A 72,089-nucleotide genomic window follows, 5' to 3' on the forward strand; every position below is an offset into this window, starting at 1 on the left:
GTAGATGTTTTCCATCCATTTCATTCCTATGCCTCTGTTCACCGGTGAATTTTCATATATCTTTTGATTCTTGAGAGAGCTATCATTTCTTTGAATTCTTTTCTTGCCTCTCATATTCACTTCAAGATAGTGAGAGATGTCTTTGCCTGTGACATGGATGTTCTCAGACCATGCATCTGTTATATTACCTCCAATTGCAAGTATTTACTTTCAACTTTCCCGTTGCACTGTGTTGCATGGTATATGTATTCATGACATGTCTTTGGAAATTTAACAGTACATACAGGGAACTACTGGCCATTTATTGGTTCAAATATTACTTACTGAAGTTCTCATATCCAGACACACAAGTGCTGAGAAAAATAGAGTTTAAAAAGCAGAAAAATGAGGTTCTTATGAAGGAGTCAGCATTGTAATGACTCCTCAAAATTACACATGTCAGTACTAGTATATTGAATTATTAGTAAACTCAGAACACACAGTTATTGATTAATGAGTATTTATAATCAAATAATTAAATTTTCTTAAGACCTAAGTTAAATGGTACCCCATGTTTATGATGGCTGTTCTTGGTCATCAACTTAGCTACATCTAGAATTAACTAAAATTCAAAAAAGGAGGACACATGCCTTTAATCTGGATCTAGAGATAGGAAAGCTCATCTTTACTCTGGGCTATGCCTTCTGCTGGAACTTTATACAAGGACATGGAAGAAAGAATGTTTGCTCTTTACCTACTTGCTCTCACCTTGCTAGCATATCCATTCCTTCACTGACATTAAAGTCTACTTCTTTGGAATTCCAGCATCTACTGAAAATCAGCTGAGACATCTAGCCTCTTTGACTGAGTAACTACTGGGTTCTTAAACTTTCCATCCATAGCCAGCCATTGTTGGATTATCTGGACCACATCCTGTAGGTCATTCTAACAAATCTCCTTTCTCTACATTTATAGAGATGCCTTCTGTAAGTTCTGCTACTCTAGAGGACCCTGATTAATGCAATGTTTTTCATCAATTCTAAATACAAAAAAATTGGAATAATAATATTTGGTATAAAAATCCAATATCTAAAAAAAATCCAATTTTTATTTCATTACAATGACAAATTCTCTTTTAGCAAAAGTAAATAAAATCAAAAAAGGTTACAAAGGTGACTTTTTTTCTATGAGTGCTTATTATTTTGATTTATGTATGTGTGCTTGAGCAATTCTCAATTTTTACCTGTATTGCAGAATCAAATGTTTCTAGTCAAGTTCCAGGACAATGTGTTCCAGGAAGAACAAAGACAAACTACAAAGCTTATAAACGTTAGTGAGGAGAATGTTGAAAAGATTCCTATTCAAGGCAAGTTCAAATTGAGAAACAGAGTTTGCCTACCTAAACTGACAGTAATAATAATCAAAGATAACAACTACAGAACATTTTCATGTGACTTGCATACTTAATACCCAGAACTCACACTAACTTACATATTAATTTACTTAATATTTTATCTTAGCAGAGGACACATAGCTTACAACGATTCTGGAAAAAGTTCTACCTTTTAAAATTCATTTTTATTTTATGTGTATGGATGTTTCATCTGCATGTATGTCTGTGCACCACTGGGGTGCCTAGCACCCACAGAAGGTAGAAGAGAGTGTAAAGCCCCTATAAGTAGAGTTAGAGATAGTTATGAGCATCCTTGGGAGAGCTGGAAATCAAACCCTGAGGTCCTCGGGAATACAGCATCCAGGACTCTTAACTGCTGAGCCATCTCTCTAGCCAATGAAAAAAAATCCTTATAATCCAACAATATTGCATTTTATTAAAATAGGGTTGCAATATACCAGGAATGATATGATAATTCTTGTTTATTTTTTCATTCTTCTTTAGTAGAAATCACTTAAAATGCTGATGTATGATGTGGTAGGCTATAGAGGCAGTGAGCTGAGATTATTAGGGTTAGGCTTACGGATAAGGCTAACCACTAATATACATCCAGAAGCTGCTTTCTCCATAATCCAATAGAGGCCTGTTTTCAAAACATTATGAGACTCCTTAAATGTTCTCAATTATATATAAGGAAATATACACATTAGTCATGATACTTGAGAGAAAACGATTATGCTAATGAGTCAATTCTTATCACTGTAATTACATTCTTTCCAAACAGCTGTCATGGAAAGCATAAACTTTTGTATACTTAACTGTGTCATCCTATTGAACAGTTAATAATTCAAGTGGATTTTTATGTGCAAACATTTTAATTGGTTTACTCATTTGTATTCATAGTTCATATTGGAGGTAGGATAATCCTTCATTTTAGTTCTTTTCCAAAGGGAGGGGGAATTAAAAGGCAGGGAAAAGTATTTTTAGTATTTAATATTTTGGTCGCTTGTTGCCATTGTTCCTGTAAATCAGAACGTGATAAGCTAAGCAGGTCACATTCCCAGCTATGTCTAAGATGGTCAGAAAAGTAGATTTACTCTCCATTTGTACTAATTCTTAGCTCCTGTCTTTCCAGGGAAATCGTTTTTGCTATTCCCATAACACACCAAGGAGACCAATTCCTTTAAAATAAAGATACGTGAGATTCCTGGGGCAAATGCTCATAGGCTGTAATTTTACTGACTTAAAGCTGGTACCTGAAAAGTGGGGCCCGGAGACCTATATCATTTTTCTGATCACAGTAAAGTCTACTACACTGTCCAAGGTAAGTTGAATGTATATTTTCCTCACTTAAAGAAAATTGTCCTTAAAATCTACATGGTGATTTTGAAATATCTTTCACATCTAGCGAAGATGGTCATGTTTCAGTGATTTTACAGCCAATCATTTACAGTCTTCATCCAAATCCATTCTCTGGTAGAAGGTCCTGAGGGGACTGGATCATGGATTAATATATCCCTTTAAGTGCTACAACACATATGAGACTCGATCAATGGTTTGAACCTCAAACTATTGTCTCCTATCTTAATCAAGAGAATCTGTGAGCTTTCCCTTGCTCTCCTCCATCTCCTTGGTACCTCACTTCTTGCTGCACACACAGGTTCTCCTAGTTCTTCCCAGCCACTTCCTGTCACCTTTTCTTCTAGCCCATCTCCATTTCTTTGTGACTCTGCTGACCCACAGAACTTCTCTCTGCCAGGACTTCACCAGGCTGAGCCTCCCTAGGACCCAAATTAGAGCAGCATTCAGCCTTCATCAGAGAAGCTTCCAGGAGTAGATAGTAATGAACACAGAGATCCACAACTGGACAATGTGCAATGAGTGAGAGACTTCGGACAATTCAGTCCTAAATGGAATGACGTTATCAAATGCCTCCCTTAAGGCTCAGGGAACTATAGGGAGGAGGAAGCAGAAAGAGTTTAAGAGCCAAAGGTCCAAATGACTCCAAGGAAACTGCATATTCCAGACACAAGAAGCTGAAACACGTATGAACACACAGAGATGGAGATAGCACACACATAAGACCAGCACAGGTTCGAAACAGACAACAATCCCAGCATGGAGAAGGGGAAGTGGACATGAAGCCCTACCACCTAGATGCTACTGACAGTTAATACTTGCTAGGAAAGGGAATATTGGTTTTCTAGGTGTCACTGGGTATGTCAACCACACTTCAAAGAAGGTCTCATGACCTTTTTTGGTTTTTTTCTTGTATGTGTGTGTGTATGTGTGTATGTATATGTGTGTGTGTGTTATGATTTTCATTTTTTGGAGGTTTTTGAGAGAGGAAAAAACATGAACTTGTGTGGGTACGGAGGTGGGGAAGACCCAAGAAGAAATATCCCACTAGAAATAAAGCTTAGCGGTAGAGAATTGCATAGTGTATATTAGGCCCGGGGTTTGAACCCCAGCTTGGCAGAACACGGCGGGGGGAGGGGGGGAGGTAGTGAAAAAAAGCCAGCTAACATGTAAAGAAGAGAGAGGAAGGGGGAAAAAGAGAACTGTGAAGGAGAGAGAGGGACAGGGAGAAAAAGAACTGTGTTTTTAATAATATATAATCACTGGGGGATTATACAAATTGGTTTATTTTAGTATATCAACTAATATATTTAAACATAGTCCAATTTATCAAACATATCGACCATTTTCTGTTTCTTTAGATCTTGGACCAAATATTGGGCGCAGAAAAGGATCTAATATTACACTTATTAAAAATATGTAAACAAGTAGGAACCGAATCCCTGCCTAAAACTTATCAGGCTATTTCCACCACTCAGCCAACACTTACCATCCTCTAGCTATGTGGACAGAAAACCAGTAGACAGGAAGGCAAATTGAATCACTAGAATGAGGAAAGAATCAACATACCCTTATGCCCTCAGGGAAGCAAACAAACAGCTATAATGAGAGTAGGCATCTCCATCAGAAGGTTGTGGAAGATGTGAGGCAGAGAAACAGCCAAGAATAAGGCAGCGCAGACTGTGGGGTATACAGGGACCCCCACAGGCTTCCCAGTTGCTGCTGGCTTGAGCCTCAGGCATCACTACTGATGTATAACATGTGGGACCAAGGTTCTCATGAAAGTGTTGACATAGATAAGGGTTAGAAGTAGGCTGATGCACAGCGCAGCAACCTGGTAAATGTAAAGAATCAGTAAGTGTCTAGAACTCCACAGATGACTAGAGATCACCACCAGGAATAAGGGAAACCCTTGAAGGACACTGAGTTCATTCCATGAGGGTTAGTCATGAAACCTTGCTAGATTCTCAGCAATCACGCCACGAGAGCACAATCGACCCACAGAGCAGAAAATTCCAGCTTTCACTTGAAATGAGCATGTGTTCCATTGGCATCTTTATAATGCATATGTAAGAGATTTAGCAATAGACCCAAATCCCATGATTCTAAAATGAAGCAGTAACACTGTCTCTGTGGTGATGGTTCGCAGTCAGTAGTAGACAGCTCAACCCCAACATCTGTAAGAGAAAATGCATTTAAATGAAATGGAACTTTAACAAAGCCTCGGCTACATTTTCAAGTCCTGTCAAGTACCAATCAGACAAATTACAATTGTTCAAATAGAAAGAGATCAAACCGTCCTTCTTAACCACTTACCAATTATTCCACATTGACTCTAAACTTAATTGACTGCAGTTTCTACCACTAGAAACAAAAATAAAATGAGAAGTTCCCAGCAGGCAAGAGGTGGTCACATCTTCTTAGGACAAAATACTAATTTGTTTATAAACTTCCATTTATCTTTTCACATTGATCTTCATATCTTTGGAAGTTGATAGAAAATGGAATATTGGCTCCTCAGCAGCCCTGGCCCACTCAGTCCCTGTGCACTGCCTACTAGAATATTATTTTCAGCTGTCTGGACTCTGCTGTATACCACAAACTAGAATGATGCCTGTATAGTTCAACATATGTTGAATGAAAGGGAATATTGGACTATTAAACTGAGTCTCAGGACAAAATGACAACAGAACACGTGCTGCTAAGGGTCAGTCGTCTTAAGGATGTGACTATATTTAAAGGTGGGGCTTTTCTTCCTTCTCATCTTTTTCCTCCTCATCTTCCTCCTCTTCCTCCTCCTCCTCCCCCTACTTGTACTCAACCCTCTCTGCTTCACTCCCTCCCTCTTCCTCCTCCTTTTTTTCTTTTGCAAGGTTTTGCTATGTAGGCCCGGATAGCCTCAAGCTTGGAATCCTTCAATTCTGTCACTTAAGACCTACAATGACAGATATGTACCACCACACCCAGACAAAGCTAAAACCTTTAAAGAAGTTAAAATCACACCATCAGCATCGCCCTAATATAATGTATGACTTCTATGCTTAAAGATAAAAGGCAAATTGCCTGTTTCTTAGAGGGAAGCCCATGTGAAGACTCTTAGAGAAAACAAACTAAAGATGGGGTCATCAGAAAGACCTAATCTAACTTACTGTCCTTCTGAACTTGAGCTTCTGGCCTCCAGAAGTGGAAGACTAGAAATTTCTATTGTTTATACTATCTCATATGGAAACTCTAAAACCCTAACATTTCTACTGATGAAATGAACACGTTAATAAATGCAAAGAGTTACAGAAAAAAATGTGTTGTTTGATAAATGTTAGATTTAGTCATGCAGCAAAAAGTCAAGCTACAAGCATGGAACTGGTTTTGGTCTCTAAGGGAAAATTCAAATAGAACAGTGGTGAAACTTCCAAACCTTGTCATTCTGAACAATAACCATTAATGGCCATATAACTAGAATGTAGCCTGTTAATTTCAATTGCCTAATCAAGAGACGATGACTGTATTTACAATGACTAAATTCCAAATAGAAGTGAAGGTTATAATACGTGCAACCATACTGCCAACCAGGTTATAGATTTCTGAGAAATGATCACGTGTGTAGTCATTAAGTTTCACTTTCACAGAACAACTGATCTCCCCCATTAGACAGAAGTAAATGACCTTATAGAATGTTGGAGAAATGGAAGTCTTGGGCTATATTATTACAATAAAAATGGCCTGAAAATATAAGGGGACGTAAAATATGATTTTGAAATCTTATACCCAGTGGGTGTGTAGAGATAAAATTTATTACATAAACATTCAGTATACACTTCATTGAAACTTATTAAGAGTCTAGTGTGTGGACAATTCTCCAAGATAAAAGCAATGAATAACTGAACCACACACAGGGTAATGCATTTTCGAAGTTCCACATATTTAAAGACAAATGAGAGTCGTATCCTAAAGCTACAGAATTTGTACTGCATGGTTTACTGGAGAAATACTAGGGGGCAACTGAGGCCAAAGGATACAATCAATTGCCAGGAACTTGAAACCTGTTATTAATCTTGTCAAAGGGAGGTGTGTGTGCTGTTAGAATCATCATAGACTATACCTTACTGATTACACAGACAGAAGATCCATGAGGAGAATTATGTGCTTGCTCTGGGAGATGGTGGACTTATCACATTTGAATCGAACAATTAAGTTTGAGACAGTAATCTAAGGGAAACTCAGTTATCATGTCTCTTTGTCAATCCTGGAAAATGATGTTGGTAAAGCAAAGGAGAATAGGACAAATAAGAAAAAGAAAATAGTTGTGCTTTCTCTCACATAAATTGTAAGATCGTTTTCGAAATGTCACTTGCTAACTGTTGACTAGTTTCACAATGTCTGGGCTAGAAAGATGGCTCTGTGGGTTAAGACGCTTGCTACCAATCTTGACAATCTGTGTTCAACACTCAGAATCCACATAATGAAAGGACAAAATTGACATCCACAATTTTTGCACCGTGTGCACAATGGCACACACATGTACATATATAGAAGAAACCATGAAAAAAAAGATAGAAAGAAAAGATGGAATTCCCAACAGTTGTTAAATTACACTTATGTAGGATGCTGAACACTGATTTTGTTGAAATTATTATATATGTATGTGTGTTCATATATGTATTAATACATAGCTGACTATCATTGACTTGTTCAGAAATAATTCCATTTTATCAATTAATTAATTGAGAATACCATGACCATGTAAAATGATGTTACATCTGATGAAATTTCAAGGTATCATAGTGCCACAGCATGTGAATAATGTGAAGTTAATACATTAGACTAGTTTTCTCAACTTTGATGATGCTGTAAACTTTGCATACAGTTCCTCATACTGTGGTGACTTCCAACCATAAAATTATTTGGTTGTTCCTGCATAGCTGTAATTTTGCTACTGTTTAGACTCATGATGTAAATAGCTGATAAGGGGTCGCGACCCACAGGTTGAGAACCACTGCATTAGACTCAGGGAGCGGGGAAACAAAATGTTTACGGAAAAATAATTGAGACCATCGTCGAGTTTTCAAGCTGAAGATATAGGCAAGCAAGTACATATACTGCAGCATACTGCAGGCATATTCTCATATTTTGAGCCTCAGGAACTTCGGTGCATAAATCACCATAATAGCCGTACCCTGGGAACTGGTTGCTTGGTCTACTGTTTTCAAAATCACATGTAGCTTCTTATTCACCTGTCAAGATTCCTCATTCGAGACAGTTTGATTGCAGCTCAATGTATTATGCATTCATCTGCCTTTATGCTTTTTCAAGCTAATTCTCTCAGTGTGTATACTCTGTAGGCTTAAATAAGCCATCCATTAGCTCCTAAACCTGTGTCCCAGACTTACTTCACCTTTTGATTAGCTCTCATATTTTTACCCCTGGGACATAATTCATAAGAATATAGAATTTATAATGCCCAAAAGTGAATTATCATCTTTTTTTTCAAATCAATTTAGTTGATATCAAATCCATCCATCTGGTTGACCTCTTTGGAAACCCAGAGTCATACCGATTACTTGTCATTACAGTTCATGTCAACAAATCCACCTGTTGTAATTTTTATTATATTGAGTCATATAGTGTTTTTACCTGCAGTCCTATTTGCAATGTCAAGTTCTAGTGAGTTAGTGCCCAATGGCATCTCCTTACATATTATCTTTATTGTGTCAACTATGTTCATTAAGCTGCAAAATCTTCTATGATCAGATTTCTGCCAACCTGGCTCTGCTCTTTCCTGAGTCCTGTCTTTGGGTAGATGAATACCCATGTGGTTCCTGTCATCACTCAAGAGCTTTCTTATCATGATACCATTGCCAACACTGTCCTGTGGGAAGGAGAGCGCCATGCCTCTCTTTTTCACATCATAGTGCCTAGTTACAACTTAAGATGTCGTGTTGATGACTCTCTAGAACAGCAATTCTCAGCCTTCCTAATGCTGTAACCCTTTAATACAGTTCCTCATGTTGTCGTGACCCCCCCCATAAAATTACTGTATTGTTACTTCATAAGTATAATTTTGCTACTGTTATGAATCATAATGTAAATATCCGGTATGCAAGATATCTGATATGTGATCCCTAAAGGAGGTCAAGACCCATAGTTTAAGAACCAATGCTCTACAGGAATCATGCTCCTCTCAGCTGGTTCATGACCCAAGCAGTCTCAGAAGCCATGGAGGGGTTTCTGTCTCTGACCTTAGTATTAGATCCTTTTGCTTCTCCTGTACTGATGAAAGAGCAGCTGGAAAGCCAGCACCTTATTTACTTAGGCTTCTCCTGGAGCCACCAGAACAATGGCAGTCTATCTTAGACAGTTGGTAGAAAAGAGAGAGAATGGAAGGAAGAGTGGATGGCCTTAGGAAAGATGAATAATGGCTGTCATCAAGATCTTATTTTCTTTCTCAGTCACTACTAAAGTGTTACCATTTTCTCTAAACGTTATGGATTGTTGCCCAAACTCACCCATTAGAATGTTTACAGACCTCATTAAAAACGAGCTGTATACCTGTCTAATGTGTGAAACCTAACCTGTGTTAAGTCATACAAGGTAGAGATACTAGAGAACAGGGTGGGAGGGATCCAGAGAAGCCAACTGATTAGTGTTCAATATCTAATGTTTTCAAATATCATACCAACCCCATTGATATTGTATACCTATATCATAATAATCAAAATACAGTAAAAATACATAAAGAAAAAAGACTTAAAACCAGAAACAGTATATTGAAATATATCATTATTTTTGTAAGGGTAACAATTAATAGTAGAAATAATAATCAAAACCATTCAAGCAAATGGGTCTCAATGAGCATTTAAATGAGTTCATAATTTTAGTTTATTTTTTCTGAAAACATAGATTCTTGTTCTCAGAGGAAGAGAATATCTTTCAACTTCATTTTTAAATTTTGAATGTTTAATTAATTCTTAAAAAGGTGTATTGGTATTGTGTGTGTATGTGCATATGTACATGCATACATACATGCATGTGTATGTAAGGGTTAGTGTGGAGATGCATACATACATGCATGTGTATGTAAGGGTTAGTGTGGAGATGCATACATACATGCATGTGTATGTAAGGGTTAGTGTGGAGATGCTCATAGAGTCTACAGTAGCTGTCAGACCCCTTGAAGATGAAGTTGCAGGTAGTTGTTGGGCAGTTGCTGCTCAGTCTGGTGTTGGGATCTGAATCCTGTCCTTGACCAAACAGCAAGTGCTCTTAACTTTTGACCTATTTATTGATCCACCTATTTCCCCCGTGACTACCTTGTTTTAAGATGGTAAATGCTGATGAAAACAGCTAATATTTTAATCCAAAATTTGCCAAAAATAGTAGGCATAAGAGAAAGCTAAATAACTTTTCAAATATTTGTTGATCCCTACTTTAGGGGTCTTAGTTTCAACTTGAATGACCATATTAAGAGGTCACATGGCTGCAAGTTTTCTACAAAAACACAATTACTAGTTTTTGCAGAAAGGAAAGTTTTAGGATTGTACAGACATTAAATGGAAGGATGTCTGTGAATGGAGTGAGAGTCTATTTAAAATGTTGACAAGGTGGCTATCTTGTGTGTGAGTTGAAGGCAAATCTATTTTGTGTCTGGAATATTTCAAATAGGCTTGAGCATATTCCCTCAGAATCCAATCTGCATACATCTTGGTCCCTTTTTCACCCTGCCAGATAATTATTGGCACATTTTCTGTCTTTCTAAACAAATAGCATGCCAATAAAAGATACTCTAATTGAGTCTGGAGGGAAAAATGTTATCTACAGGAAACTTTTTGAAATGCACATCTTATGCTAGAAGACATTGTCCTAACAATGTAACCAATAACAGGAAGAATTATAAATAATCGTCACACAGGTAGATTGCTTCTGGAAATGAAAGGCGAAAAAGGACACTTTAATATTAACTCTCTCATTTTAAAGATCTCTACTTTGATAAGGATTTATTAGTGACATGACAGCTATTAGAAGCCAGACTAGCTTGTTTCATCTCTGAGCTGGCAGGCAGAAGTGTGGTGACACTTTGGCTCTCCTACAGAATCCAAGAGTGCAGAGGTAGAAAAAAGATCTTGGTAGCAACCCACTCTGTTGCTTTGCAGACTTCTAAAAGCAGTAGAGAAGCAAGCTCCTTAGAAAAGACGGATCACAGCTCAGCCGAGGCCAACGGTCCTGTAAAAAATAACTTGCTGAGACTTAATTTTCCCTGAGGTCCTTGCACCTGTGTTACTGTTATCAATGAAGAAAGGACTCTCTAAATTAACCCACTTCTCAGTTAAAACTCTAATCCTGAGAGGAAATCTTCTTCTTGTTTCTTTGACCAGCTGGTAAATTACTGAAAGAGGGCCCAGGAAAGACTGTGACTAGCATGTGTGCTCTAGGTTCTGAGCATGGTTTCTGCTCTACAATAATCCTCGTGATGAAGCTCTCCAGACTACCACTTTTCCTAGTGTCTCTACCCCTGTGTCCACTACAATGACCCGGAGATGACACTTGACACAGGAAGATCTTGTTAAAGTGTTGGATGCTGCTATTGACCTATGGCCTGACACAAGATGCCATGCCAGGAAGCTCAACTACAATATGAGGCTATGTGAGCACAGGATGATGAGTATTGGATATAAAGGTATACAAGCTAGTACCGAAGCCATGTGGAGTCCTAAATAGCTAATGTTAGCTTATATGGGAGCTAGAAGATGAAGAACCTAGATTAAAAAAAAAAAAAACTAAGGATGCTGAAAAGAAAATTATGATAGCATTTGAAATACATTGGCAGGCCCAACTGTTGTCCTGGGATAGTAGCTCTGTTCTTGATATAGCCTCATAATTCAATTCCTTTCTTGGCTGCATTTTCTTCTAAATTGATTGTAAAGGTAAGGGAAACTTCACACTGACATTGTCTAACATCTCTTACTTGGACATAAAGTCCAACTTTCCCAACATTTTCTTGCCTTCCTCCAAGGCAAATGTTTGGTTGAAACATGTCTTAGTCATTGTTATATTGCTGTGAAAAAATACCAGGCAACTTTAAAAAAAAAAAAAGAAAGTATTTAATTTGGGCTGGCTTATAGTTTCAGAGGGTTAGTTCATTATTATCATGTTGGAAGCAGATAGGCACTGGAGCAGTAGCTGAGAGCTATATATCCTGATCCACAGGCAGTAGGCAGTAGGCAGTAGGCAGTAGGCAGTAGGCAGTAGGCAGTAGGCAGTAGGCAGTAGGCAGTAGGCAGTAGGCAGTAGGCAGTAGGCAGTAGGCAGTAGGCAGTAGAGATGGAGAGAGAAACTGGGCCTGGCATGGGTTTTTAAAACCTCAAAGTCCACTCCCAGTGACATACCTCCTCCAACAGGGCTACACCTTCTATTTTTCCCAAACAATCCATTTACTAGTGACCAGCATTCAAATATATGAGCCCATGAGCGTCATTTTCATTTAAAGCATTACAAGAGGGGCTTGTCAGTGACACTGCCTCCTCACTCTGAGAAAATATGCAATTAACTTAGTTCAAATAAGTGAATGTATACACATCATCCACCCTGTCAGCATTTGGAATTTAAATATTCCCCCAAAGCTCAAATGCTAAGAGCTGGAACGTTTCCAGAACTTTGGCAGGTGCCGTCATCTTCAGAAGCTGTGGCTTAGTGGGAGCTGGTTAGGCCATTGGGAGCATGCCTTTGAAGAAGATACTGCTCTACCAACCCCTTCTTCTTTTGCTTCCTGTTCAGCACGCATCAAATAGTTTGCCCTTTGCACTTGTTCCTAGCATAAAGTTCTGGCTTACCTCAGGCTCCAAACAGTTGTCTATTGAATCAACTGACAAAGAACCAAAATCTATGAAACTGTAAGCAAGATCAACCTGTGTACAAATAATTTTACAAACAACTTTAAGAGAGCTCTTTGGGGTTGCAGAACCTGATATCTCAAAGCTATTCACCTTGCTCCCTGCTTTGTTTTTTGGAGGGAATTTATTTTGCTAACAGGTTACAGTCCATCGTGGAGAGAAGCCAGTGTGGGAACTGAAGCACAAATCACAGAGGGATGCTGTTTACTGGTTTGCTTCCTCTGGCTAGCTCAATAATTTTTCTTATACAGCCCAGATGCAACCTGCCTAGGGATGATACTGCCCACAGTGGTCATTTAGCAAACAAGAAAATGCTCCACAGATATGCACACAGGTCAGTCTGACAGAGGCAATTTCTTAATTGTGGGTCTTCCTAAGGGTGTGAAGCGGATAACCAGAATTAGCCACCACCTCTGCATGGAATTTGACTTTATAAAACATTTCGTGGGCATTTATGGGTGTTCTTTAACATTATTATGCAATGACATTACTACTTTCTTTATAAGGTCAAGCAGACAGCAAAGAGATTTGTTATTATTTAATTTATTTTGGATGTGCTATAAATAGTTAAGGGCCTGCTATGTTACTGTACAAAACTACCAACTTTATTTCAATGTAAAAAAAAAAAATGAAAGGCAGTAAAAACCAGTGATACAAGAAAATCCAAATTTATGAGACAGTGAAAGGAGGAATACCAAGTTTTATTATAGATGTGTTTGTTGTGATTTTATGCAAGTAGAGGTTTTCCCATAACACCTGAGAACAGACTACTGACAATCAGAAATGCAGTAGGAAATGGCAGAAAACAAAAACCAGTTAAATTTAATAAAGATTTACTTTATAAAAAAAGCATTTGAGAAAATACCCACCATACACAGAGACCTATAACTTTCAATATATCTTATGTTTTAAAAATATTTACAGGTGAGGGCTTAATGAAACAAGACATTCTGTTAGCAACTGTCTGCCCACAAAAACAAGAGCTGCCATACAACCTACTTTTCTCCTCTTCTCCCATTCCCTCCAATTAAGAAAAATTGATGTAGAAGAAGTAAGTTTGCCCAACGTGGTCTGTGAATACAAAATCTTTGTTGCAAAAAAGGATGCATCTCCACGTATGGGTTGTATTCTTCCATTTATGTAAAAATAAGTGAGCTCACTGGCGTGATGACTTGCAACATGCATGTTTTTTTGTCATGGAGTGAATAGATGGGCTACTCTAAGCTATTGCTTTGCCCCAAATGGAAGTCTAATGGTATATGAAGTAGGTGTACACAGAAAGGATTGGTAAGAATTTAATAACCAGATGGTCTGGCTGTGGTGAGGCAGGTGGATTGCTAAGTTCAAGGCCAGCCTGTTCTATATAGTGAGTTCTAGGACATCCAGGGATAGATACACAGTGAGACCCTGGCTCAAACAAACAAACAAACAATAACAAAAGAATTTAATAACCAGAGGTATCTTTAAGAAACCATCCATGACTGAAACATGGAAAGAATGCTGGATTTTGAAAAGAACATCCAACCCTCAGTGACTTCAGGCAGGAAAAACAATTTAGCTGACACTTCCACAGCACTGACTCAGTATAAAAAAAAAGTCAGAGTGCTTCTTAGATATTAGCTCATTTAATTCTCACAATAATCCTTTGTACTGATCACAATATTCTAATATTCTAATATTATGGAGAGGAGATTGAAACATACAATTAGCTTTTAGCCACATACATCAAATTATTATGGAATATGTATCTAGCCATATATTATTTTATTTTGGGGCATGTTTAAAGTTTCTGAGAATTATAGTTATCTAATGGGAATTGTATTTCTATGCTCAGTGATGATACTATGAGCAAAGCAGGTCTTTAGAGAGAAGGCAGCCACGTTAACTTTAGAGAAAGGAACCACGTGGAAAAACCTTCACTGCCAAAGGTCTTCCCCCAAGGTCTTTTTCTGTTGTTGTTTTAAGTTTATGACACTTCTGCTCCATCAAAAAGAGCTTTATGTTTTTAGATTGTAGCTTGCGAGTGAGGAAGACTTGGCTGCTGCAGCAGAGGAGTTTCAGATATCAGTAGTCCACATTTCTGAGCTAACATGTTCATTACCATTGAAGGGAAATGGATATGATTGTGATCGTAGCAACTGGAGTCTGACTCTAGCTCTGATATGTTTGAAGTGTGAACCAGAATGGTACATCTTCTGAGCCTTCGTTGTAAAATAATGTCATAGACTAAAGCAGAATTAAACCTCCCATCTAAATTAGAATTCTGGGCATATAAATCAGTTACCATAAAAACATAATTTCCACCGGACACAGTGAAAGAGATTGTGGCAAAATCTTAAATTATAACAATTTCTTGAATGACAAAAATCATAAGGCACAAAGCGGGTTGTTCTATGCACACACATTAAACAGAGTATATTCCTATCTAACTGCTTTCCAACATGGGAACCCCAACACAGGGTACCCCATTAGTGGTTTTAGCCAAGCCTCAGAGAGGAAGCAAAACCAAATCCAAGTGTCAGAAAAAGTTTCACATGGAGACCCTCTGAAAGGAATCCACAAAGGCAGTTCTACTGTATGTAAGACTCAAGGCTAAACCTTAAAGTTACATTAAAGGAATAAAGAAATTAAAAACAATCCTAGTTAATTCATCAACCAGGAATATCTGTCTTCCTGCTTTCACCAGTTGTGTGCCTTGCGGGAAGCACCCCGAAGTGTGGCTACTGTTTCCTGCCATAAATAAACCCATACATTTGCCAACAAGACAAATGTATGTGCGGCAACTGACAAATTAGTAACCACCATTGCACAGCTGCTCCGCAGAACTGGGAGGAGAGCCCAGAAAACCGTCAGCTCTTTTTAGTTTAAGAGGCCGTTGGATGCTGGGCACTACAGACCATCATAGCTGTTATGATGATGTTATTCCAAGGATGAACTATAGGAAATTTATTTTCTTCTCCCTATTTTCCTCTTTGAAATAGGGTCTGTGTGTCCCAGGCTGGCCTTGAACTTGCTATGCAGTCAAAGATAACCTAAAATTTCTGATCTTCCTGCCTTTATCTCTGCAATGACATGATTATAGGAGTGTATTATTATTCCTCATTTGTTTTATTAACTGTTGGTATTGAACCGAGGTTTCATGCATTCTAGACAAACACTCTACACACCGAGCTAGAGCCTCAAGAACTTTCAATGAACAAATATGTCGTTCCATATCTTACTTTTCAGTAAGTTCTTGGGAAAACACGAATGTGTGCATTATTCTTGACTCTGTCAACCTTCAATTCAGGAATGCCAAGTAACAACCTCCCCTTTGCTTTCCTGTTTCTGCTCTGATTACAACGGCCAACAGCATCACCTCCTGCTGAGCTGAGGCAATTTTTTTCTCAGTTTGATCTATTAGAGAACTCTGCTATTTATATGGTGGCACCTGTTGACTGTTCTCTGCCCTTTAAATTCTTTATTGTTTAACTGTCCATGGCCTTAAATCTGTTTTGTTGTTTGTTTGGTTGGTTGGTTTCCTTCCATGATGGTCACTGGTTGGGATCCATGGCAGTGATAAAATGTACCTGGAGATCTTTGACTAGCCACCATGATGCCCAGGTCTCGGCTTCTCAACTGTATTCCCACATTGCTCCTAGCCTCACATCCCACAGGGTAGTGGGAGTCTCCACCAGCTGTGCACTGAGGATGCTGTATAGGTCCATCATGGGCACATACAGTGTTTATAAAGAATGGTTTAAGTCATGGTGCATACAGTGTTCATTAAACACTTATTTATTTATTTAATAAATGTTTTAAATTTATGTAGCACCTTCTTCAAGGGCCTTAAGGGGTTGCTTGGAGACATCATGCAGGATTTAATTTTCAAATTATTAAGGAATTAAAAAAATGCAATATCACAATATGGTGCCACTGCTCTCTTTACTCGTGCAATTTTAGAGTTTGCCGCAGAGGAGTGGCTGACTCCTAGTGATTGGAATACATAGTGAGAGCAGTTCTTAGCGGTGGTGACTATCTTATTTGGAAATCAGAGTATCATGATAATTGTAAAGAGACAGCTAGGAGAAACATTCAGGCAGGCAATGGTTGGTCCTTTGATGCTTTAGTAGGAGAAGGGCAATTTGCTTCTAGTGATAACCAGATGCAATACCACCCAGGCTTATTTGCTCAAATTCAGAACACAGCCATGAAGGCTTGGCGTAAACTCTTGGCAAAAGGGGACCCTAGTACATCCTTAACAGCAGTCAGACAAGGACCTGATGAACAATTTTCTGATTTTGTTCATCGATTAATGACAACAGCAGGGAGGATTTTTGGTAATGCAGAGGCAGGTATAGATTATGTGAAACAACTTGCATATGAAAATGCCAATCCTGCCTGCCAAGCGGCCATTAGACCATACAGGAAAAAGACAGATCTTTTTGGCAAGTAGAAACCAAAAGGCCTGTTTTAAATGGGGCAAGCCTAGACATTTTGCAAGAGATTGCGAGGCAGAAAATGAATTAACCCAGAGATAGCCCAGAAAACAGCCTGGGCTCTGCCCACTTTGCAAACGTGGAAGGCATTGGGCTAGTGAATGTAGGTCCAAAAGAGACGCACAAGGAAACATCCTTTCCCATAATTGGGGAAACAGGAACAGGGGCCAGCTCCAGGCCCCGAACCAACATAAGCCAAAACAGGCTTATGGAGCAGTCAGTTTTATACCAGCAAACAACAATCCCTTTCAGAACTTAGTCGAGCAACACCAGGAAGCGCAGGACTAGACCTCGGTTCTGCTACCCACATAGTATTAACCCCAGAAATGGGACCTCAGGCCTTACCCACTGGAGTGTTTGGACCACTCTATCTAAATGTGTTTGACCTGATAGTGGGAAGAAGCAGTACTACTATGCAGGGATTACAAATTTTTCCTGGAGTAATAGACAATGATTATCAAGGTGAGATTAAGGTAATGGCACAGGCAATTCAGAATATAGTCACCATTCCTACAGGAAGGAAGATAGCTCAACTATTGTTACTTCCATTGTTCCCTACTAATCACAAATATAAGAGTCCTAAGAGAGGGGATCAAGGCTTTGGTTCCTCTGATGCATACTGGGTACAGCCTATAGTTAAACAAAAACCTATGATGACACTATGGCTGGATGGAAAGGCATTCCATGGCTTGGTTGACACAGGAGCTCATGTGACTATCCTAAAACAAAGTGATTGGCCTGCCACCTGGTCTCTGACCCCAACCTTAGCCAATCTAAGGGGTATTGGCCAAAGTCAAAGGTGCTGATGTGGAAAGATAAAGAAGGAAATACAGGGAACATACAACCCTATGTCATCCCAGGCCTTCCTATTAATCTCTGGGGCAGAGATCTGTTATCTCAGTTAGGATTGATTATGTGCAGCCCTAATGAAGTAATCATGGCTCAAATGGTAAACTCTGGATTTTCCACAGGGAAGTCCTCACCTCTGGCTGATTTCTCCTTTGTACTAACAGAGAACTAAGGGGTGAGGAGGCCACTATGGTTGGGTGGCACAGTGCAGGCTTGCTTCAACACACAAGACTGGAAGACTTCCTGTTTGTAGCTGCCTTCATCCATCACTCACTGACCAGTAAGATCAGAAATCAGATGATTTATTGGGCACATGAGACAGACCAGTGCAGACTTCTCTCATAAGTCACTGAATAAGCCACAACGATGACCAACTACCATTAACAAAAAACTTTTATGCGAGAGGTAAATATGGTTTCTAGAATAGCTGCAACATACTTAATATGTCCAGTTTTGAACAAAAATAAAAAGAAGTAGGAAAGGAAATAAGAAAGTATGACCATACGTAGAAGAAGAAAATGACCATTTAAAGTTATTCTTGTGTGAAATTCTTTAAGCCAGTATTATGAACACCTCATATATCACACCTATAGAAGTAACATTCTGTCACAGGCAATTTCAATAAAGCAATATAAACCTTCATGATGCTGGGTTATGAAATACTTTCTTTGCTATGAAAACTGCATGCACTCTATGCCTCCCAGAGGAGGGGCACAAGGGCAAGTGTTACTCAGAAAGATTATTCAGTTAGCCACGTGATGCTTGAACACCTCTGTGGATTTCTTCTCTCCCATTTATTTACTGGTTGGATAACTCACCATTGGCGAAAGTGTGAAAAGGAAACTAAATATGTAAATCATTCTTCTCAAGGGCTCTAGTCTAGTGTCAGGAGGTAATAACTGCCAGCTGCTGTAACAGCTGTACCACTTGGGAGTTTACAATAGTGAAAGCTGTCCCTTGTTCCTAGCACATACACAGTAGGTGGTCAGCTCAGGATGGAAGGCGTGTAAGGGGGAGCTCTCTTTGGCACAGTTACTTTAGTAGGGGCTTCTACAACACAAAGCATCTAGAAACTGCAGTCGTTTGCCAGACAGGAGAAAGAGCAGAATCAAGAGGAAGGTGACCTAGTGTGTAGCAATTTCTGCACTGTCCATTAGCCAGAATTCAGTAGTAGGTCCTACTCAGTTCCAGAGTTGCATGGCAACGCTGACTTAGCACAGTGTTCTGAAGCAATGGTCAGCATTATCTCTAACACACAGACATACACACACACACACACACAAACACACACACACGATGGGAAGGATGTGTGGGGCTTGCTCAAAGCTAAGTGCACCCACTGACCCTGGCCTGAGTAAGCACATAGCCGAAGTGTTTATACTTTCAGTTTGTGATGCTTCCAACTATGGAAGAAAAAAAAATAAACAAATTAAAAAAAAAAAAAAACCAGAACACTATCTTAAAAAAAAACAACAACCAGCCAACAACAAAACAACAACAAAATCCTACCAAAGAAACAAACAAAATTAAAAAAAAAAACAAAATAAAAAAACCCCATGCAGAATATTGTCACGTTGTTGATTTGCCTAAGTTCACAGTCAATATGCTTTTATTAATGCCACTTGAACTTTTTAAATACTGGGAATGAAAACTTTTCCAGCTGTTATAGCAGAAACTGCAAATAGAGAAACTGGTACCAGCACGCAAGAAGTGAACCCGGACTTAATCCCTGGCTGTGCTGTAATTCTTCACAGCATATTCATCTATCTAATTAAGTACTGCCTGTATTTCTAATCTTTCCAACTGAACCTTCGCTCGTTCGGGGGTGGGCGGTGGGGGAATCCTGGGCAGAGAGGGGCAGTCTCCTTCAGGAACCAGGATAGCTGCCTTTTATTCTTTTTTATCCGCGCGGCACACATGCAGCTCAGTCTCAAGGAGGCATGAGCCTGGCTGATTCCCGAGGATTTCAGTAGCATCACAGAATGTGCTCGAACAATCAAGTCATTTCTCTTAAAACTTGGAAAGGAAAATTCAGTGTCTAACAGGCTGCTTCCTTCCTACTCCAGCAACCCTGGCCACTGCCCCGGTGCTGCCCTGTAATCTATCTGTGCAAGATCGATGTCTCAGAACCACTCAACATGGATTGGTCAGAAGGAAGCAGAGGAGGAGCCATTCAGAAGAGTTCTCTTCCCCGCCCCCCCCGCCCCCCCCCCTCGTATAACCATAAGAAATCAGCAGCCTACACCAGGCTGCTCTGGTTCCCGGGGATGCTCGGAAGCTGAACTTCTGAGAGGCTGCGGTGTAAGTGTGGGCGCGCTGATGCAGACGCGGCTTCCAGCTGTACAGAGGCTCTCAGGAAAAGGACTCTGGAAAGACCCCGAGTGAATACCACGACTAAAGTGAAAGCTGCACTGAGAACAAAAGCAAACTGCAGACTGGTCAACGAGAAAGAGCATTCAGAAGCGCCAGCTTCTAAAGAGATGAAGAGGGGAGCCGAACCCAGAAGAGACCAACAACTTCTTGGCAAGCTCTGCTGCTTCTGACCCCGTTCACAGTAGGTGCCAACTGCAGCCTCCCAACTTCTAAAGGCAAACAGACTGGGAGAGGACCACTCTGAGCGTCCCTGACCCAGGAGGTTGGATCAGTTCAAGGAGGATTCAAATCCAGCTGCTGCAGGAAGATGAACTCCACCTACCACCATGGCATGTATACTTCCCTCCACCTCTGGAACCGCAGCAGCTACGGGCTGCACGGTAATGCCAGCGAGTCTCTGGGGAAAGGGCACTCAGACGGAGGATGCTATGAGCAACTTTTTGTCTCCCCCGAGGTGTTTGTGACTCTGGGTGTCATAAGCCTGCTGGAGAACATTCTAGTGATCGTGGCAATAGCCAAGAACAAGAATCTGCACTCACCCATGTACTTTTTCATCTGTAGCCTGGCTGTGGCCGATATGCTGGTGAGCGTTTCGAATGGGTCAGAAACCATCGTCATCACCCTGCTAAACAGTACAGACACGGACGCCCAGAGCTTCACCGTGAATATTGATAATGTCATTGACTCTGTGATCTGTAGCTCCTTGCTCGCATCCATTTGCAGCCTGCTTTCCATTGCAGTGGACAGGTATTTCACTATCTTTTACGCGCTCCAGTACCATAACATTATGACGGTTAGGCGGGTCGGGATCATCATAAGTTGTATCTGGGCAGCTTGTACCGTGTCAGGCGTTCTATTCATCATTTACTCGGACAGCAGCGCTGTCATCATTTGCCTCATTTCCATGTTCTTCACCATGCTGGTTCTCATGGCCTCTCTCTATGTCCACATGTTCCTGATGGCGAGGCTTCACATTAAGAGGATTGCTGTCCTCCCAGGCACAGGTACCATCCGCCAGGGTGCCAACATGAAGGGGGCAATTACCTTGACCATCCTGATTGGAGTCTTTGTTGTCTGCTGGGCCCCGTTCTTCCTCCACTTACTGTTCTACATCTCTTGTCCTCAGAATCCATACTGTGTGTGCTTCATGTCTCATTTTAACTTGTATCTCATACTGATCATGTGTAACGCCGTCATTGACCCTCTCATCTATGCCCTCCGGAGTCAAGAACTGAGGAAAACCTTCAAAGAGATCATCTGTTTCTATCCCCTGGGAGGTATCTGTGAGTTGTCTGGCAGGTATTAAGTGGGGGACAGAGTGACTACTAGGTAGAGACCTGCAGACTTTGTCACTCTGATACAACCCGAGCAGTGTACTTCCCAACAGCTGCCTCTATTGTATAGTGCTTTGGTTGAAAATATCTGCTGTATAAATGTTAAGTTTATGACTTTTGACATGAAAAAGTCTCAATGTGTTATGTTTATTGACATGCTACTTTTGTGTTTGTAAATGCTCATTTATGTTTTATATAGGGTGAGCACTATGAATTTACAGGAAAGAAAAACAGACACCCTTATTAAAACGGACAATGTTTCTTTCCTGTTATTTGTCAAGATTCACCACTTGTTCTTTCTGTAGTAGCAGAAATCAGAGCCTTCTTAAATGTGTTCGCAGCTGCTTTTGTATATTACCCCCCACAGTGCCACAGAAGCTTGACTCCACTGTTTGGGGGGGGGGATTTAAAATCTAGATGCTTGATCATTTAATGAGTCAGCTCTATTAGTGAAATTTCAAGCAACTGAATAAAAGCTTACCTGTTATCCTTCCTGTTCCAATATACTGATGCTTCTTTTTAAATTAAAAAAAATATATATAAAAAAAAAGAGAGAGAGAAAGGGGGAAGCAGCTACTGAGGAGAAAGTGAGATTTCAGTCACATGCATTTCTCCAAGATGGAAAGATTCATTCATTGCTGGAGACTCAGAGCTCATTTAGGCCACTCAGCTGGGGTCGGAGAAACGCCCACTGGTAAGACTAAAGTGTCCTGGCAAAGATAAGCTGTCCACGTCATGCTGAAATTCCCTATACCAAATGATACCCCACCATGAGTGGCCAAACAGAATGAAGTCTTTCTGGCTTCTTACCAGAGATCCATTTCCTGCAGAAACATCCAGAACAGTTACCTCTGCACGGAGAGATCCAGCATTCATTTCATCTTAGACTTGATAATGGGTTGTGTCATCGTTCATGTGTTGGGGGACTTGTTGTTCACTTTCTGGCGACTTTTTGAGCTGGACTGTAAGTGCTTGAAGATCAAACATTTTAATTGCCAAACCAAATCCACAGCACAGAACATTTTGGGACAGTGTTTGTAAATATCTAAAATGTGGAACCCTGTGGATCTTGCACATAACAAGATGGAAAAAAGACACACATGGTGCCCTGGAAGGTACAACAAAGTACTCTGGTGTTTTCAGTCACATCTTGGGATTGGGAGTGTTTGTTTTCTCCAAAGTAATACCAAAGGTGTGGGCCACTGCGCAACCAGATCTATGCTTTTTAGTCTGTGTATACTTTGAAATAAAAGAGACAAATTCTGTGTTGAGCCTAAGATTAGAGGCAAAATCTCCTGTGATTCAATTAATAGTGTCTCCAAAATATTCATAGGCAAGAGATAATGCATAGCAGCACCATCTGAATTAAAATCTCAATGTTTCACCTATTAATTATAAGCCTGAGAAACACTGAAGGCATCCATGTGCAAATACACATCAAAGTGTAATGGTAAAGCCAACTGTTTCAAGGTGCTATCCCCTGAGCCACACCACCACCGTATTCATAAGATTAGCTGAGCATACGTGCACATCGGTAGCATCACAGTCAGCTTCTGTGTTGACATTTCCTCCTAGAAGGAAGAGGGTAGGGTGTTACATTGGACCTTCTGTGTAGCCACCCAGTCTTCCCAGCCATTTGTGTGCATGCAACTTTGTCCTAATAGAACTCAGGCTGAGATGAAAAAGGGAAGACGGTGCCATCTCTGCTGCTGTAGGGAAGATGTCTTCCATGATGGGAGAAGACTCGCCAATGTGACTGCTTTGTGGTCACCTACGCAATCATGTCAGTAACCCTTCACTCATTTTAAGTAAGCCTAACAAACTCACTGGGTCCCCAGGGTGAACTTTCATAGAATTGTACATGGGTCTGTGGTTGGGCCTATAGGAAGAAGTGGGGGTGGAGATTGTTCATGTCTTCCCTAAGGAAGTAATTTTCACAGCAGGCACCATTAGCCAGTGAAGAGTGGCTCTAAGGCTGAATTTTAACCACACTACAATGCTTCCATTTTAAACAAAAATGAGTGTTAGGTTTCATACAACTGACAAAGCCTGCTGAAATTTGGATCCTGAATGTTCTCCAACGGTTCATAAAGTAAAGGCTTGCTCTCCAGAGTGGTACTACTGGAAAGTAGCAGAGTCTTTAGGTGATGGGAGCTAGTTGGACAACTTCCAGTCATTTGAGTGTGTTCTTGAAGGGGATAGTGAGACTGTAACTCATGCCTCTTTCTCTCTGTTACTCTCTGAGGCCTTACGATGAGTGCTTTGGGTCCAGCAGGAGCTGCCTTCTCCATAAAGAGCAGCCTCGCCACAGGGCTGGCCAGCACAAGCAAGCCAGTCAGTCTTCTACTATAAAACTCCAAGGCTAGCCAACTTGAACCTTTTCCACTTTATAAATCATCTCAAGTGTTTTTAATGGCAATCAGAAACTGAGAAAGACACAGAGCCCAAAGCAATAGTTGTACCCAGGTGGATTTTTTTCCTGTTATCATTTTTTATTTCACACAATAACTCTGAGAGATCCTGTGACTAAGAGCATCATATGCACACCCTGTCTCTGCAACTCTGATCTTTTACAAAATAGCTTATTTCTCTTCAGGGGTCATCTCAGATGTTCAGAGAGCAGGCCTGACTCTTTCTTCATGCTCACACATTTTTTTCTGGAACAGTCTGTAGTGTTAGTACGTCCATTGGTTGTGGACCAGTTATGTGCCAGAAAGCTCCCAAGATGTTTACAGCACACTGTGGGCCTCCAGTGTCTTACCATGCTGAGAATGTCTCTTCCCAATTTATTCTGTGTTCCAAACCTTCCCTAGGAATATTAATTCTCAATATTCTGTTTTTGTTTTTTTTTAAATCTAGCCCCTAATGGGATAGGAACTCCACAGGAAGATCAACAGAATCACCTAACCTGGACCCTTGGGGCTCTCAGAGACTGAACCACCAACCAAAGAACACACACAGGCTTAACCTAGGCCTCCTCGTACATATGTGGCAGATGTGGAGCTTGGTCTTCATGTGGGTCCTGAACAACTGGAGATGGGGCTGTCCCAAAAGCTGTTGCCTGTATGTAGGATATGTTCTTCTAGCTGGGCTGCCTTGTCTGGGCTCAGTGGGAGAGGAAGTGTCCTAGTCTTACAGAGACTTGAAGTGCCAAGGTGGGGGGGATATCCAGGAGGGCCTCACCCACTCAGAGAAGAAAGAGAGATGGGGATGGGGAAAGATTATGGGAGGAGGTGACTGGGAAGAGGGCAGTGGATGGGATGTAAAGTGAATAATAAATAAATAAATAAATAAATAAATAAATAAATAAATAAATCTAGTTTTCTGCAGAGGGACGGTCCTTACTCAGGTGACCTCAGATGGCTAGCTTGTATCCAGTAGTGTTTAGAGTTCCAGGTTCTCCAAATGAGTTGGTATGGGGTCATTGTGATGATCTTATAGTTGAAATTCTAGGCACAGCAAATAACCTTCTATCTTGACAGGGGAGAATATGGGGTAAGAATTGAGATGGAGATTGGGGGAGTGGTTAAGACACTTGACCTGCATAAATGAAGACCCCACAGTAAACTGTCCAATAGATCAGATGTGGTGGAATGCTGGTTCCAATTAGAGAACTTTAAATATATTAAGGACAGATAATTGTGCTTCAGAGAATTACGTGGAAAACTTCACAATGGGGAAAGCAGATTGTGTTTGTGTTCCCCTAGGCCTGCCTCTAATGGGAACACTTTGGGAAAAGAAATAAAATGTTAGCCAGCCATGATATTTTGATTACAGATTGACACCCTCATACCCGAATAGGTCCACACTTCAGCCTCAGTTTCCTCACTGCTTCTGTATGCTCTACTTCCCATATCTTCACTGAAGCTCCTTCAGAAATAGGGATCTGATGCTCATATTTCTTCCTATGGATTCTGATGTACAAGATAGATTAGCATACGTCTAATACAAATCATCAATAAGAAAAGTGTGCTTGACTTCTGGAAATGTTTTCTCAGGAGGACTCTACTTGAAATCTTCAGTGTCCTATCTATTTAATAGTTGGGACTGAACCTTCTTATAGTGTGGCTGCTTAGTGCTGTGTTATGCCCCCTACTGGATTGTTTTCAAGGCAGACAAAAGGGGCCACTGAGATTGATTGGAGAAGAAAATGAGTTGGACTTAGCCGAGTCACACACAGGAATGTGGGAATAGCAACCTGTAGCCATCCTTCCGAAGTCCATGGCTAATAATTAGAGATATAAAAACCACAGCTCAAGTGATTAAGGTTAAGATCCACCATGCTACATCAGACGACCCTGGCCTTACTAGGGATGGTAAAAGTAATCTGTAATAGTTTTCATTGGTCCATACAATGACAGAGTTAGGAGATGTAGCTGCTTGTTTGAGAAACCTTCTTGCCCACAGCATCAGGGAGAGAGCACGTATGGTCTCTAGTAAGTGGAAATCAAGGTATCTTTTTTTATCTGCCACACCCTCTCCCCTGCCCCCATGAAGTATCCTCCAGAAAAGTAAACAGTTGTAAATATTCTACTGCATGGGCTCAAAGCAGCTGACCATCAGCTAACAGGGCGAGGGCACAAGTTTCCCAGCAGGAGAAGAAAATAAAAATGTGTGAAGAAGGGGAAATGAGTGAAAGACTGTTTACCAGCCTGTGGCTCAGTCATGTTAGCCAGAGTGTGAAAAATATAACCAGGCAGGTAGATAAATAAGTAAATAAATTCATCAAACGTGTGTGCACAGAGACTTTAAATAATGATCAACCCACCCTGACTGATGGCTCCAGAATTTCTCCATACGGAGACTGAAGATAGAATGTGATTCAAGTGACAAGGGACTGTCTTGAAACCTTTTTGCATAGCTGTCGCCTTTCACTTGCATCAGATGTCCTCTTGAAATGTTCCTGGAGGGTGGCATTGGTTTAGTTAGTAAGCGTGGCCATTAGGCTGACTCCATCATTTAACTGTCCTCTCTGTTTGCTTACAAGGCAACGAAGGTGAAGAGAAGCCCTGTCTGCTCATTACCAGTCCACTAATTGAGTGTATTATTCTAACACCTGTTTAAATCCGTAGGCTATTTTTCCTTCAAATTTTCTCCTACCCATCTAAAAGCAATATTGGACATGTTATAGAGTCTTAATGAGTGCCTCTTGGTTGGCTTTACACTCTTACTTCCTTCATGTTTTTTGTACCCAATTTGTTCTGCTGCGACATGGTAATACACGACAAAAAAAAAAATGTAGATAGTCACATCAGTTCACAGATTAGTCCAGTATTTTGCTTTGAAGGGCTTGAGATATGAACATAGCCTGCTGCACAGAACATTGATTACCTGACATCACAGAATCTTCCTGGGCAGAACACACAGCTCCTTGAAATCAAAGAAGAGTAGAAGGACCATACACTTGCTGCAGAGATGATGCAGCATAGTTATCAAGAGCTCAGAAGCAGACTTTCATCTCGGATCCCTACCCTGAGTGAAGGAATAAAGAACATTCACCAACCATCGGGCAGTTTAAAGTACAAACACATGTATGTTCCTGGACTGTTCCCAAAGAAGAAAAATGAAAGTTTCCCACAAAATAATCACTAAGATTTTAATGACAGCATTATATGGAGTACCGAGGAAATGGCCACTGAAAATGTCAGTCTATTAAGTTGGGGGAAGGGCCTAATGATAAATGAAAAGCATTCAGATTTATTGACAAAGCAGCAGGACAAACTGTTCTAGATCCTGTTACCTTCAAATGTAAATTTATCAGTTGCTTCCAAGGAGTGTATGGAACATGTATCATTAACCAAAATAGTTGTTATTTGATTTTCTTGTTACAGTTAACTATTGATGTCCTATACTGTTGGGTTAAGATGTTGCAAAGTCCACATCACCTTCTGGAAACATCAATCTAAAGGCCACCAATGCAACATCCCATGTATTTAGACCCCCCAAGACCCCAATGTTTCTGCAACATTTCATTACTATCTCATTTATTTTTGAGAGACAGGAAGTGGGGAAATACCTCATATTAATGTTCCTGTATCTAACACACACACACACACACACACACACACACACACACACACACACACACTTCTATTTACTTTTACTGTATTACAGTTAATTTGTGGGGGGGAAGTAAATCTTAATGAAATTGTTTTAAATGAGATCAGATTTTTTTCTGTGTTGGAAATTAAGCCTTGCACGTGCTAGGGAGGGGGTGTGTCATTGAGCTGCACCCCAAGCCTGAGAGTAGATCTTAAATATCAATGTTACAGTGTCTAAGCAGACTCAGAGAAACTGTCTGTCTACTCAGAAGCAGCAGGAGCAGTGTTTGGCTCCCATCCCTCTCTGCAGATAAACCCACTTCTCTCAGTCACAGAGACTGAGCACTGAGATGTGCTCTTTTCAATGTATGACTTTGCTGTTTCATTTCTTCATCATTAACTCTACACCAGAATGCTTGCCTCATTCATATCTCAAAGGAATAAAAGACAATTAAATAAAATTAAGGATGTAGAGGTTCCAAAAAAGCAGTGGATGGTATATACAGGCACTAAAAATTAGCACAATAATAACACTATTTTGAATATAAGTGAATAGTTATACTGCTAGATGCACACATTGATCATGTTGAGATTTGGATTAAGTACATATGATAATTTAATTTGGACTTGACTATTGTTATGAACAAATGCACTTAGATATAATAGATACGGCAGGGGCACACATAAACTCTCATCGGACAATTCCTTGTCATCAATAATACAAATTGTTTTTAAAATCTGCAGTATCAAATCCAATATCCCAAAAGGCTAATTAGAAAGTGCACCAAAAATAAAACAATCGATTAGCATGCTCATTAACCTTCATGCCATGAATTTTAAATGTTAACATAAAATGATTATTATCTAAGTTGATGTTGCTAAGTTACACCCCAGCTCTGTCTGAGAGGAGAGAAAGAGCATCTTTCTGGACTGACTATTGGTTCAAATCCCAGATCCCTTGCACACTGGGCTTCAGTTTCCTAACCTTGGAAACGAGGATCTTAACTGTTGTCTCATCATATGTCGTCACAGACTTTTGGGAATTTAGGTGTCTGACTAGTATAGATCGAGTGTAGGGCTTCTTACTATGGGCAGCTATATAACAGTGACTAAATCAAAGTGTTGTGGTAATTTCAGTACACTTGGTCCAGGGAGTGGAACCATTTGGAGGTGTGGCCTTGTTGGAGTAGGTGTGATCTTGTTGACACGCAATCGTGTCACTGTGGGGGTGGGCTTTGAGAAAGCTTCCTCCTAGCTGCCTGACGACACCAGACTTTTGCTGTTTGCCTTCTGAACAAGATGTAGAACTCTCAGTTCCTTCTACAACAGTGTCTGCCTGGACGCTGCCATACTTTCTGCCATGATGATAATGGACTGAACCTCTGAAATTGTAAGCCAGCCCCAATTAAATGTTGTCCCTTATAAGAGTTGCCTTGGTCATGGTGTCTCTTCACAGCAATGAAACCCTAACTAAGACAAGTGTGCTTGATGGCTTTTCTGGCTGTTGGTCCTAGGAGAGCCGAAACAGTGGTAGGGACACGGATGTCCTGATTATGCAGCACAGAAAGTCAGCGATCACTCACATCTTTTCTCAGCATCTTTCTTGCTTCTAAGAGGTGGGATAAGTGAAAGTAAACATTTTATTTGTAATAAGTTGTTTTAAATATGCAGAAAATTTGAAGATTTCAAAAAAAAAAAAATCCATTTGTTTGGGATAAGAATGGAATCTGGTAGGAAGCCAAGGTATTTCGGCACCTCGCTAACATCTGATGTTAACTGGTGGGTTTAGTGTATGGCTTTGATCTTATGCCTCACAGCTCAGCCAGTGTCCCATATACCCTTTTTACGCATTCAATGATGAATGGATACATTGCATTTGTTTTTGTTGTTGTTGTTGTTGTTAATATTTCTAGCCAGTAGGAAACCAAAAGTCTGTATTCAGTGTAACAAATAAAAACTTCCTAATGTCCTCTAATGCTGCCGCTGAAGAGACAGAGATGAGCCTTGTTCTAAGACAGAAACTGTCACATTTGGCCCTGGTTAGCTAAGTAATCACCAGTTGTAATTGTGAAGTGTCTTCACTGTCAAGAGACACCTGGAGGATCCTTGGATATAATGCCAAGAGGAAAATTTCGGCAGCTTAGCTAGCAGTTTCTGAAGTGAGGTCTGGCCAGGGGCTGTATTGCAAATGAAAGTCAGAGTTTAACACCAAACTTAACACGGTACAGTATGAGACACTCCACTGTGAGATGCACATCACCATGGATCGTAACCCCAAAGCAAAAAGATAATACATTTGGTTATAATTGCACTGGAGGGAAAAAATTAAAATTTTGTTTGCTATGAATTTAAGTGTACCTAACTTGTATATTGAATTTTCAAAATTAATAATAATTACTGGAGTGGGAACTGGCTTAGTTAGTAAGGTGCCTGCAGTACAAGCATGAGGATGTGAGTCCCTCAGAGCCCTAGAAGCCACGTAAAGCAGGAGTGGTGGTGGGTTCCTGAATCCCTAGCATGGATGAAGCACAGACAGATAGACTCCTGAATTCATTGACTAGCAGATACAATCAAACCCATGAACTTGAGGTTCAAAGACAGATCCTGTCTCAAAAAATGAAAGTAGAGATTGAGGAAGGACGTGCAATGTTGACCTTAGGTCTTTATGCTCATGTGTACCCAGGAACATAAACATGTGTCCATACACTGATAAGTACAAACCACACACACACACAAAAAACACAACACACACATATAACACAACACAACACACACATGCAACACAACACACACATGCAACACAACACACACATGCAACACAACACACACATGCAACACAACACACACATGCAACACAACACACACATATAACACAACACAGCACACACATACAACACAACACACATACAACATAATACCCACATACAACACAACACAACACATACACCACAACACACACATACAACATAACACCCACATACAACACAACACACACATAACAACACAACACAAACACATAGAACACAACATACACATATACAACACACACCAAAAAAGTATCCCTTCAAACAACACATTCCAAGTTTTGTAAGTATCTCACTATCCTGAAGATTTCATCTAAAATCACACGTCTTATATTTATTCTACTTACAACTAGCATGATAGTAGCATAATTGTGCGCTTGCCTGGAATAAGATTACATATTGAATATGTAATACTCAGTAGATACACACTATAGGTGATGATCAGATCAGGATAATTAGCCTTCCCATCCCAGACACCATCTCTTCAGTAAACATACTAAAGCTTCTTGATGTTAGCTTTCCCCAACCGGATCCCACTTTGCCACAGCATGGACACTTATTCCTCTTCTCCACTGTAATATCTGTTACCTCTCTCTTCCCTCATCCATCTTTCTTCCTGGCCTCAGGAGTTGCTCTTCTTCTCCCTTCAGTGAAGTTACCTTTGTGGCTTTCACATCTGAGTCACAATGTCCTGAATTTGTATTTTCATGGTTTATTTACTTATTATGTCATCCACTAGCTCCATTTTATTTCTGTACAAATGATTGTATTTCTTTCTTTTTGTGGCTTGAGCAATATTCTGTTGTGCATAAATTCTGCATTTTCTTCATTCATCTGCCAAGAAAAATACCTCAGTTGATCGAACATCTTGGTTATTGGGAATAAGGTCACAATGTTCATGAGAGTGCAAATATCTCCTTAATATGCTATTTTATCTCTTTTAGTAAGATGTCCAGGATGGGGAAAGCTGTATTACATGTTCGCAGTGTTTTAGGTATTTTGAGGAGCCTACATATTCACCTTTATAATGGTGGCACTAATTTTGCATTCCTTCCAACTGTGAGAACAAGTTCCTTTTTCCTGTGTCCTTGCCACCAGCACTTGTTTCATTCTTGTGTGTGTGTGTGTGTGTGTGTGTGTGTGTGTGTGTGTGTGTTATTTATTTGGGTGGGATGATATTCTAATTTTACTTTGTGTCTTCATCATGATTAAGTGACATGGAATTTTTTTTTACACACTTATTGGTCACCTGTGCTGTTTCTTTGAGAAGTATCTATTGAAATTTCTGTTTGGTTTTTCTATTAATTAATTTATTTATTCACTTTAATATTCTGGTTGCAACTCCCACTCTTCTCCCAGTCATCCCCTCACATGGCCCTAACCCCCTCCTCACCTCCCCTTCACCTCTAGAAGGGGTAGGTCCCAGCTGGGTACCAACCCACCCTGGCCCCTCAAGTCACTGAACGAGTAGGAACATCCTCTCCCACTAAGGTCAGACAAGACAGCCCAGTTAGAAGAACAGGATCTGTAGGTCAGCAACAGAGACATGGAGAACCCCTGTTCCAGTTGTGGGGGAACCCCATGAAGGCTAAGGTGCACATCTGCTACACATGTGCAGGGGGCCTAGGTCCAGCCCTTGTATGCTCTTTGTTTGTTGGTTGCATCTCTGGGTGCCTCCAAGGGCCTAGGTTAATTGACTGTTGGTCTTCTTCTGGAGTCCCTATCTCCTCCAGGTTTCTCAAGCCTTCCCCTAACTCTTCCACATAGACTTCCCGAGCTTGGTCTAATGCTTGGCTCTGTGTCTCTGCATCTGTTACAGTCAGCTGCTGGGTGGAGCCTCTCAAAGGACAGTTATGCTAGACTCCTGTCTGCAAGCATAACTGAGTTTAAGTTGAATTATTTGGGCTTTTGGTTTTGAAGATTTTTAGCTTTTTATATATTCTGGATATTTGACCATAGTCAGATGTTGGTGGCAAATTTTCCTCTCATTTTCTAAGCAGTATCCTCTGCTCTGCACCTGATTTTCCCTTTGCTGTGTAGAAGCTTCTATACTGATAGACAGACCACCCTTTGTTTCTGCTGCTATAACCTGTACTTTGGAGGTCTTCCTTATTCATATATCTTGAACTCTTCACCAGTTTTCTAATCATTTCAAAAACATAGCTTGATAATAACGTCTAACCTTGTGTGTGTCTGTGTGTGTGTGTGTGTGTGTGTGTGTGTGTGTGTGTGTGTGTGGTTAATTCTATCAGCTAGAATTTGCTGGAGAATTTTCATGCTTGTGTTTATCAGGGCAAATGTCCATGGTTTCCTTTTTCTATTGTGTCTTTAGCCAGCGTCAGATCAGGATAATGTTCTCTTGGAAAGGGTTTGAAATCAATCCCTTTTTTTCCCATTTTCCAGACTAGTTCTAGTGGAATTAGCACGACACACTTATGCATCAATAGAGTACAGTGAAATCAATTAATTTCTGTTTGCTTTTCATTTATGGCTATAAATGTTTAAAGACATAAGGATCTGTTCCTTTCTGTTTTCTTTCTGCCCTCCCTGTTTGTTCTTTCTTTCATTCTTTTTCCTGGATCAAAATACTCTAAACCTTAGTAATTTGTACTTTCACTCAAAATTTGAATTAAATCAGTGAGGTCTGTGAATAGCAGTTAAGTACATGAAGCCTGGCACACGAGTCTATGAGTTTTGAGATGCACTTTAGGAAGACATGAAGAGTTTCTATGGGCTCATAATATTCAGGAAATATAGAAATACAGGATGGGATTGGCTTCTTTGCTTTAGTAGACTTTTTGAGAAACTGTTTAACCTCACGTACCTGTGGGATACACACACACACACACACACACACACACACACACACACACACACACAAACACACACCGTAAGGCCCCCACAAAGGGAGGACCTCACTCAAGCCTCGGGAATTCTCGGCCACCCATTAACTCATAAGACACCAAACTTGATGTAATCAGCAAGAGGTATATTTTAATCAATATGTTGAGGTCAAGACCTGTAGCCCACGCAGGGGCAATGGGGTCTGACCCCGGGGCTTTGGAGACAGAGAGAATTTAAAGCCAAAAACCACAACTCAGGGGGGAAACCACAACCCAGGGGGAGTAAAGGAGGGTTATTGGAGAGCACCTATGGAAAGTCCCAGCCCATTATTCAGTTTGTGACAGGGTACAAGGGACAGTCATGGGGAACATTCTGTATGGGCTATTCTCTAAGAGCCTGTACGTAATCAGCCATCTATCTTGTGGTCAGCCAAGTTCCTGAAACACAGAGCTCATGACCAAGCTGACCTGCAGTCTTGGTTCTGCTTGCCTGTTAGGAGTTTTTGAACATTCTTAACCCTTTCAACACCATGTGTGTATATAGAGATAACAGTCAATCATCACTTGAAAGATCCCTTGGTGCTCCTTGCAACCTGGTGTCTTTTGTCTATTGTCTCCTAGTGAGATCCCACTCAAATGTCAATCCCACTCCTGTCCTGCCACTGCTCCTTCTGCCATAACCCAAATCTTCGAAGCTACTGCATTGATCAGCCTCTAAACTGCATGTGTTTCCCCTGGCTCTGACTCCTGCTTCAAACATTGTCCTTTTCCTTTGATGCTCCCCCTGAACACTCAGTGAGTCTTCCACATCTCAGCACTTCTCACTCTAGCTTCCTCACTCAGTTGATAATCTCAAAGGTCTTGAGGCATTGAAACAGCACTGTTGTCTCAGGAGCTCTCACATTTGACAGCTTTGCCTAACCTCAGACTTGTGTGCCCAATCCTGTTCTGAACTTCTACACTTGGATTTCCCAAAGAAACCCTAAAATTACAAATCTGCCTTGAACCCCATTCTTCTACCAAACTGTCAGCCTTGGGACTTTCTCCATGTAAAGCCTTGACACCCGGGACTTTTCAACTAATCACTTAGAACTCCGTGGTCACCACTGACTTTTCCATTTTATACTTCATTTCAAACCATAAGGATAGAGTGTTGGCCTTGGTGCTAAAACACGTGCCTCTTTTTTTTTTTTTCTCCTTATGACTAAACCCAATTGCGGGACCATCAACTGTAAGAAACATCCTTGTTTTGAGGTCTGATCATTGATGGCTTACTTTCAACAGAGCAGCCTCAAAGGGTTCGGTTCAGTTGAACCAGATATCGGACTGCATCATTTCTCTCCCTTTCTTACTCAGAGCAGCAGCAAGTCTGGAGGTCAGCCTGATTGCATTAGACCAACCAGACCATGCCCACTTTAAGAATTCTGCATTGTCATTATAGCTACTTTTCAGGAAAACTATGCCCTAAATATGCATACAGATGACTCCCTCAACTCCTCCAAGTTTTGCTGAGATAGACCCTCATTATAAAGGTTACTTGGGAAAGCCTTTTTAAAAATCGCAAGCTTACCCTGATAGTCTAACATTTTTGTTGCTCATTATCTTTCTCACAAGGATCAATGGATCACCCTTATCACCAAGGTATCATGTTCATTGTTTTTCTTCATTCGTGAACACAGAATATTGTGAGAGTAGAAAGGGCTTCATTTTCTTCAGTAATGAATTCCAAGAAGCCTAGAATGGGAATCAGTTATAGTAAGAGCTTCACAGAAACTTGCTAAGGACATCCAAATGAAAAATGTAAAGACAAAAGCAAGGAAAGCAGGCAGATTGGCTTGTCAGAAGCATATTTTAAAGGCCACCGAGACAGCTAAGTGTCACTTAGCAGCCGGCCTGATGACTTCACTTCTCATGACCCACCACTTCATGTGGTGGAAGAGGAAACCCAACTCCTGAAAGTTGTTATCTGACCACCACATGCAAGCTGTGCTGTATGTGCTTCCTCTTGCATGCAGTAAACAGATAAACAACTAATAAACAAACAAACGTAATAAAAAGAGATACAATTTAAGCACTTTATGAACAATGGCTGGGTCATGAAGTAAGGAACATAGAATGAATAGAGACAGTACAGCACGTGTGGTAGCAAATAATCCCAGTACTGGGAAATGGAAGTGGGAAGATGAGTTCAAAGTCAGCATTGGCTACATAGAGTTTGAAGACACCCTGGGACCCATGACACTGTCTCAAGAGAAAAACACAAAAGAAACACCAGAGAAGGTGGTGTTATGACTGAAGCCAAATGAAAAAAAAAATGTGTTTTAAAGAATGAAATGTCAATCATTTCAGCAGCAAAAGACAGGAATAACGTTCAGCTGGTTTTCCAACCAGGGATCTAGCATGTTTTATTTCAGGCTGGAGCTCTTGCAAAGATAACTGAGAACTTTGGTGAAAGAATACAAAAAAAAAAAAAAAAAAGAACCCTAAAAGGAAAAGCTAATTTCCAGTAAACTCCTGGAAGTGATATCAGATTCCTTGGCTCTCACATTGGAACATAAACTAAAATGGGAGCTGAAGAATTCGGTTCTCTATAATTCAGACTCTCACTTTAACAAGCTGCACAAAAGCACCAGACGCTTTACAGGAATGGGGATCATTTCCTCAGAACAGCTTTAGAGATGTTCATAAGCAGAGGCAAAAAAAAAAAAAAAAAAAAAAAAAAAAAAAAAAAAAAAAAAAAAAAGCCAACACAGGCAAAAAGACTGAAAATAACTGCACACATGGTAGTACAGCTAAATCATTTCCCTCTAATTTTCAGTAAGTGGTTACTTTTTTGATTGAGTTAATTTTTCCCTAGCTATATAAAAAAAAGTCTTCTTCATGTGAAGAGCTCTGCCAATGAATCAAACTCTCAAAAGCACCGAAGCCCCAGGAGGTGAACTGTAGCTGCCAGCACTTACCAGAAAGTAGCTGAGTGTCTCAGCACCAACAGGAGGACTGTGTAAGGCATTAGGAAGTTTGAGCATGTTCCTTTTCTGCTCGGAGCTAGAGACCCCTTCAGGGTAGTCTTTTCATCATTTAAGGATAAAAGAAACTCATCTTTTCTTCAAATTGGCAAGACTAACCCCCTTCATAGATGTTCTACCCTTTTCTCTGAACAGGGCAGCCAGAGAGCACCAGCTACCAAGAAAAGCAGGCTTTAAGACATGGATGAAGATTCCTGACCCACTCACAGCCATGCTTATGCAGCATAAAGGGAATCGTGGCACATAATGCACATGCCAATGAGACAGTAGGAAATGAGCAGGCTAGGCAAGGGGTACGTAGGCATGCACTCGGGCGCATGGGCGAGTGTGATGATAACAGGCTGTTCTGGAAAGAGAGCTTGGCTTAACTGAACAGTGAGACCAACATCCCTTCAAGTACCTTTAAGATTCTAGCCCTCTATCAGATGTGTACTCGGTGGTTTTTTTTTCTATTCTGTAGACGGCTTCTTGACTTGAACGACGGCATCATTTGCTGTACAGACACCATTTAGGAGGTTTCTGTGGTCTAATATGTTAACTGTTGGGTCTTAGAGCCTGTGCTGCTAGCAATATGTCCAAGCCTCTATCCCTGACTATCTCTTTTATCAGATTTGAGGTGTCATGTTTTAGGTTGAAGTCCTTGGTCTTGATCTCTAATAAGGGTCCTGGGTTGAGTTTCTTGTGCTTCTGGGGCCCAGCATTGGACTGGCTGACTCACTGAGGATGGAGCGGTTCTGGGAATTTCTCCCTGAAGTATTAGACTCCATGAGATTCTAGTTTGGGTGCTGTTTGGTTCTGGGGCCCAGCTTGGTGCCAGCTCATAGTCTTGTGGAGAGGTGACCTCTTCTTTTATTGCTAATAGAAGCTCCTAGTGCTATATAGGACTTTCTTCGTTCTGCAAATGAAGAGGATGAGATAATTTGTCATTTGGATATGGTGATTGTACTGGCTGTTTTTTTGTATCAACATGACACAAACTGGAGTTATCACAGAGAAAGAAGCTTCAGTTGAGGAAATGCCTCCACAAGATCTAGCTGTAAGGCACTTTCTCAATTAGTGATCAAAGGTGGGAGGGCCCATTGTGGGTGGTGCCATCCCTAGGCTGGTAGTCTTGGGTTCTATAAGAAAGTATACTGAACAAGCCAGGGGAAGCAAGCCAGTAAGTAACATCTCTCATGGCCTCTGCATCAGCTCCTGCTTCTTGACCTGCTTGAGTTCCAGTCCTGACTTCCTTTGGTAATGAACAGCAATGTGGAAGTGTAAGCTGAGTAAACCCTTCTCCCCACCCAACAACCCACAACTTGCTTCTTGGTCATGATGTTTTGTGCAGGAATAGAAACCCTGACTAAGACAGTGATGTTACTAAGGACTGGGTCCTGTCCGTCTCTGGGCCTTTTTGGTAGAAGTATTTATCTTGTTGAACAGTTAATATTCTCTTTAACTCTATTTCAGTCTTCCTGAATTAGATTGTTCTTTTTGTCATGTGAAATAATCACAGAAAAGGAGGACTCTACTTTTAAATGCTTTTATATTTTATATAATTTTATATAACCAGCATAGATTGAAAATGTAACAAGATATGCAGAGACAATTACCAAAGTATCAAAATGAATGGATTTAAAATGTCAGCCTTCTCTGTGATTTCAGCTGAAGCTGTGTATATACTGATAATGGAAGAGAACTTGAGCCTAGTCAGCACATTAGCGCAAACATAGACACACTAGGGGCTGCTATTAGAGTTATAAGAATATGCCACATGCCCATCAGACTATGAGCCATCCAGCCCAGCTCAGTCTCAGGACAGAACAAAGCATAACTCAGAACCTCATAGAGTCTAGTACTCCAGGTAGGAACTCCCAAAGCCACTCTACCCTCAGGCCTGACTGTCAACCACCTCACCTAATGCTGGGCCCCAGAACCACATGGCACTCAAACAAGGACCCTTGTTTAGAAATAAAGATCAAGGACCTTGTGTGAGTGAGTGTGTGTGTGTGTGTGTGTGTGTGTGTGTGTGTGTGTTGGGACAGGGAGTTGAATAAGAATGTCTCCCATGGATTCATGTGTTTGAATGTTTGGTTCCCAAGAAGTGACACTACTAAGAATTGTGCCTTTGTTGGCGTAACTGTGATGCTTTTGGAGGAGGTGTGTCACTAGAGGTGGGCTTTGAGGTTTCAAAATCTCAAGCCAGGCCCAGGGTTCATTGACTCTTCCTGCTGCCTGCCGATCCAGTTGCAGAACTCTCAGCTACCTCTCCAGCGCATGTCTTCCTTGCATGTTTCTTGAATGGCAATAATCGACTAAACTTCCGAACTGTAAGACATTTTCAGTTAAATATATTCCTTTATAAGTGTTGCCATGGTCATGATGTCTCTTCACAGCAATAGAAACCCTAACTGAGACCTACCTCAACCTAAAACATGACACTCTAAATCTGAGAGAAAGCACAGTGGAGCACGGGTTTGAATGTAGGGTCCGTATCACAGGCACTAAGCCCAAACAAATGACAACCACAGGAACCTTCTAAACAGCATCTGTATAGCAAATGCTGCCTTCATTCAAATCAAGAGACAGTCTACAGAATGGGAAAAAATATTCACCAACTATACTTCTGATAGAGAGTTAGGTTTTAGAATATTCAAGTAAAAAGCTAAACATCAAGAAAACAAATAGTTCAATTTAAAGAGTAAACAGAGAGTTCTCAAACGATGAAACACAAGTGGCTGAGAAACTCTTTTAAAATGTTCAACATCCTGAGTCATGGGGAAATACAAACTTAAAATACTTCATTTCATCTTGCCCTAGGCAGAATGGCCAAGATCAAAAAGCAAATGAGAGCAGATGCTGGCAAGGATGCAGGGAGAGAAGTGTCCTCTGCAAGAACATGTACTCATAATTGCTGAGCTATCTCTTCAACCCAGGACTCTTATTACAGAGATCGGTTAATCTTTGCTTATTGTTGTTGTAGTTACAATAGCCAGAGAATGGAAACAGCCTAAGTATCTATCAACCGGTGAAGGTATAACAAAGATGCAGTACATGTACAGAATGAAATATTATTCATCTGTCAAACCAAAACAAATAATAGCAGATGCTGCTGAGGATGTTGTGATTGGGGGATGCCTATTTGTTGCTTGTGGGAGTGCAAACTAGTGCACCCACTATGGAAACCAGTGTCAATTTTTCATCATTTTGTTTCTGTGGTCTTTTCTTAGACTTCTTTTGATCAATATCTGTAAATGTTTCTTCCCAGTGGCCATTTGCATATGTTTATCTTTGTCTTCAACCGAAGTATTCCTTCCAGTATCCTCTGTAGATCAGACTTAGTGGCCACAGATCCCTTGAATCAGTTTTTATCATAGAAAATGTATACTTCTCCTCAACGTTTTTTTATGTTCTCCTTCCATTTCAATAGATAGTTATGTTGGCTCAGGGCAAACAATTTGAGGTCTTTCCAAATTTAGAATATGACTTCCCAGCTCCTCTTGCTTTTAAAAGTTTCTCTTGACCCTTCTCTTTTGTGGCTTTAAGTATTTTTTTCCTTATTGTTTTCAATGTTCACCTGTAATGTGTGCTGGACGTTTCCTTTCTGGTCGGGTCTATTAGGAATTTTTGTAGGCTTTTTGCAAGTAGGTGAGCATTTCTTCCTGTAGGCTTGGGTGCTTTCTTTTATGATTATCTTGAAAATGATATGGTGTTTTCCTTCTTCTGTGTCCATAATCTGAAGGTTCAGTCTTATCATGGGTTTCCAGACTCCTTTGCTTTCTCTTCATATTTCTTTTAAAATGCATTATTGACCTTTGCTGAGCAAGCTAATTCCTCCTCTTTGCCCTGTGTCCCCGATTTTCCATTTCTGAAATCATCCATTCTATCAGTGAGGTTTTGCACTCAGGGTTTTACTTGGCTCATTGAGTTCAGTTCAATTCATATCACTTTAGTTCAAGCTTTAATTCATCAGTTCTAAGTCTGTCTTCACTTATTTGGTTGACTTCCTGTGTCATTCACCTGATTTTGTTCTCTTGAAGCTTCTATTCTATATGAAATGATTGAACATACTCATAATCATCTTTTAATTCATTGTCTACAATTTCTTCAAAGTAATCTTTATGAGATTATTAAGAGGTTAGTAATTTGTGGAGTAGACATATTGTCTTTTTTCCATTTTGTGCTGGAACTTCTTTTCTCTTTATTTGATATTTTATTTATTTACATTTCAGATGTTATCCCCTTTCTACATTTCCTGCCCCCCCTTAATGCCCTATCCCATTCTTCCTCCTCCTTTTTTGCTTTTATACCATTTAAATTACATGTAAGTATTAAGGTTAGTTCTAGGTTGAGGAACTAGCAATACAGTAGATGCAAATAGTCAAGGAACAAGGAAGACAATAAACCCAGATAGTCAAAGAACATGCAGGAAAATAAACAGAGTCCTGTGATCACTATTTCTAAGGGCTTATCAGGATGACCAAAATATATGAGCCTACTTCCCTATCCTAGCCCAAAGTCATTTTCATGCCTGAAGCCTACTTCCTTGTTCTAGCTTAAGTTTCAGATTCCTGCCTGTAATTACTTCTTTGTTCTAGCCAAGAATTTAGATTTCTGCCTGAAGTTACTTCTTTGGTCTAGCCTAATGTCAGAATCCTGCCTGTGGTCCATTTTCTTGTCCTTGGCCAATGTCAGATTCCTGCCAGGCAGCCTCAACAGCTTTCCACATCTCCCCCCTTTTATTGTATAAACCAGACTGAGTCTGTCTTAGATTGTTCTGACAAGAATGCCTTCCTTACCCATTGTGGAATATGCATTATCAAAAGCAATGCACTTCTGTCTTAGGTTGGTAAGGCTCTGTGCAGAATCTTAACCATCCTTGGCTTGCCAGCCTGTTAAATTAATAGCTCTGTCTGGGGGTCCATTTTCACTTTCAAGTCATGTACTTTGGCTACCAACCTGTTGAGGTAATTAGAGACAATTTTTAACACAATGGGCAGGAATAAAAGAATTCCCAGGACAAAAAGGGCTAGCCTGATCAAGCTATTTATGCCATTCCTGAGGTTTGACCAAAATGGAAATACTGACCTCAAGCCATGGATAATTTTATCAACATTATCTGCAGCATCAAAGCTCAACAGACCATGTGCTGGGACTTCTGCACCTGAATTTAGCTTATTGGCTGAGTTTCTTTTTATTCCTTTCTTCTTTCTTCTTTCTAAAATTCAAATTCAAGTACTCTCTTATCTTTCAGTTAGTGGTGCTTGTAATGTTCAGTAGGAGACTACATTTGAGCAGAGTTGAGGTCTCCTTTCTCTCTATGAGCCTGGAATTTAGGATCAGTGGGTCTATGTCAGGTCTTCCTCTGGGGGTCAGGTATTGACCTATGTTATCTGAGGTTTCTTCTTGAATGAACAGCTTTCACTTTGAGTTCTGATACTTTCCTGTGGCTTTTGGACATACTGCTAGTCAAATCAGGGCCTCACCCTGTCCCCACAGCTTTTGCTTCAAACTTGTGAAACCTAGTGCATGCTGCTGGATTTAATTTGGAAATAAACTCAGGCCCCACTCTGGGCCCAGTGCAGCTTCCAGAAGACAACATGGCTAGAAAATATACATTTTAATTGCATATTTGGGTTCAGCAGCTCTGAAGTCCCCTTTGGATATTATACATTGCATTTTTGTTATTAGAGCAAATGTCAGGGGACAGTGCCACTGGTATGTAAGACCTCATTACTTTATTTTTTGTTCTTATTTCACTGTTAATGCTATTTATAAATTTAAAAATGCATTCATATGATGCATCTGAACTAGAATGCCATAAGGTTTTTCTTCAGATTCAAATAGTATGACAGGTGATTACTTCCTTTGTTTTTTTAATCACAGGTATAATATTAGATTTTTCTTATTCCCCTCCCCCCAAAAATTAATAGAGGAATATGTGAAAAGATAAACTCTAGGAAATCGAAGGAGACATTAGTCCTGAAGCTGGGATTTCACTGCAGGTCAGCATTTGAATGGACGTGCTCTGGCAACTGATTATGTTCTGGGTTGTAGTAAAAGCTTTTCATAAGAAGAAAATCTGACAAGTATGTATGTATGAGATACTTTTGCTTCCACGACAAAATGCCTTACAAAATCAGCTTAAGACAGGAAGGGTTTGTTTTGCCTTAATTTGAAGGTATGGTCTGGCACATCAGGGAAGACCTGGTCAAAAGAACGGCTCTGGCTTTCATGAGGTTCTCTTGCCAGAGTGTGAAACAGGAAGAGCTGAATGCTGGTGATCTGTTTACTCTCTTTATTTTTTTTTTCTGCCTGGAACTTCAGCACGTGAGACGTTCTCACCCACATTCTGGGCTGTGTCTGCCCTCATTAGTTAACTTCTCTATAATCACTCCCAGGGACATGCAGAGAGGTTCACCAGTCGACTGAGAAAGAAGATTAACCATCCATTTTCAGGGCCAAGCATTGAAGATGTTTTAATACTTTCTTTATTGTGCCTGAACAGCATAGCCATGAAAAAAATAGAAAGGGGAAATACTGAAAGTTTTGGAACATAGAATATGATCTTGGAAGTAGAGCTGCAAAAGATCTAACATGTAGGGCAGCCAGATGATTAGTGTCTGTGGTGGCTGCTAACTTTTTTCTGTGACAATTCTAAATACTAACCTCCCTTTTTTTTCTCCCTGTCTAATTGTTATTTCATGGGAAGCACTGGATAATCACACAGGACGTCAAGTAGAATTTGTGCCTGGAGGTGAACTTGAAAACACAGTAATGAGATGAAAGTGAATGGCAAGGAATGCCAGGCTCAGAACAATTTTTAAGTTGATAAACCAGCTAAATAAATTAGCACTGGGGATAGAAATAAAGTAGCCAAAGCTCTGTAAATGTCCCCCAAATCCTTCTATCCTACAAAGCAGCATTAGCTTGAGTCTAACAGCAAATGGGATGTATCTAAGAATACCTTGCTCCAAACCATCCCACTGATTCGAACTGCAATTTTATGTCTCTTCTTCAATTATTTTTGGCTTGATATTGACTTTGTTGACTATATCTTACTGTGTATATACAAGTGCTGATGGGATCTATTTGGGTTTCAAGTCTGTTCTTTTGAGAAGAATCACTGATGTTGATAGTTCCCTTCAAGAAATCAGAATAATACCAGTCGCACTGGGAGCCCAGCTTCATGAAATTTGGCTTCATCCCAAGCTGATGGATCCTATCACTGACAGGTAATTGGATTATCCTGAGAGCTACAACATTACAGATGGGTTAATCCATTGATTGATCATAATCAGTTGCACTATTCAAAGGAGGTGGAAAATAAGAGATGTGGACTAAAGGGGGGAGTAGATGGATCTGGGCATGCCCAGAAGAGGCAAACCTTGACTCTGGCTCCTTTCTGTTGGACTTCTTGCTTCCCAAACACCAGAGATGAGCATCCTCTCAGCAAGGCTGTTCCGCCTTGACATCACCCCCGCCCCCAATAATGGAGCTAGCCTAGCATGGACCAAAACTCCTGAAATCGGGAGAAAAAGAAATCTGTTTAAAACAACCTTTTCAGGTGTTTGTCACAGTAACCAGAGATCTAACATAGGTCACGTTCTTAGAAGTTGTTGTTCTTACCAATTCAGAGTTCTACAGGCTTTTTAGGATTGATATCTTCATGCCTACTGCCCAGCAGATACAGGAAAGCAGATTAGAAGAGGCCTATATGCTGATACTTTGGGCCTTCTAAGAAGCACCTAGAATTCAAAGCTTCTTGGCTGTTGCTTGAGGCTATTCATGAAAGCACTCTGACTATTCTTTCTCATTCATTGAAATGAAACAATCGTTCCAACTGGTCTAGTCCCTGAAAGTTGTTGTTGAATTATTTCCCTCTTGTATTAAGTGGACATTTCAGGCTCAAAATACGTTTTTAGCTATCTTCACATTTTACATTGGCTTTGTAAAATGTACTGTATGATATCTAGTCAGTAAGAAACGCCTTTTAGAAGCAAGCCAGAAGAATCCAAGTTTCCCTGTGTTTCAGTGCTACTCATGGTGTAATGCTCATCACTGATTCATGTGATCTTCAAGTCTACTGCCAATCAATTAACAAAATTACAGACTGATTCACTGCTACTTCCCAGTAGCCAATAACACAACAAAGATTGAAGTGATCATCCTTACAGAGCAGTGGGGTCTCAGCATCATCACAGAGGCCACTGTTAGTACGATTTGACCTATGGTTTCAGGTACCAAGAGCTACAGAGAATGTGCCTGAATGAACACAGCAGTCTACTCTGGTGGACAGTTGCTGCCCCTCCACACACTTTTAAACTTTTAGCAATTTTTTTTAGTTACTCTTTAAAAGCTTGAGAGGGGGTGAGGTATGTAAGCAGGATATGATCTAAATATACTGCATTCACATGCAGAATTACCAAAGGATAAAATAAAGTTTTAGTCACACTGTTTAAGTATCACATTAGCAAGAGCAGTGAAGTTGAGGACATTTGTTGTACAACCTTGCAAAGCCAGGTATCAGCCTAGAATGGCAGGCAGGCTGGTTGGGGCAGAGAAGACTCTTCATAACCTTGAACCCTGAGCAATCTTTGTAACCCTTCCTGAAGTTTCCTCCCTTTATTCACTAATTAGGAGGGCGCAGTCTTTTGTGTTTCCTGGGTCCTATCTTTCCCTCTTCATTTTTGTTTGTCTGCTTTAAAACAAAAACAGGCACATGAACTTGCAAACAAGCTTGGCTGTCATTTTCTACTCTAACCTTCTAGTTTGGGTGAAGGGGTAGCATGGTAGGATTTGGGGGGCGGTGGATAGCTATACTAGTAGGCATTCACAGGGGTGTGGTTTGGGGGGGTTCATTTGTAGCTGGCTCAAGAATCCTTTGAAAATGAACCCTTGGGTGTTATTTCTAATATTCATCCTTTAAAAAGAGTTTAATTAAAATTTTCTTTAATTAAAAAAAAACCATTGAAGTCTATATTCCAAATAAATGTCAATGTCAAAAACTTTTAAATCCTAAAATCAGAAGAAAGGAGCAGACAAGGTAGCTTGACAGACGCCTTGGTGGGAAGGGTTGTCTAGGAACAGAAGAGGGTGGGCAGGAGTATGACTATGTGCACATCAGATTCAGAGAATAAAAAGCAGAGACTGTTTAAATGTGAGTCCCAGTGAGGAAGAGAGAGGCTCGGGATACAGAAAGCTGTCGTGTTCTGCACTTCCAATTTTATACCATAATGTCTACTTAATACTTTGCAAATATGCACATTAGTGATAAATAATTGCACTGGCTATGGAAGTGTTCAAGATCTGCAAGTCTCTCCTCTGCCCTGTGTCTAATGTTTATAATGTCCTTGAGACAAATGCAATTCTCTTGTTAAACTGTACAGAGGGATGAATGTTTTATTAGGGTGAGGCTTGGATAGTCTCAGTTAACTGGGAAAAGGAAGATAAAACCCACCAACATGGTGTTCTTCTAAAATATCTCACCCAAACAAATCTGCTTTTAGAAATCCAGAATTATTTCCTCTATCCATTTAGAGCTTGTGAGTTTTCAGCATATCTTCCAGAAAGCCCATCAACTGGCAGTGAGATTGATTTTACATTTTTTTTTCCGAAAGGCAACACAGATTGTCCTAACATATTTGTCTTCTAGGAAGGAGTATGTCTTATTAGAATGTATAAGTATGAGTCTTTTAAGAATTATAAAGCCCCCATTTTCAGGCATTATAAAGATATTTATCAATTCCATCTTTCTTGAACAGTTCAACAAGCATCATTATAAGCAACTACTATCCCAATTATGTGGTGTTTACGTTAATATTAAATAGCATTCGAAGGTTGCTTGTAATTGTGTAATGCAAAATTCTTCAGAAGCATGCGTGGGTGCACATTGGCAAACAAGCACACACGTATGAGTAATGCAGAATGCCTTCCTTCGTTCATCCGAACATGGCAATAACAGAGATGATTCATTAGTTCTCAACCATACTGTCAGCAGAAAAATTGGAAGCTATGATTCAGTTTGGACAGAGATGATGGTGCTTTGTTTTGTCATTTTATTAGAGATGTTTCCAACATCTGTGCACAGGTTTTAAATGGCTTTTGTACTGATTGGGCGGTCTAACTTCTACTGAGCTGTGACTTCTGTGTGCTGTTTTCCTCTCTGCCCCTTCCTGCTCATGCTGAATTGCTAACAGGTGCAGTGAGCCTCAGCCTGCGGTGCCTTTGTTGTTCTTTTTTTATACTGATTTAATCATCTAAGGGCTTTTTAAATCGACCCCATTCTGAATGTTTAGAAAACCCATCATCAAACCTGCATGTGATTAGATTTAGACTCCAAATACATTCACAGAGCACACTAGGCACACTGTCACCATGTCCTTGGAACAGAAGATAAAAATCTTACTTCTAATCCTTTCCTGGTCCTCCAAAACTCAGACATAAATCCCAGGACAGGTACTGAATTTTTCTCTTGGGTTCATGAAGCCCTGTTTATTTTCAATGTTAGCCATCTGGCATGTTTTCACAAGATTATTTACTGCATATCAAATTTTTAGAAAGCATTTTTATTCGGTCTTGCTCATTTATCTTTGCTCATGTTTTAGATGATCAGGCATTCTACTTCTGAAGTCCACCTGCCCTCGCTCAGAATCCTGCGTGTAGGCTCACTTTCATCCTAGGTTGAAGAACAAGCCTACCGTAGGCAAGGGAGTCTTAGAAGGCACTTCTGATGGCTCTAGGTAACCATTCTGAGCATGACCTGTTTTTCTTTGTGTTCCACCTCAAAGCACTGGTAACTGGGGCTCTGGTTTGCTCCCTTTTTTTGAATCTGCCATGTGCTCCATCTCTTTAGGATCCAGAGTCACTGTAGTTCAGCTCTCAGTATTGTATACAGTGTATCCGGTATTACTACCTGCTAGTTGCCAATGAGACGTCCTGACATTTTTTACTTGTGGATAAGCAGCACCTGGCAGCAAGCCCATCCTATTCTCAGAGTCCTGCTTGAAGGCTCCTAAGTCCACTCCGCCTGGATGTTTTCCACAGCTCACCTGCTCTACAATGCCGTCCATAGGATGGGGATTAGTGAGTTACTTTTGCTGGAGATTAGTGAGTTACTTTGTGTTGCTTTTTACAATGTTCCTTGCCGCTTTACCTACATCTCTTAGTTGGTCTACCTGTTGGTTTGTTGGCTCAGCCTTCTGGATGACAGAATGGGAATGGCCAACCTCTCTCACTGGGCACCATCTTGCAGAATTCTAACCGGCAGGGTGTGGCCTGCTCAGTTCACATCCCTTTTACTTACATGCTCTATGGTTCTACCCAAGGTATTTTACCTATCAAAGCTCCAGTTTCCCTATCTATAAAGTATGGATGATAAATTTCAACCATCGGTCAATGTGACTATTAAATCAGGTGACATTTATAATGGACTTGGTACTGTGTTGGGAAAATAACATATAGGAAAATATATTAATAACTCTGTTATTTATCTTGAGGTGTGACCTGAGATGTTATAATAGTGTAAATTACAGAATCAAAAACAAGAAATAAAACTTCTGCCTAAGATTTTGTTTTAACTTCCTCTTCAGATTCCTTAAATTCCACTGACTATAAAAAAATAAAAACAGAAAAAGGATGAGAATTATGCTTTATTTATATCTACAAAAGAAATGGGAGAATTTATTATTTAAGTTTCCACAGAAATAGTGTAATTATTGAACGTATTATGTTTACAATATAATAATTAAAATAACATAAAAGGCTGTATAGCTTATGTTAAAATTTTTCCATATAAAATTATATACCATTAATTCTGTCTCTGAGGCATGATTAGCTAAAATTTGTCTTCTAGATGGCCAAGGGGAACTGTATTATGCAAATGCTACAGTCAATATTTGAACAGCCTTTGTGAAGGATACTGCAAAAGACAAACCCCAAGGTAAGGCCAGGCAGAAAGCCATAGAAACAGTCTGTGCTGAGGTAGCGGTATAGGGCTTCAGGTCACATTTCTTCCCTGTGGAGACTTATGGAGCTAGTAACTCAGTTGGAGACCTTCAGAACCATACCGAGCCATACCAAGGTTCTATACCTTGGTTTCCAAATCAGAATATTCTGACCTCTTGGGCTCCCATTGAAAACCCCCTAAGTTCACTCTCATCTGTTACAGGATAGTTCATTGCTATAGGATAGCTCATCTCTTCCACAGATTAGACCCTCCTCCCTGTGTTTACAGTGGTTTCACAGGGGAAACGTGGAACGTGTGTGTTTGACCAGTGCTTCTGAAGCACCTCCTTGGAGTTCTGTGTGAGGAGCAGCAGTGAGCTGGAGGTGGGGCAAGGACTTTGCATGAGTAGGAAACACCAGGGGAAAATATTCAAGCAAAGATCTCAGGACGCATCTTCTTCCAGGCAGATCTCCAGAGGGTTGCTCAGAAAGTGGGGAAACATTGTTTCTTTCCTCATCAACCCATTTTTCTTATAGATTAGAACCATAGCAAGAATGAGGCCAGTAAAAAAAATGTGGATTGTTGCAGCTTGAACTGGTCCCCAACAGAACTCATACTGAACTTCTAATTCTCAGTACCTCCAAATGAGACTATTTGGAAATAGGACCTTTAGAGAAATAATAAAGACAAAATGAGTTCTTCAGGATGAACCTTAACCTCATACAACTGATGCCCCCATGAGAAAAAATTAGGGTGTAAACACCTACAGAGAGATTATAGTCGCAGGGAGAAGAGAGCCGTGTCTAAGGCAGGGGAGAGGCCTCAGAAGATAGGTGCCTGGAAACATTTACTTGGACTTCCAGCCTCCAGAACAGTTGGAAAGTAAGTGTTGGCTGTTAGGTTGTGGGACCTGTGGTGTGTGTGGTGACTCTGGAAAAGTCCTACACAGCCAGGTTACACTGTGATTGAACAGCATCACAGGGAGACAAAAATCCCTTGTTTCACATTTAGGAAAACAACAACAAGAACAACAACAAAACTAAGGAAACAAACAAACAAAAAAAAAAAAACAAAAAAAAAAGTTACTTGGCAGAATAGAAAAGACTTCAAAAAGGCAATTGAGAAGCAATTGAGCTTCTCTTTCACTTCACTCCAGTAGCCCAGCTTATATGAATTCCTGAGTTAAGAGAATGGTGAAATTCAGGCACGGTGGAGTTGCACCTGTAACCTCAGCCCTCGGAATGCTGATGCAGGGAGATTGGGGGTCCGGGACACCCTGAGCTACAGAGCAAGACAGAATTTCAAAGCATGTGAGAATGGGGAGAAGGGAAAGAAGGAGGGGGACAGAGAAATAGGTAAAAGAGGGAAAAGGTTAATAGGAGAGTCCTGGACTAGACAATATTTGCTATGTGATCTGTGATAAACCTTCTACACATTTCCAGCCAAAGTAATAATCAGACCACATGATTCTCTCTCTTAATATCCTGGCCAATGATGATCCCTCCCAGTCAGAATAAAATGTGCATCTACACCCTACCATGTTCTACAAGGCCATCTGTGACCATGGTTTCTTCAACCTTGGAACTTCATCCCGACCCAATCTGTGCTACTTCCCTACAGAGGAGGAAACTGTCCCCTGTAGCTCTGCACAACACCATTCCCTTTTAAGAAAATAATTTTACCCAAATACCCATGAGTTTCATGCCTTTATCCCGAAGTATCCAAAAGTGCCCCTCTTTCTAAAATACCCCACCCAGTCATTCACCCTCTGTGCCTCTGTGCATGCTTTATGTTCTCTGCCACTTGTCACCCCTGTGGCACTACAGCAGAGATCTAATGATGAATGTGTTGTTTATCTCCCCGACAAGAGGCACAGTCTGGATGAGCTGGCCTGGGGTACCATCTACTGCTACACATCCACTTGAATGTTTAATTTTAGCCTATTTGCTGTTGTAAATAGTATTTACATATAAATTTCTTACCAGATGATTTTATATGATGAATTTCTGAGACAAATTCACATCAAAAAAATGAGATGTGGCCGGGCAGTGGTGGCGCACGCCTTTAATCCCAGCACTTGGGAGGCAGAGGCAGGTGGATTTCTGAGTTCGAGGCCAGCCTGGTCTACAGAGTGAGTTCCAGGACAGTCAGGGCTACACAGAGAAACCCTGTCTCGAAAAACCAAATAAATAAATAAATAAATAAATAAATAAATAAATAAATAAATAATAAAAAAATAAAAAAAGAGTCGGCCATAAAACAAAACAAGAAACAAAAAAAAAAATGAGATGTGATTGTGAGCATCTACAACAGGGAAACAAATGCATGACAAGTCCAAGTATTTTATCCAAAACTTAGGCCTGTGATTTCCAAGCTTCATGGAAACAAAGCTTGATGGGAAGACAGAATTTCTCTAGCAGTGATTGGCAGAGCTACAGAGTTGGAATCCAGGAACAATGCATAAGTAGAGTTGGAAGACCAGGAGTAGTGAGAGAAAATGGAGTGGATGAGTAAACAATGCAGCTAATACACTGAAGACAAGCATGGCCTTGGAGGGTGGCCCACGACACCCACCTAAGAACTGGAAGAATTGCAGGAGAACCAGTTATGCCACGGTTGAATGACAGCTGTCATACGAGGAATGTGTTGATAGAAAAATGGTTGTTTCAGCGGTGGAGAGAGTGGAAACTTTAAAAACCACAACAGAGTTCAGTGTGTGCTCCAGAGGGTTAAGGAGCTGAGTTAAGTCCTCCAAGTGCAGAGCCTAACATCAGAGGGTTGGAACCATAGTTTACTGCAGATAGGATTAGAAAGTTTACAGGAAAATTCTCGCAACAGAAGATCATTATATAGAGTTAAAAAGAACAGAATCAGAAGCCAAATATCACAACATTGTGTTTCTCCCATTTCTGGAAACAAGATTACATACAGATACACAAAACAACACACACATACATAATATACATTATATACGAAAAAGGACATTATAGAAATAATAAGGTTAGTAGGACAGGAGAGCTCTAAAGAGGAAAAGAACAAGATGGGAGGGTGAGTTAGGGAGGGGAAGTGAAGGACATAGAAAGGGAGGGGAGGAAGAGGAGATAAATAACACTAAAGATGTTTGGAAAGGACATAGGGAGACATTGTTTATAATTTTGTATGTGTATGTGCATGCATATTTTAATGGAGTTATGTCACATAGGGTGATGACGATATCTTCCAAGAGACACAGACTATCTAGCAGAAACCCCAATGGCAAGCATGAGAACCCTCCCTTCCAGTTGTTAATCAGGGAAACCAAGAGACCCCCCAAAACAACATAGGCTGTCCTACTGTCCTCGGCTGCCTTTTAGTACATGACTGTAAGCCTTATTGTTGAAGACAAGATGTACTTTGGACACAAGACTTGGAGTAGTCAAACTGGAACTGGCACAGAAGCCTTTTGTCTAAAGACTAGCTCTCATAGTATTGGAAGGTGCTGGGCAAGTTGCCAAAAAAGGAAAAAAAAAGGGGGGGGGATCAACAGGACTACCTAGTTATAAAGCCTATAAAACAAAAACAAACAATGACCAGCCCAAGTAAAATATCTCCAGTGGTGCAATAATGCTCCTATTATCCTGTGGGTAATGATCAGCTGTCTAACTGGACTTAAGGCCTGGTGCATGGGAAGAAATCCATAGCTGGCATTGTAAACCCATTCAGTTGTTCATTTCTGGAGACGTCATAGACCCCAAGGAAGAACCTACTGTTGCCATTTTCTTAGGCCAATATACTTTAACTGTATTATAAATATTCTTATACTCACAGATTATTATAGTACTCACTCTTCATCAAAGAAGCTTCATTTCTGCAGCCAATGGAGACCATTACAGGAATTCACAACTGGCCAAAATGTAAATAATAAGCAACCATAGAGTTGCCAGCACTAATTCATATATCAACAATGCAATCTCTATACCTAAGGCTCCAAGAACATGGCAGAAAGGGGAATGAAAAGATTACAAGGGCCAGATGACTAGGAGGCCTGATGATAGACAGTGTCGTCTAGATATGCTGGGGATGTAGTGAAATCTCAGTGCTATGACTGCCTGAACAAGACCTGCATAATGACAATCCCGGTTAACATCACAACATAGATAATGGAAACTTCACAAGGTCCCATCCTTAGATGAAGTGCTATAGGCAACCAATGGCTACTGAGAGATGGAGAATCTCTAGGAAGGAGCCCCTGGTAGGGTATCCAATCCCAAGTGGTCAGCCATAAACACAGGTAGATAAGCAATACTAAACGGGCTCAATAGGGTATGTATGTGTGTGTTTGTGTGTGTGTGTGTTATTATATACTAACAATGAGTATAGAAGGTGTCTAGCTTGAGAGGGAGTAAGGGAGACATCAGAAGAGTTGGAAGATAGAAAAGGAGGTGCAGAGATGATATAAATATAGTACTTGTATGAAATTCTCAAAAACATAAAAAATGTTTAAAATATATAATATACTTGAAAGAAATTATTTTTATGAAACCCTTGACTCTGTCTGACACACCAATACAAAATAAGGTTGACATTAGAAAACACAGCAATTAGACATGGAATGTGGTCTTTCCTAAAGAGCTGTCTGTCAAGGTATGGTGAGACAATTGTATGAAAATTCTAACGCGGAAGCCACTATTTTTGTTTACTAATCAAAACGTTAGGCCATGGGATTAAAAAGAAAAAGTTGTTCTTTTATGTTCTATAAATAAAACAAAATAAAAATAAATTACTCACCTTTAACAATAGTTCAATTATGTATTCTAACAGAAAAAATATACTTAGCAATTAGAACCCAAATGTCTACTGAATAAGAGTAATAGCGATTGTAAGGGACCATCTCCAAAAACATGTAACTGATCAGATTTCTTTTGTTCCCTAAAATTAGATTTTTGAAACTTGAAAAAAACAGAGTACTTGTTACAGATTTAATCGTGCCGTCACAAGTGAGTCTTGTCCTTTTACTATATTTACAAGCAATTAATTCACCAATAGTTGCATATAGACATATCATTTAGAATTCCCCCTAAACTTTAATAATGAGTGTGCGACTAGCATCTCTCTCTTTTTTTTTTTTTTTTTTTTTTTTTTTTTTTTTTCTGAGACAGGGTTTCTCTGTGTAGCCCTGGCTGTCCTGGAACTCACTCTGTAGACCAGGCTGGCCTCGAACTCAGAAATCCGCCTGCCTCTGCCTCCCAAGTGCTGGGATTAAAGGCGTGCGCCACCACTGCCTGGCGACTAGCATCTCTTAAACTCTGACAGTATAGAGGAGGGCAAACAGTCACATGTGGACCTTAGAAGTAAACTGAATAAGAAATATTGACAGGAAAAAGCCCCTATAGAATCATGTAACATATATGAGTAATCTTAAAAAGAAATGAAAAACCATTCTTTTAAATACACTGCATGAATTCTGCAGAGTGGACAAGACAAAGCTCGTATTAGGCACAGTAAAGTGTGCAGTGGTTACCAGGAAGGACTCAGGAAGGACTCCTGACAGATACGTGTTATTTTAATAGATTTGGTTTTTACAGGCCCTGTTGAGGCTCCGTCCCGGGCACTACAAATGTTCTCCTCCTCCTGGTTCAGGCAGCATGTCTTTCTGATTGCAAATTTAATGACCTGCATATAAATCTACCCAGGAGGTTCAGAGAATCCTGCCTCATCTGCTGGGTTTCAAGGGCCTTCGGCTCCAATGATCAAACTGAACAGCAGCTTGCTGGAGGTGGCGGGTTCTGAAGCACTTCAAGTTTGCTTCAAGGTTATGATTCCACATCTGCCCGTCCTGAAAATCTAGAGTTGTAGTGAAATGCCTCCAGCTCCTAATTTATCACTTAAAACTACCAGTTTTTCGTAAGTGGTATAATTTTGAATCATGGTTAATCGCAGGCCTTGCTGTCATTATTTGCTTTCATAAGAGGGCAGGGAGGTCAGCGGGGGCGCACGGGCAAAGAGAGCAGTGTTTCCTAGACGAAAATGCGTGGTCAAATCTGGAGGACAAAGTAAGTACGTAAGAATCTTACTGGTTCTTATATGCTTACCTTGAATACCAATACTTTGATAAATTCAAAGATTTCCTCCTAAATCTCAACTCACTCCCACAAATCAAGCCCTGAAGGATGAAAGAAAAAAAAAATGTCGGATTTGTCAGTGAAACCTTAGCTTCTTTGGTGTATTTTCATCTGTGGGATCAGGTGATGAGTGAGTAGAGGACTTTGCTTCTTTCTTTCTAGTTTGTTACACTTTCTCTGTTCTACTTCCCTAATTACCACGGTAGAGTGTCACAACACAGGGTTAAAGAAAAGTGATGGCAGCCAGCAGCCTTCTGTTTCTCCAGATTATCAGTGAAGGTGTTCAGTTCTTTGCCACAATGTGGAATGTCCGATGTGGTGGTTATAAGTGTCCTTTATCCACATGCGATATTTCCACTTCTAGCTGGATGAGCGATTTTTATCATCTAAGTCACTGGATTTTGTCAAACGCTATTTCTGCATCAATTGGGAAGATCATTTTTCTCTTCAGTCTTATAATATCCTGTATAGTGTTACTTCCCATGTCCTGATAGAGAGCCCCTTGCTCCACTAGTGACCTGTCTTCCTTTACAAACAGTGAAACAAATAAACAAAACAAAACTTCTTTCCAGATCCACTCACACTCCCAGGCTTGGTATTTCTTTCTCTTTGAGATGAGTTATGAATGTTAAGAATCAATGGATGGCACCCAACCGATGGATGGAAGCCGGGACCCCTTTGGTTGAATTGAGGAAAGGCTGGAAGAAGCTGAGGAGGAGGGCGGCCTCATGGGAAGACCAGCAGTCTCAACTGACCTGAACTTACGAGATCACTCAGACACACGGAGCCACCCACCACCCACCAGGCAGCATACACCAGCTGATATGAGGCCCCTGACACATATACAGCAGAGGACTGCCGGGTCTGGCCTCAGTGAGAGAAGATGCACTTAACTCTAGAGAGACTTGAGGCCCCAGGGAGTGGGGAGGCCTGGTGGAATGGGGCGTGGGGACATCCTCTTAGAGACGGGTGAGGTCTGAGGGGGTGAGAAAGTATGGGAAGGGGAGCAGTGGAGGGGGATGAAGTCTGGATTGTGAAAAGGGATTAAAGGAAAAAAAAAAAAAGAATCAATGGATGGAAAGCTATAGGAAAGTCCCAGTAGCGATCCTTCCACTGGAAGCATTGCTTCCAAGGTGCAGAGTAGTGCTCTCCCTCTTAAACCCCCTTACACTCATCATTTTCTTCGAACTCAATCTGAGGGACTTTCTTGAACCAGCCATCTAGGAGAACGGAAATCGTCCAGTCCTTCGTAAGAATAAAAGGCTTGAACTCTTTAGATTTAGATTCATAAAAGGGAAAGACAGAAAGGACCAAAAGGGCGAGCAGAGCATTCCAGAGGCTGAGGCAGAGAGATGAGTGAAAAAAGAAAGCTAGCCGGTGAGAAAGACACGGCAGAGAAAAGGCTGTGTGGCTGAGATGAGCTGGCACTGTAAGGCTGGCAAGTCCCTCCCCTTTCGAGGTCAGCGATAGGACATTTTATGTGCCTATTGAGTCTTCTGCTAGAGTGGGAAGAAACACTCAATTATAATCGTTAATCCGGTGCAGTTCTTTAGTCATTTTGAAGTCTGCAGTAAGAGAAAAAAAAAAAGCAATTGTTTTTGCTGAGTGCTCGTAAAACTTCTTAGCCAGCTCAGACAATCTACCTGTTCACTGGTCCCTCTCACAGAAAAGCTGTGTGCTGAATCCGAATCCGACCCTTACTTGACTTTTCAGTTAAGGCACAAAGAATAAGGAAGGAGCGATCGCAGCGCATCACCACGGATGAGGGACCTAATATTGAAAAAGTTCATTAGAATTTCTTCCAAGTGGGGCGGAATGGTGAGAGCTTCATCGAGAGAATTAGCATTGACCCTGGAGAGCATGTCAGCCTCTAGTTTTCATCATCTCCAGGTACTGTCCAGTAAACTCGGGAGGTGGTTCTTCCCAAAGTCAGTGAAGTCAGAGGGAGGGGGAATTCAGAACTATACATTGAGAACTATACATCGAGAACTACGCAGTTTGTGTTACAAACTGTCCTGAGTAACATAGAGTCAAAAGCAAAGCAACCTTGTCCTTAATTGCTTTTGATGACTTATGGGGTAAGAACTTTTAAAGTTAGGCTTTCTCGATTGCCCCTTCTCCTCTGCCCCCCACAGTCCCCCTGCTCCTCTCTCAGCCCCCCCCCGTTCTTTCAACTCTGCACCCCCCAAGTCAGTTCTGATTAATTTGAAATGAAATTAAGAAAACAATTATTTTGTTGTTGTTGTTGGGCTTCTATTTGTTGTTATTGTTTTTTTTTTTTTGATGTTGTTATTGTTGTTATTGTTTGAGACCAGGTCTCTTTAGGTAGCTCTGTCTCTCACTATATAGACTAGGCGCTCTCTCTCTCTCTCTCTCTCTCTCTCTCTCTCTCTCTCTCTCTCTGTTTCATGCTGAAGTTAAAGGCTCAGCCACCAAGCTGGGCTAAAAAACAATTCTTATTTTAAAAAAGCATCCAAAACAAGAAAATGCCCAAGAATTCCTCAGTTGTACTGAAATATAAAATAGTGCCAATATAAATAAAATCTTGTAGCAAAATAGAATATTCTGTGTGATGATTATTTTGTAATTATTTTTTTCTGTTTAGAATTTTTTCAAGTATGGTATTTGTGTTGATTAATTCTTATCAACTTAATACAAATTAGATTCACCTGAGAAGGGGGAATGTCAGTTGAGGTCTCCATCACACTGACCTATGGGCAAGTTGGTGGGGGCATTTCTTTGATTCGTGACTGATATGGGAGAGCCCAGACCATCGTGGGTAGTGCAATCTCTGGACAGGTGGTCCTACCCTTATTTAAGAAATCAGGCTGAGCAAGCCTCAAGCCTCAGAGTATAAACCAGTAAGCTGCATTCCTCTGTGGTTTCTTCCTCAGTTCCTGCCTCTGCTCTTTTCTTGGTGACAGACTGTAATCAGTATAATTAAATTAATTAAATTAATTTTCTCTCCAAGCTGGTTTTGGTTGGGGCTTTGTCACAACATCAGAGAAGCAAATTAGGAAAAAAAAAGTCAAGGAGTTAAGAATAGATAATAATGTTTGCAATGTTTGGCTTATAAAAAAGAAAAATGAGATAGGAGAAAGAATGTTGGTTTATTTGGGTGTGTGGAAAGCCTGAGATGGCTGGTTTTGCTAGCAAATTTGAATGGATCAAAGAATTGGTAGAGTCTTAATAAGCCATACTGTTTAGGATGTGAAGCTTCCTGATAAGATTAAAGGGAAAGAGCCTTCCCTGGGCATGGGGAGCACCATCCAACGGGCTTTATCCCAGACCAAATATATAAGGGTAAAAGCAGAAAGCCAGCTTAGGGCTGCTGCGTCCCCATCGCTGCTTCCTCATACACACTGAGATTCAGCAACTCTCATCGACATACTGCCACTGCTATAGGATCAACGCCCTCCCCTTCAAACTGTGAGCCAAATAAAAAGAAGTCTGTCCTTCTTTTACATTGTTTCTTGTCAGGTGCTTGGTCACATCGACAGGAGAAGTTGCTGATACCAAGCCTACCTGATAAAATCATATCTGAAATTTAAAAGTAAGCTAGCAAGTCGCACGGTATGAATTTTTCCCCATTGTGCTTGCTCACACAAGTAGGCAGATATAAAATCATGGAGTTAAGTTCATCTGGGTTGAGGTTTATGGGGAAATTTAACCACCAGGCAATGGGCAATGGGCGGGGCGAGTCACCTACAAGAGCAAATATAGCTATCAATCAGTATGCTGGGGGCAGAGTACCAAGGTTAGTGTGTCTGTAGTGAAAGGATGATGTGGAACTAGGTCAAGCTGGAGTTGATGGAGTTGTCTGAACAAAGCAACTGGAAGGTTGGACAGAAAAAGAATATAAACTTCTTGTTTGGGAGGAAGAAATGTATTTATTAAAAGTCAAATGTGTCACTGTGGGAATAAAGAGGTGATGAAACACAGAAAGAAAACTTTCAGGCTGAGATTAAGAGACTGGAAGAAGGACGTTTAGAAAGAGCATCGTGCTGAATGTGAACAGGCGATGGGTGAGGAGAGAAGACAGAGAACCCTCATCCAAAGTCTTCAAGAGTGGATAAATATCCAGAGAACTGAAAGGGAATAGCTGTGATACCTGAGCGTGGTGATATGCCTGGATTGTGTGACTTCTGGGTGGGTGTACGGACAAGGACTACTGAAACAGATTGTGTGTGTGTGTGTGTGTCTGTGTGTGTGTGTGTGTTTGTGTGCATCCTCATGCCCAGGTTATTCAATGCTTGGGGACTGAACCCAGGGCTTCATGCATGTTAAAGTACTCTACCAAATGAGCTACATTCTCAGCTTGCCAGCCCAGTCTTAATGACCTGCATTAACAATGGAAGCTGGTGGGAGACTTAAAGAGGCAAAAAGAATGACATTCAGGCTTCCTCTTCCAAACAAACTGAGTCATCTGCTTGATAGCTGACTTGGAAGCAGTGATGTCATTTAGTTGTGAAATGTTCAAGAGATTAAAGATCCTGAGAAATGGGGTGTAATGTCTATTCCTTGTTGTTGAACTACAATCCAGAATTGGAAGGCAGACCTGTGATCCAGATCTTGAGGCTGGAAGACGCAATTTTCTGACCTGGATCTTGACCTGGATATCTTGAGGCAGAGTGGCCATGAAAAGCTTAGGCCCAGGCTAGGTAGTACTTGCCTTTAATCCCAAAAGACTGAGGCAAGGAGATCTCTGAGTTCAAGGTCAGCCTGGGACAAAACAAATCCCAGATCCAGGTGTGGTGGCACACACCTTTAATCTGGGTCACACCTTCTACTGGAGGCCTACATCAGGATATTGGAAGAAGGCAGACTCTTTTTTGACTGCACTTACTTGCCAGCACGTCTGTTGGAACCTACTTTATAGAAGACCAGCTCAAACAACTAGCCTCATGCAACTGAGCAACTACTAAATTCTTGGACTTCCCATCCACAGCTGCCCATTGTCGGGTTAGTTGGACTACAGACTATAAGTCATCACAATAAATTCCCTCAATATATAGAGAAGTTCCATAAGTTCTGTGACTCTGGAGAGTCCTGACTAATACACTGAATATTCATACACGAAGAGTTCCAGAGTCATGGAACAAGGAATGGAGATATAGAGGGCAACAGAAGTCCAGAGAGTACATGTCTACCTGTAAATGAAGCTTAGACATGAATAGCTGACCAGGGACTCAACTAGTGACTAATGTAAGTGGGACCCAGCTCCATCCAACAAAACTCACATCAATGAGTCAAACAAAAATTCTCCCATTTATCACATATGTACCTGAGTGTTACCTACGTTTCATAGGCAATTTCCTCTCTATTGCTTCTTTATTTAAGTTGGAGCTCTCTGCATGTGTCCTTTGTTTAACTCTGAATAGCTTGTCAACTCAAATTCCTGCCAGAGCATTAAATGCATTTTTAGTACAGTCTTCCAGGCTGAGCTGAGTTCTTGTAAAAATAAGCCCAGGCTAGGCATGATAATGCACTTTTAATCCCTGCATTTAGGAGAGATGAGACAGGAGGCTCAAGAGTTCAAGCCCAGTTTCAGCTAAGATGGTGACTGTTTCCAAAAATGCAAACATGCATGCAACATGGTAATGAGAGAGGTCAATTTGATTAGATCACTCCTTTGTTTAAAGCTAACTAATGTAGCCTTTTCACTGTAAAGAATGCTATGCTCTTGTCAAGGTAGAAACAGCCAATTCATTTACCTTGTCTCCTTTCAAAGGCATGGCTCTCATTTTTCTCCCACAAATAAAAGTTTCTTTTCTAACATAGTGAACTCTTTCTAATAATGCTCAAAGAGCTTGCTCTGCTTGAGTCTATTCTCTTTAGTAGCTACACTGTTAACATTCTTTCTTCATGCAGCTGATTTTCTTAGCTCTGCCAATGTTCATTTAAAAAAAATGTTCATTTAAAGAAATTTAAGCAGAGGCTTAAATCTTCCCCATGGCTACCCTCTGTTCTACCGTAACACGCTGCCTTTGCCTCTGGTATAACAGTTATTTCACTGAGCTACAAATACTTTGAAGGAAAATACAAGTTAAAAAGACACATTTTTTTTTTTCATATTGCTGAATCAATGAGGTCTGTTTTTAACTGTTACATTCTTTCATTTCTATTCAAAGACTGAATCTATTTGATATTTACTCTGTGTGTGTGTGTGTGTGTGTGTGTGTGTGTGTGTGTGTGTGTGTGTGTGTGTGTGTTCCTGTGGCTCCTCACAGGCTAAGCAAACGCTCTATAACTGAGTTATATCACTAGCTACCCTAATTACCTTTAACTGGCAGCTTGACCTAGGCTAGAGTCATCTGAGAGGAAATTACCTAGGTCAGATTGCCTGTTAGACATATCTGCATATCTGTGGGAGATGTCCCTGATTAGTTAATGCAGGATGGATAGGGCTATAGAAGAAAGCAAGCTGAGCCGGAGCCTGAGATAGCCAGAGAGTGAGCTAGCAAGTAGCCTTCCTCCATCCTTCCTGCTTCAGTGCCTGCCCTGACTTCTCTCAAGGATAAACGGACACTTGGCAACGAAAGCCAAGTAAACCCTTTCCTCCTCTTAAGTCGATTTTGGTCAAAGTGTTTTCTTAGAAAGAAAACTAAATCCACCAGCCCTCTAGACACCTTTTGAAGCAACTATAAATATGATTATTTTCTCCAGTTTGTTTTTAGAAAATGCACTGCTACTATGGACTAACAGAAGTGATTTTTATATATTGATTTTTGTATTTTTGAAAGTTCGCAGAATGAATTTGTTACTTTTAACGGTTTTAGGGTAGATTCCCTTGGGTGTTGTGCCCATAAGACCATTTCATCTGCACACAGATAACCTCTCCAGTTTTAATATCCTTTATTTCTCCTGGCTCATTACTTTGCCTAGGACTTCCAGCATATGTCGGTGAAGTAGGGACAATGGAATCCCTGATTTTTTTTTCTTATCTCTAAAGAAAGCATTCCAGTTTTTTTTCTATCGAGTATGATATGATTGCTGGAGTCTTCACAACAAAGAATTTTTCTTATTTTCCCAATTTGTTAAGTATTTTTTGGTCATTCTAAAGGATACTGAATTTTTTTCAACTGCTTTTTCTGTATCTGAAATGATTATGTGAGTTGTGTCCCTCTCTCTGTTAATGTGCATTGTACTGAATTATTTACATATGTCAAATCTTCTTGGCATCCTGGGTACAAATTTCAAATCATCTTGAATGGTATATGAACCTTTTAATGTACTGCTGTGTTTGGTTTTTGAATACTTGGAAATAAATGAATAAAATAGTAAAAAAAATTGTGTGCTGAAAATTATATCACTGAAAGAAATTTTAAAAGACATAAATAAGTGGAACAATATCTTTTATTTGTAAGGACTAAATATTGTTTTAATTAATTAATTAATAATTAAATTTACATCCTGACTGCAGTTTCTCCTCCCTCCTCTCCTCCCAGTCCTATACCCACCTCCCTTCCCCTGCCCACTCCTCTTCTGTTTCTCTTCAGAAAATTAGAGGCCTTCCCTTTCCGAAGACTAAATATTATTAAAAACCATAGTAACCAAAGATGTCTACAGATCTATTACAAATTTAAAAAGTTATCTTAGCTGTGTATGAAAAGGACCTACTACCTTAAGCAATGTTGAAAAAGAACAAAGCTAAAGGAATCCATTTTTTAAATTTTAAAACATACTAGAAATCTATAGCATCTCATGGTATGTTGTCAGAAAAAAAGAATACTAACTGGACACAGACCCATGGAATAAAAAAGATAACCATGCTGTACAAATTTGACTTGCTGGATTATTTATACATATATATCTGCATGTAACAACAATGAAAAAGAGGCTATAAATTTGAAAGAGAGCAATGAGGGGTACATAGAAGGGTTTGCAAGGAGATGGAGTAAATGGTGTAATTATATTATAATCTCTGTAGTGGTTTGAATAGGTTTGGCCCCCATAGACTCAAGTGTTTGAATGCTTGGCCCACAGGGAGTGACACTATTAGGAGGTGTTTCCTTCCTAGAAGAGGTGTGGCCTTGTTGGAGGAAATGTATCACTGTGGATTGGGCTTTGGGGGAATCCTAGTGCTTAAGTTACAATCAATGTGAAAGGGAGCCTCCTTTTAGACACATGAGGAAAACTGGTTACTCCTGGCTGCCTTCCTATCAAGATGAGGAATTCTGCTCTTTGCCCAGCACTGTGCATGCCTTCATGCTGACTGCTTCCTGCCATGATGATAATGGACTGAACCGCTGAAACTCTAAGCCAGCCCCAATTAAATGTTGTCCTTTATAAGAGTTACCTTGGTCATGGTGTCTCTTCACATCAATGGAAACCCTAAGACAATCTAAAAAAAAAAATGGACATGAAGAAGTATTATGAAGATGAGATAAATCTAGGAGGAGTCAGGGGAGAAATGATAGTGAATATGATCAAAATAACATTGTATAAAATTATCAAAGATGGAAGAGGAGAGAGGTAAATACAGAGGAAGGAAGGAGTTAGTAATAAACTAACAATAAGGATGTCTGAAAAAGTCATCAGGAATCATTCTATTAACTATTAATATAAATAAAAACTTAAAAATAAATATAAACTATAAATAAAAATTATAGTAAGAAAATTCTGTGTATAAATATTCATATATAGTTTAAATAAAGTTTTCTTATCTGGGCTGACAATGCCCAGATCTAAGAGCCAAAGATCACCTAACAAAAATAACCCTCAATACCAGGCATGAGAAAACTGCTTTTCAGTTGTTGATCTGCTACAATAACTGTAAGGGTGTAGTAATGGCATGGATACATTGATGCAACCAATAGGAGACTTGAGATCCACTCAACAAAACAGAAACCAAGCTTTGTACTAAAACCTAGCTGACTACTCAGGGTTAGTGAAGACATGGGTCTTAGAGGAGAACTTACAAACCATCACTCTACTAAAGTAGCATAATCCACAACCACAAAGCCCCAAGGAAGTATTACTTCACACTTGTCAGCACAGCCAGGATGGAAAGAAAGAAGTGGGGGCTGGAGAGAGGACTCAGAGGTTAAGAGCCCTTCTGCTCACACAGAGGACCTGGGTTCTGTTCCAGCACTTACACTGAGCACCTCAGAACCACCTGTAACTCCAGTTCAAGGGGATCCTACCCCTTCTTTGGGATTTCATAGATGCATGTATGTGCACCAGTGTGTGTGTGTGTGTTAATAAAATAAATCTTTAGAAAGTAAACAAATGTATTAGTAAAGTATTGATGATGCGATTGGACTTTCATGTGCTGTTGAAAGTAATGTAAAATGGTGCAGCCCCAGGCCAGGGATTATAAAAGTCTTTCAAAAAGTAAAACCAGAGCTGACACATGACCAAGTGATCTTACATTTGAGTACTTTCAGAAAAGAATGGAAATCAGGTTCTCAAAGAGCTATCTATGTTCTCAAATGGATTACATGTTTTACAATAGCAAAGACAGGAAGGTTTCATGCTCAGTGACCAAGTAATGAATAAACACACACACACACACACACACACACACACAGTGTAATCATTCAGGATGAAAACAATGAAATTGCTCCATGTGCTGTATCATCGGTGAACCTTGAGTCCCATGTTTAGTGAAACAACAGTCGCAGAGAGACAAATCCTGCACAATCACACTGATATTAACCATCAAAGTGACTAAGTTCAGAAGCAAAGGTGGAGCAGCAGGTTCCCAGGCTGTAGAGAAGACTGGTTAATGTATATAAAGGATTAACTTAGCAGAATGTAAAAACATCAGTTCTGTTTGTACTTGACACAGGACTGGCATTTGATAATGTGCTTTGCATGTACATTTTTCTCGAGAAAGTAGAGCTCATGGTATCTATCTATTGTGAGCTTTACATTTTAGCTATAGAAAAGAAACATCCTTATACTTGAAAGTCTTTTACTGAGAAAGAAACAAGCAAAGTCAAAGGCATAGAAAGCTAGATAACGCAAAACGAGATTCTAGGGAGAACATTTATCTCAGCCTCCTAAACGACTCATGAATCAATCATGACAGAAACCAATAATTCATTGTGGGTTACATTGTCACAGAAAGTGAATCACTTATGTGAAAACCTAATTCCAGGGGCAAAAAGATGCATGAGAATTTGTAACAAATCTTCCTTATTGCCTACATATCAAATGCGTTTACCTCGCAAATGGCTCGTTAACCTCGAATGGAGACTCTGCTGTGTAATCGCATATACCATGGCTCACAAGGCAGATGAGGTAGAAAAACAAATGAATCCAAACCAATTTTGCACCTCCTGATGGGAAAACTATTTCCATCTTGTGATATACTCAGAAATACTTGGCAACTTTCCCATAAACAAAATGCATTCACAGACAAGGTCTTAGTGTAAGTATCAATCTAACCTCACTGCTTCATCCTCCATTCAGCAAGTACAGTTTACAGAAGAAAGTAGTGCAGAATGTGATGATAATTATGGAGGAATAAACTTTATATGTCTTGCCTCTGGATATCAAAATTATTACCAATAACAGGTAATTCTCACATTATCTTGTTCTATGAAAAAAACTGAACATAAAACAGATTATGTATAATAGTATAAACACTTATGATAACCAGTGTGTATTCGCCACTTAGCAAAGAACCAAATGCTATGCTAAAAGTTTGGGACGTTTCATATGTACTGTGGTTCTCCCCAAAACATTTACATATATAAGCATTTCAGTATCCTAATTTAATCATTACAGGAAAGTAAAAAGTGAAATAAAGTCACAGAAACAGAGAAAACAAAACTCATCCACAATGCCTCTGGGTTCAGGAGGAAACATGTCGAAGTCTGACAGCAAGCTATTGTTTCAGTACACTCCCCCTAAAATGCCTATCTTGGTTTTCCTCATAAAGAGAATCATCAGTAACACTAGCGAAGCATCCAGAGTTAATGTCATCAACTGATTTCTTGAGAGATTTGTTAATATGTGTTCAAAAGTGAAATCCAAAAGCTCAGAGAGGTGTTACCAGTCCTGTGAAGCATAGGAAAAAGGCAGATCCAGAGTTCCCTCCACCTGAGCCCTTGCTGAATCTCAGTCTCATCTCTATCCTTGGGCATCAGAGCCTCTGGGGCATAGGTCCTTCTTACGTGAGGAGTCTGACATGACTTTACATAAATGTTCCACAACTCTAGCCTCCGAATTTGCCTTCAAGGGCCTTTACATGTTAGTGTTCTCCAGAGTCCTGGACTTGATCTTCTGTCTCTATTGAATTGACACACTCCCCTGGGTGTTTCAGCCAAGGCCATTTTGCTCTTATCAACTATAAGACTCAAAACTCCAACTAAATACTTTTATTGGATTAGTCTCTCTTTCCCTCCCTCCCTTATCCCATGCACATGTATATAACACACATTTTATATATCAAATACATTGCATCTATGCATATATGTATCTTTCTTATCTCTTTGCTTTTTCAATAAATATTCCAATAAAGATGTTCGAATTATTCTAGCTACTGAGAATTCATCAGGAAACAAGTTGGACAAAATGTTCTTAACAAAAACTGGAGTTCATCCTTACTGTAAGATATATTGAAAGCAAAATCCATGTCTCAGCATGAGAAGTCTTATGTTTTTCTTCAGGAAAAAAGAAAATAATAAGATTGCAGAAATTTAGACTTCACAGTGTAACAAATCTACAGAGGGTAGACCTCATATACAAAGCTGTTTACCACACAGCAGCAGTCTTAATTTGCAGAGGGGTATCACTCTTGCAAGATCCATGGAAATGATGGATCACAGGCTTTAACACAGTGTTATATAAAATCTTACCAATTAAACCCAAACATAAGAAAACTATACAATGAAGTAAACTTGAAATTAAACTCAGTTCTGCGCATAATGCTAATAAAAAATATGAACAAATGCTACATTCTTATGTACCAGGAAAATATAAATCAAAACTACATTTAGACTGCATCTCACCTTAGTCAGAATGTCTATGGCAAAACAAAACAAAAACAAAAAACCTAAGCCACACAAGTGCTATTGACTGTTTAAGGGGAACAGAACCATGTACACTGTTGGTAAGACTGTGAATTAGTCCAACCACTATGGAAATCAGAATGGTTTTTTCTCAAAACATGGAGCAAAGAACTATCCTGTGCTCCAGCTCTACAGCTTCTCTGTGAGTACCTGAAAGGACTGACTCAGAGATGACTGCATTCCACGCTGTTCACAATAGCTGAGTTATACAATCAACCTGGGTGCCGTAATTGAATGAATAAAGAAAATGGGAAAGTTAGTTGTAAAGAAGAAAGATTATGTCATTTGCAGGAAAGTGGATGGAATTGGAGATCATTGTATTTAGCAAAATAAGCTAGTCTCAGAAAGACACACGCTGCGTGTTTTCTTTTGTAGGTGGGATGTAGATGAAAAGAACATAGCATGAAAATAGAGAGGACCATATTAAAGAAGAACAAATGTGTGGCGGTGAGGGAAATAAGGAGACAGCGTGGTGAGCGGGTTAAAATGATCAAGTCTATTATCTGCACATAGGAAACGTTGCAACAAAACATTTTCTACAATTAATGTGAGACACTTGTAAATTAGTTCAGACATTCTGCATGGAAGAGGAAAATAAAGTGAAAATAAAAAATTTCTTTTTAGAAAAAGGGGGCATGGAATAGGGGTTTTCTGGAGGGGCGGGAAATGGGGAAAGGGGATGGCATCTGAAATGTAAATAAAATATCCAATAAAAAAATTTCTTTTTAATTGCCCTAGAAATTAACTATTAACTATTAGACTATTGAAATAATAATAGGGTTGGTGGTGTAACTGTGACAAAGTTTCCACCTATCATGTGCAAGACTTGTTCAAGTTCTAACACCAAAAATTACATATAAATACATAAAAATGAAATAATATTAAAATGCACCTGGTGATCAGTGATTATAGGGAACAGATAAGAAACAGGAGGAGCTAGTGGTTATGTGCACTACACATAAAATAAATAGTGTTATTTGAAATGAAATGTAAGGTAAATAAAGAACCAACCAAACAACAACAACAAAAACCATACATTATAATTCCTGCTTAAGACTTAAAGAGAATAACAGGAATGTTTTCTGTGGGTAATGTTTTGCTCTTACTGTACAAACAGAGGATCCAAGTTCAGACCCCCAGCATTCATGTAAAAATGTGGGTGTGAGTCTGAAAGGCTCTAAGCCTGGCACAGATGAGGGTGGGGGTACCTGGAGAGAAAAAGATTACCAGGACTTATGGACATCAGCTGGCTGAAAATAGTGAATTCCATGTTCAGCGAGAGATCCTGACTCAAGGGGAAAGTTGGGGATCAATAAAGGACACCCGGCATCCTCTGGCCTTCACGTGTATACATAGGCATGTGTACGTACACACAAGTGCACGCATACACATTTACCATCTTCACTCAAAGGAGTGACATAAAAAGTACAATTGATATGCTCTAAGTAAACACAAAAGTGGAAGCATAAAGTTCAACTAACTTCAGATCTGCAGAAGGAAATACTAGCAATCAATAAAGCAGTTTAATATTAAGCCCTGGTTAATACTAATCCAGTATGTATTGGTAATCTCCTTTAACATAATGATGAAGACAAATGAATCATCAGGCGAACACAGAGAAGATTCCAGCACAGTCTAAATGTACAGGACTTTACATTTAAAAAGTAAATGAGAATACCTAAATTCAAGGTAACCAAATGAAGAAAGAAAAATCAAAGCAATCTTTTTTCTCATTTTTTCATCTCTCTTTCCCTCCTTTCCTTCTTTACTTTCTTAATTAAAAATAGACTCTTTTTATACAATATACCCTGATGATGGTTCTTCCTCTTCCATCTCCTAGATCCACCCACTTCCAAAAATCCACATCTTTTCTTGTTTTCTCTCATTAGAAAAACAAACAAACAAACAAACAAACACCAGGCATCTAGATAAAAAAAAGAAAAAATAAATAAAATAAGATTAAAAAGACATAAATAGGACAAACAAAAATGTAAATAAACAACAACAACAAATAAACAAAGAGAAGCACAAGAAACATGTATAAATACAGACATACACTGGAAAACACAGAAACACAAAATTGGAAAGCATGCCTAAAGATAATGATGCCTAAATGCTGCCATGGTCCCTACATGATGATACCGGACTAAGCCTCTGAAGCTGTAAGTCAGCCTCCAGTTAAATGCTTTCTTTTGTAAGAGTTGCTTTAGTCATGGTGTCTCTTCACAGCCATAGATTGGTAACTGAGACACTGGCCTTTCCTGTTTTTCCAACAGCTCTAGGTAGTTCTGGTTTTCCCACAGAGAAAAACTTGGGCGCAGAAATTAGGAGATCCTCGTTTGAGCTGCTCTATTTGCTCTGTTCCAGAATCAGACCAGCTTTTCTCTTTCTGCAAAGCAAAAATGTATACAATTATATTATTTTCTCCATAGAATTATTATTTTTTTAATGTCCACTCTTCTAGGTTGACGTGTAAAAGTAAAAGTTTTGAAAAAGTATTTTTTTAACCTCAAAAAATCCAAGCTTTGAAAATCCCTCTTACATTGAAGACTTTAAAACTTTGCTTTTTGGCTCAAACTGAACAATTATTTCCATGTTCTAAGTAGTTCATGCTGTTCTGTCCCCAGGGCTATGCATTTGGATTTCACTGCAGACATTCTGAGTGAATTAACAGAGTAATTCTTTCTCCATGAAGGATCCCTTTTTCCTACCAGGACAGTTTGTTCACAACCACTCTCCTGGTAAATCCACAAGAATGAGTGAGCTCTGTTTCCTTCTTCCATTCTTTCTTTTATATAGATTTCCTGTTTATGTGAATGTCTTCTGTCTTCAAGTCATTGTTCTGTGCTACACATAGGGTACTTGATTAGCCAATTAATTTTCTGCTTCTCCGAGTAATCAGGAGTACCAATGGCTCTACGTGTGTCACACGGGGTGTCTTACGGTCTGCTGGCACACATTTGCCAGGGGCCTACCCTTAATATTTTGAGATGAAGACGATTGTTCAAATCACTAAATTGAAATAGGGAAAAGGAAAATTAACTCATAAAAACTTTTATGTGATATTTTGAGACAAATGCTACTGTAATCATTTCAAAATAAAATGCTGTTTAAAACATTACTTACAGTGCTACCCCATTATTTAAAAGCTAAAGATGGTCTGTAAACTATCAATGCCCATGTCAGCATTAATATTTTTACTACTCTGTTAGCATTCACCACTGGGTGTGGAGTTTAGATTAAAATAGGCATATTGCATAGCAGCCTAGGCCTTTAAGAAAGTATGTTTCACATATCAGGTATCTTGCAAACGAGCTTTTCAAGAGCATCCAATGTGCAAGTGGGTTGTTTTCTGTGAGGAGAGACTCTAGTGGCTATTAAACTGCCAGGAACTTCCCCCCTACCCTTTATTGAGCAATATAAAGATTTGCATCTTCTTCAACTGCTTCCCATGACAAAGAAAAATAAGCAGATGCTGTTCCTGATTCCTCTCTCTAATTTTAATTGACATTAACAAAAATGACATACATTTGCCTACAATGAGTATGTTGTTAAAATATTGTGAATGACTTCCTCTGGGTCTTGAATCAATTTAATACATAAATATAATGAGGTTTTTTGGAATTTTAATGCATTCCTCTAAGTATTTCACTATGTGAGCTCCCTGAGAATGACCCGCAGAAGGGAAAATCGTGAATTACAGAACACCTAAGAACACCTTTTTTCAGTCGCCTAAGAGCAGATGTTACATTTCTACCAGAACTACCTGGGCTTCATCTATCATTCCCAAAATAAAAACAATCTACCTAAAGAGCATGATACATTTGTTTCAAAATTTAAGGATAGATTCAATATTATGGTTTTGAGGTTCAGAAGTAACAGTGAATGGTTTTGTCAACGAAGCTTCCTTAGACCAAACAGGGCTTCATTCTCATTATAAATGTCTCCTTTTTAAATGTGTGTGTAGGAACATATGAGGCACAAGAATGTGAACTCCTCGGAGGACAACCTCAACATCATTTCTCAGGGATTCCCTGACCTTGTTGTTGTTTGAGATGAGGTCTCTCACTGGCCTATAACTTGTCAAGTAGACAAGCCTGGTTGACCAGTTGTCTTAGGGTTTCTATTGATGTGAAGAGACACCATAACCACAGCAACTCTTATAAAGAAAAACATTTAATTAAGGCTGGTTTACAGTTTCTGAGGTTTCATGGAAAGGAGAATGGAGGCATGCAGGAAGACATGGTGCTGGAGAAGGAGCTGAGAATTCTGCACCCTGATCCAAAGGCAGCAGAAGAGGCTACAGTAGGTCTAGCCTCAGCATATTCAACCTTAAAGCTTGCTCCTAGTGGCACACTTTCTCCAACAAGACCATACCTTCTAACAGTTTGACTCCCTGTGGCCAAGCATTCAAACACATGAGTCTGTGGGGGACATTCCTATTCAAACCACCAAACCAGTGAACTCTAGGGAATGGCCTGTCTCTATCTCGTCAGCATAGAGGTCACAATCAAAGCCATTACATCCAGAATTATTTTTTGTGGGTTCTGGGACTCAAACCGAGGTCCTTGTGCTTTCCAGGCATGCATATTACCAGCTAAACTACCTACCCAGCCCCACATTACCAAACAGCTCTAAAACAGGAGATGGGGCAGAGAAGGGGAGGGGCAGAGCCAGCAATGAATCCATGAGTATTTTTTCAAGTAAAGTGGAGATGAACTGACCAAGTACTCCCAGTGAAGAAACAAAATGATAGCCAGAGGCTTTCAACCTTTTAGGGTCAAAGATCCCAGTAAAATTATTGTGATGTGTACAATGGAATCTTCTTGCAGACATGCACCCGATGCACAGCATCCTCTGCTGACCACAGGCTCCTTGGAGGAAGCACAATTGTGTCCACCAAGTTAATGCTTCCTCCACCTTCTGATTTTGTGAAAAGAACATTATCTTTTGTTTTCAAGAGAAGAATTAAATCCAAATGATAATAAAACTCTACTTTTTACAAGAGGTGAAATTATAAATAATGTTTTTATGCATAGACTTTATAAAAGGCTTGACACATTTATTTTTAATATTGCCAGATGTGTAGCACTTTTTCTTTCACCAACAGTTTTTTCTAATTGGTTTTTACCATGTCACACGTTAGCAAAATTCAATATGAGGTTTTTTGGTTTGTTTTGTTTTGTTTTGTTTTGTTTTATAAAAATGAGATGGAGTCTTACTCTGTAGCCTGGGCTGACCTTGAACAAATGATTCTCCTGTCTCAGTATCCGAAGTGTGGGGTTACAGACATTTGCCATTATGTCTGGTTCTTATTCAAAAACTTCAAACCAGAAATAGATTATTTTAATGTCTCTTCCATCATAACAATGAAACTATCTTTACATGGTTTTTATTGCTAAAGTATGCAGAAAAAATATAAAAAGAAAAGAAATAGAATTTGACTGAACAATGGTAACTTTCAAATAAATGTTTTTAAATGCCTTCAGGTTTACTCCTGGAGGGAAATGGGGTTTTGATTTGGAGATTTTTTTTCCTGTCATGTTAAAATACAGGCTGCTACCAGTCTCCTTGCACACAGTGCCAGCTCAGCTAAAGCTGCTCCTGATTTTTCTTCAGGGTTTGCACTGGAGAATGTTCCTGAACAAACTGCATCTCTCTTCCTATTTCTTC

At 39.9% G+C, this 72,089-nt stretch overlaps 1 protein-coding gene across 1 annotated transcript; it reads left to right on the forward strand.

Annotated features, from left to right (window-relative positions):
- The first annotated feature begins 20,187 nt into the window (after positions 1-20,187).
- Positions 20,188-22,896, forward strand: Mc4r (melanocortin 4 receptor). Its single transcript, XM_034518420.2, has one exon. The coding sequence runs from the start codon at positions 20,623-20,625 to the stop codon at positions 21,619-21,621; it is 999 nt and encodes a 332-aa protein (XP_034374311.1). The 5' UTR covers positions 20,188-20,622; the 3' UTR covers positions 21,622-22,896.
- Positions 22,897-72,089: the final 49,193 nt, after the last annotated feature.

The sequence above is a fragment of the Arvicanthis niloticus genome, chromosome 14 (genome assembly GCF_011762505.2).
Source record: "Arvicanthis niloticus isolate mArvNil1 chromosome 14, mArvNil1.pat.X, whole genome shotgun sequence".
Classification (NCBI taxonomy): domain Eukaryota; kingdom Metazoa; phylum Chordata; class Mammalia; order Rodentia; family Muridae; genus Arvicanthis; species Arvicanthis niloticus.

Coding starts and splice junctions, on each gene's coding strand:
- Mc4r (XM_034518420.2), top strand. CDS start 20,623: ATGAACTCCACCTACCACCATGGCATGTATACTTCCCTCCACCTCTGG.